Source organism: Oryza glaberrima, chromosome 3 (assembly GCF_000147395.1).
Source record: "Oryza glaberrima chromosome 3, OglaRS2, whole genome shotgun sequence".
Classification (NCBI taxonomy): Eukaryota; Viridiplantae; Streptophyta; class Magnoliopsida; order Poales; family Poaceae; genus Oryza; species Oryza glaberrima.
In genome coordinates this window covers 28533811-28595827 of record NC_068328.1, presented here as the reverse complement: position 1 = coordinate 28595827, position 62017 = coordinate 28533811, and the positions used below count along the sequence as shown (strand labels likewise).

Here is a 62017-nt window from a genome sequence, read left to right as displayed (position 1 = left end):
GGGAAGTAGGAGGGAGGCTGGAGACAAAGGCGCGGGGCTCTCCACAGCGAAAGCAGCGGGTAGGCAGATGAGCGTGGTGGTGCAACGCAGAGGCGAGGGGAGGAAGAGAGGAGGGAACAACAAGAGAGCGAGAGAGATACAGCCTAGTATACAGTTGTTAGGAGGAAAGAAACTATCAAAGAATTAATTGTGCCTCATGTGTTGCGTGGCCGTTTGCAACCACTTTTGACTTCCCTCCCTACCATCTATATTTAGTCGAGTGTCCGTGCGTTACAATTTTTATTACAATGGAATAGTATGGAGTGGACTGATAATTATTAGGGTGATAATTAATAAGCACTAGGTACCAGTTAAAATTAAAAGGCACATTTTCAATATGCCATCCAGTCAATAGGAATAAAATGAGAGATTGTTCTTGTGATGCAAGGAGCATATTTAGAAAATTGCTTTATAGCCCTTTACTGTATGTCAAGAGCAATATATTGTCATCGTTTGTAAAGCATATCATGGAGAAACATCAACCAAAAATTTGGAACAAATGACATAAATACATTTATAGGGTATTAGGGTTTATTGGGATTTATATTGCCACCTAGGGTTTGCTTGGAATAACCTATATATATATATATATATATGTATATATATATATATATGTATATATATATATATATGTATATGTATATATATATATATATGTATATATATATATATATATATATATATATATATATATATATATATATATATATATATATATACGGCTGCACCTGTTACTTGTCTCAGGCTCTATACAGAGTGTAACGCCATGTTTTTCTTGTAACAGTCAAAAATAATTTAATAAAATCCTATGTTTTAAATTCCGGTTCTCTATATTTAGGATCGTGCCAAAGATCTTAATTAAATCATTTCTTGTTACCCTAAAATTTCGCTCCAAAAATATATTTAAAAAACATTGTATTCAAATTATGTCTTAAAACAATTCCAATAAATGGCTCAATAATTATCTACTTCACCGCATCAAAAATTTATCAAATTCAAAATCTCATCTCAATCCCCATTGGAAGCTTTTCACTTGAATTCCCAAAAGCATTGAATAATTTGAACATCAAACTATTCACCCCTTTGTAAAGTCCATCATCTTTCCCCTATATTTTGAAATTCAAAGATCCAAACCCCATAAAAAAACATTCAATATCCTGTTTCAAACCCTTCCTAAATGTCAAGGTCTAAATTTGAATTCAATCTTCCTTTGAAATTCTTTGTACAAGTTATTCCAAAAAACCATCCTAAAATTTCAAAGTCAAGAAGTTCATCAGAAAACCCCCAAAATATCCTCCCTTGAATCCCTGCTGATATTTCTTATTCAAACATAACCCTCGTATTCAAATCTGGTGAAAAATATTCAAATCTCTCTCTTTCCCCTCGTCACAAAATCCCCTCAAAAATCAAGTTGAATTAAAATTATCAAATTCCCATTTTGATACCTTCCTTGGACTCCCTTTAATTTTCTTGGTTCAAATGTCAAACTCAAATCCTAATCCAAATTCCCTCTCAAATTCTTCCAAAGTCCACCTCTGAAAATCTCAAGAAAATAACAAATGCAACTGCTCCTTTGGGCCCTCTTTCCTTTTCCTTCTCTCAGCCCAATCTCTCCTCTTCTTTTCTTTCCTCCCCTCACCTAGCAGGCCGGCCCACACAAATTTCCTCAGCTGGCCCATGACTTCTCTCCCTCCTTCGGCCCAACTACCGCACCTCACCGGCCCACGCAGTCCATCCCAGCTTGACCTATGGTCTCTAACCCATCTCATCGTCTCCAGTGGCCCTACTCACCGCTGAAGCTAAAACTGTTCGATTGGACTCTAGCTTCTAACCAACCCTCGCCAATCACCCTCCTTGTCCAACCAGGCTATTTTCCATTTTAGACAGAGCTTAAAATGATGGGCTAGGCACTAGCTTCAATCATGTCCTAAGGTTGCGTTCGAGCCGGGCCATATAAGATGAGCTAATTGCAGCACACAAAAGTAGATTATTAATGTATAAATAATTAAATATTTGCTATTGTAGATTTAAAAATGGATTAATATTCATTTTATCAAAAACTTTTTTTACACAAAGTATTTATTTTAAAAAACATATTATTTAGCAATTCAGAAAACATACTCATGAAAGACAAGGAAGTAGCTGATCCGAACTGCCCAAAAGAACGCATCATAAGAATGCTCTGATTTGGCAATCATTTGAAACAGGACTTGCTAACTTATTGGTAATTTATTTGAATACTGCTTATCCACTAACTGTGCTAACCAAATTGGAACTGATTGGCTAATATATTTTGCTACTATATATGACTATGCATTGTGATCAATAGATGCTCCAGAGAACCACACTTGTCTTTGCCTTCGGTATAGCCAAAATCTGGAATTGGGACATGCTTTTTTCCATATAAATTCTCTATGTGGACTCTGTTTTATACTGTTTTCGACAATTGGGATCTACTCATATTATCGAAGTCCCATATCCCATATACCCATACTGAGTGCCAGTTAATTCTATGGGCATGGCATTACTGTTCAATAATTCATAATTATTTTTAATTTATAATTAAGCTCTCCTCCAATTGCAATGCTGCTTCAACCGAATGATCTGGAGTAATTTCATTTTATGTGATTAGAAGGTAAACACAAAGGGCACTGCACTGATGCTTTTATTTTGTTTATGCAATATGCGTTAGATGGTTCTCAATCGGTTGGTCCGTTGGTTCGTCCATTCCTTTGAAGACTTGTGTTCACAACTTCCAGAGCTTGGCATTATCCAAACCAGATAGTTATCAATATCATGTCTACTTTTGATAGGATAATTAATAACAGGTTCAAAGTTCGAGCATACATTGTCAATTATTGTGTGCTCAACAAAGGAGGTCTAACTAACCTTGATTTGGTACTAACTATGCCCATGCATTTTTAGAGACAAAGGCATAGAGCCATACAATAAAATGTATAGGGGATAAAGAGTACGGTCGTTTTGTTTAAAACTACTTTGTTCGAAATAGTATTAGGTAATGGAACATTGCAAACTTTGTAACGGTCCAAGAAAATTAAAGCATCAGCTAAAAAGAAAGCAAGGGTTGGGAAGCAAAGATGGTTGGTGCCTTGAATTATTGTTGTAGGCCGGGTAAGGGACAGCCAATGCAGCCGCTTGCTGATTTGGGTTGTTCACATCTAATCTGGATAGTCTCAGCATCTTTCCTGCTCATAATTAATAGTTTCATTAGTTTCATATGATTAGCTACGTCGTACTTGTTCCCAAAAGAAAACAGAACTCCGTGCTAGGAGACGTGAATACACCTGATGAATGGTAGTGCTCAGATTTGGGAAACCTCTCACGTGAATGCTACTCATACATTGCACTGCTCCTACATTTTTATGACTTATCCAACACATTCTTCTCCCACTATTAACACATTTTATCGGTTGTTTCTGAAAAATAAACGTTTTGCTTGATACCCTGATACAATGAAAAAGTGAAACTTTCGAGAAAGAGTAATTTTACCATATTTAAAAAAGTACTAAGTGTAAAATTTGGTACCTCCATGTATTACCTCGAGATACCAAAAAATATTTAGTGTAAAATTTAGTTGATTGTGTTGCGTAACAAAATCTCATTTCTTCTAATATATTAACGTGTAATTCTTTTGCGCGTTCGAAAAGATGTAAATTTAGGTATCTAGAAGTACCCATAAAATTTCTCTTTGGGAAAACTAGCCCATACACACGCAACTGCACTGAGCAAACCTTTACTGAGCTTTATATCGGGGATCTTGAAAAGATGCTCGAGCGACTCGTCTTTTATCACCAAACCATTATGGTGTTGTCAAAACTTGAAAAGCTATGCTAGCTTTCTCTCTCGCGCTGGATATTTGATTATTTGGGTTTCGGCTCACTTTTAATTTCTTCCTGCCGTGTTGGCACCAATCAGCCAACTACCTGGTTGTTCCACGTCAACGCTCTCATATATCCTTTGCCACAGTGACAATTCGACAAATTGATTGGGCATGTACACGGACGACGATCCTGTGCAGTAGTACTATACCTTCTATCCACTATTAATTTATTTAATCAAACGGCCGTAAAATATTTTGAGATTCGAACCATATTTAGTTTCTGTTTCGCATATTCAGAAATTTGAGATTTACAGTTGTCATGTATACTTGTCAAGTAAAATTAAAATTAGTTTTGATACATCTTAGTGTCATGTATTTACTTTGAATTTTCAGAGATGTCATTAATAAGTCAAATTTAAATAGAAATCATTGACATATTGGTCCATACTAATGTGCTAGAGTGTTATCATCTTTGTATACACTATTTTTTTTTTTTTGCATGCGTGGTTAGATTGAATGGATAATTGTGGACACGAGTTCTTTTCTGTGGTCTATTAATAGGGAGGAGGAAATATATGTTTTGTTATATAACGCAAATAAAAAAATTAATGGTCTAGATTTTGAATTTGTTGTTAGGTTTAAGGAAGAGCACTTTAAAAGAGCTCGAGCGACTACCATTTCATATTAGGAGAAACAGGCTCAAGTTTTTTTTTTTTTTGGTACAGAAGCCGTAAAAGAGAAAAGAGAAGAAAAAAAAAACAACTTCGGGCCAAAACTACATACTCAAGTTTTTTTAGGTACAGTCTACAGTAGGAGCAATTGTTCAGGAATATGTATATGCATGGGAGCATATCATGGATGTCTAAACTCAACAATCTTTTTTTAAGGCAAAATTGGTTATATAGCATCGAAAGTTCACGTTTTTGGTTTTATAGCACCGAAAGTTACCGGTTCACTTTAATAGCACCTAAAGTTCACCATGTTTTCATTTTTAACACTTCCGTCAATTCTCGATCGTTTTCCGTCCGTATTGATCGTTATTGATCCAGCCACACACACGATATGACGTTTCTACTCCTCATAAGTACAAGTATAATGCATATCAATGAGGGGTAGAAATGTCATATCGTGTGTGTGGCTGGATCAATAACGATCAAAACGGACGGAAAAATTGACGGAAGTGCTAAAAATGGGAACAGGGTGAACTTTGGGTACTATTAAAGTGAACCGGTAACTTTCGATGCTATAAAACAAAAAACGTGAACTTTTGATGCTATATAACCAATTTTGCCTTTTTTTTTTCTCTGTCATGCCTTCTTACGTTTGTTCGACCTGCTTAACTGTCAATTTCATAATCAGCCAGCGAATTTATCTGGTATGGAAATTTTCTGTGCAATCTATCTGTTTCTTTTAGAATGTCAATTTATCTGTTAAGAGGTCATTTTCTCCTCATACATTTTCTCTCTCTGCTGGATGCGACCTTCACACACTCTCTTTTGAGCTTAAACTATGTGCCATTGTGCCCCTAGTTGATTTGGACTGTTAGAATGTTTGCATCATGTTTAGGTCCCACACAAGCAAGCATAGTTAAGTGTAAACCTGTTTAAGACAAAAATATGTATGCAACATATATTTGAATTAAAATTAGGAGCTAGGCTGGGGGTTAGGAACTTAGGATAGGATTTGGGACACACCAACCCATGGATGATTTGGAGCCAATGTATGCAACCACTGTGATGAGACAAAAGCATAGGAACACCACACCATGCAACTCCCCAACTCCTAATCATAACCATTAGGTGTGTGGTCGATTTTTAGTAGTAGTTGACCTCAAGATGCTTCTTCTCCCTTTCTTTTGCTAACCTAATGCAAAGCCCCAAAAACCCTAATGGAAAAGACTAATTAAACAGAACTAAACGAATCATCGAATGCTTTATCAATCAAAGTATACATGTGTATATATATTACTGTATTGTATATGGGAATATGAATTTGATCTCCGATACGATAGGCGTCTCTTTCCGACACCTTTTTTTAAAGATGGTCTCTTTCTCAATTAGCTACGTTTTTCCCATGCATGAAATGAACGTTCCAACATCTTCCCGTTAGGCCGAACGGATCGAAAAGGGTTTCGAACCGATTGAAAATGAAAACCCTTGTTGCCATTCAATACTACACTGCTGATTTACACTGATGTGCAAACCTATTTAATTGTTTTTTTTCGGTGCAAATGCATCGGTCATTCTCATTCCATCATTTGACTAATTTGTACTTTCTTTTCATCTATACATCTTCCTTTGCAGGCTCGTTCTTATAATAAAAAAATAAAAACGTTAATTAATTTCAGTGTCAATAACAATCCTGCATGACAGACTCGTGTGTGTCCTTTTGTCGTGCTAACTGCAGAGTTATTTAGACATGTAAGACAGACACAAAACCTGCAGCACAAGCAAGCATAAAACGAAAACCCCGGACTTATTAGCCAGGCTACTTCCTAATTCTCCTTTTCTTTTCTTTTCCTTTTTTTTTTTGGCCTGGCCTACATGGAATTAATCATGCAGACGGCCATGGCTGGCCACACCTGTACCTTCTGTGTACCCGTGGCCACTGGCTTCTACTACTGACTCGCTGGCCCCACTCCCCCTCCCAACAGTGACTGCAAGTGGGCCCAGCCACACGAATCCTCCGACCTACTCCATATATACTGCTCTCTCCAACCAACAACACGTCTCCCGCTCCCGCCATCTTCCTCTTCACCGCGAAAAGAACCCCTCTCGACCTCGCAATCAAGCGTGCGCGCGCTCGCTCGCCATCCGCCATGGGAGAAGTCGCCGCGGAGCTCCTGTACGGCATGCCGGCGATGCCGCTTTCATGGCCGGGGCCCGACGGAATCGGCGGCGGCGGCGGCGGCGCCGAGGCCGCCGGCGGCTGCGGCGCCCTGCTCGCCGAGCTCAGGGTGAGGGTCGCCTCTCCTCGCCGGCGTCGAGCTGCGGGCGCGTACGCAAGCTGTGTGGTTTGGCTAGCTGACGGTGTGGAGGTTGGCTTTGGTTGCAGCAACTGTGGGGGGAGATAGGGAAGAGCAGGGAGGAGAGGGAGCGGACGGTGCGGGAGCTGGAGATGGAGTGCATGCGCGTGTACCGACGCAAGGTCGACGAGGCCACCGCCGAGCGGGCGTCGCTGCACCAGTCGCTCGCCGCCGGCGAGGCCGAGATCGCCGCGCTCACCGCCGCCCTCGGCGCCGACAGCAGCCCGCAGCTCAAGGTAACATTTGAACAGCCATATACTCTGTTTTAACATCACATACAAGCCGAAAATAATCAAAATGTTTACTTAGATTCAGTCTTTCAGAGCTTCACCCATGTCCATGTATGAATAGTGAGACTTTTTTCGGTGCTTGAGAAAGTACTTACCTCGAGATACCTGATATCCGAAAATATTAAGTTTTGGGGTAATTTTACCATCCTTGAGAAAATATCAGGAGATATTACATTTGTTGAAATTATAAGCACATAATGATTTAACTTATTCCATAAATAAATCATAACATTGCAGATGTAAACTAGATTGAACGCATCATTAGATCTACATATGTAAACTAAGCAATAAAATATGAACAGATCAAATATGCGCAACATGTCGAACACGTACCGAGGTGGCGGAAACACCAGTTGCTCGGCAGGAACTACTCACGGTTGCAAGCGTCGACGAAGGTGCGAAGCACGCGAGCGGAGAGGAAGGCGAGCCGTCGCGGACGAACAGGGAGCAGTCGCGCGAAGCGCTTCCCAAAAACCTTATTGCCGCCTTCTCCCGGTGCAGGACGTCGAAGGCAGAGGTTCCGGAGACCTGCTCTCCCGATCGCTAGTGCACGCCAGCGAGCGGGATGGAGTAGTCTACGAGCGATGGCGCAGTACAGAGTAGGAGGCAAACCCTAGATTGATTTCGCGTGTGTTGCGTGAAGGCGGCGGCTCGGTTTATATAAAGATAGATCGCCTGATCAGGGCGCCCGCGTAAACCGAACCGGATAATTCGCGCGTAACCTATCCGGATTCCATGCCGTTTTCATGTACCGGATTTTTCGGAATATTTCCAAAACAAAACAAATCCGAATTTCTCGTAGCAAAACAAAACTGCAAAAGGTCGCGCGTAACCTATCCGGATTCCATGCCGTTTTCATGTACCGGATTTTTCGAAATATTTCCAAAACAAAACAAATCCGAATTTCTCGTAGCAAAACAAAACTGCAAAAGGAGGCTGCATCTGCGCAAGGGTGAGGAGCCAATTTTGCGGACCGTTCGACGCGTAATGTCGTGCACGCGCGCCGCCTGCCCTGCCAGGCCAAGCAAGCGCGCGTGTGTTTCCCCTCTTCTCTCCACCACACATGCTTCAAGTGGCTAGAAGGACATCCTCCCTTTTAAGGAGGTCTCCCTCTCCTAGAATAAGCAAGGTGGTACTAAACTCCACATACATGCCATCCCATGAGGTGGGCTTTTGTGATTTTCCAAAAAATTAATCTTCGAATGGGCCTTAGCCCATCTATTAATTCCAACAACATTTTCTAGCTTAAAAATTTAATACTTTCAGTAGTAAGTATCTCGAGGTACCAAAGTGTAAAATTTTAGGTACCTCGAGGTATTTCTCACGAACCGTAAAATTTCTCATTGTATCGCCTGCATGAATAATTTTCAGTTTCTAAACTACAACCATTAATTGTCTAGTGTTCCAAAAATCAGTACAAGTAGTACTAGGTAGAGCACCCGTTGTAATCAACAAAGACATTCAGGTTAACAAGTACATTGTAATTACAGCTATCAATTTGGCAGCGGAAATCATTTGTTTGGTGAAGTTAGCTTCTACCTGGATTACTAATTTCAGGCTGGTATACTATTGTGGTGTTTCCTTTAGGTGAACAAATGGACCATGTCGCTGAACGACCGGGTGTCAGCAGCAACAAACCTGCTGGAAGAGCTGAGGGCAATGAAAGCAGAACGGAGCAAACAGTTCACTGCCATCCGATCAGAAATCGACAAGATATCTACAGAAATCTCAGGGAGGAGCTACGGCTATGACAATTCCCCAAGAGCCAGTGAGTTCGATGAACATGATCTGACCATCAGGAGGCTCAACGAGTACAGAGCACGCCTGTCGAGTCTTCAGAAAGAGAAGGTACTGTAGCTCATCCTATTTTTTACAACAACACACGCCTCTGAAACTTCAGAATTTCAGTACTCTTTTCTTTTTATTTGGTTATAACTGATCTGAGGTATTTAGATGCAAAGAAACCATAACCAATGTCCTTTTCAAAAATGCCATCAGGTTGATTTTCAGGAGTAGGACAGGTACTAATTGAAATAATGCGTTTTAATCATGTTTCATCCATATATGAGTATGACAGACCTGCCAACAACTAGTTAGTAGGAAATCAGTTTAGGCCTTGTTCTGTATTTTCATGCCGTTGTGTTGGTTCACTTGTCCATTCAAATCTAGCCATTATTGCAGTGATTTGAAAAGCTAGCGAACATTCCGGGAGGATCTTATGATTCTGGAGTATGGACTGCCACGATTAAACCCAGATATCCACGAGCCATTCTCAAACTTAGCTGACATTAATTAATTAATCATTAATATGTATGAGAAGTGCTAGTATACTGATCACTGTCAGCATCAATCATCTTCGGCATCCCCTTTCACAATTAAAAGGAAAATCATCTGCGACATCTGCATTCGATAGTGACAATCTGACGGCATGATTCTGTCTGTGGCTGTGGCTGCAGTCTGACCGGCTTCACAGGGTTCTTGAGCACGTCACCGAGGTGCACTCCCTGTGCGACGTGCTCGGCGAGGACTTCATCGCCATCGTCAACGAGGTCCACCCGGGGCTGCACGAGACGGCGGATCCCGGCAAGCCCACCAGCATCAGCGACAGCACGCTGGCCAGCCTCTCCCAGGTCGTCGCGATGCTCACGTCGGAGAAGACCAAGCGAGCAGCCATGGTAGCTACTCCAGCTAGTAGCATCAGCCACTCTCATCCATGCTTTCTTGCTGCGATTTGGTTGATTTGCCAGACGGCCTGACACTGATCGGCACTTGTTCGTCGCAGCTGCGAGAGGCCGTGCTGCCACTGGTCGAGCTCTGGGACCTGATGGACTTGCCGGAGGAGGAGCGGCGGAGCTTCAGGAAGGCGACGGCCGTTCTGAGGCCGGCGAGGGAGGAGGCTCTGTCCTCCGGCGTGCTGTCCATCGCAACCATCAAGAAGGTACATTGCCATTGCTTGATTGATGCAGTATTTGCAGATTTGTATCTGCAGCGTCAGTACTGATCAGCTCACTGTCTCGCCTGCATTGTTCAGACGGAGGAGGAGGTCGAGAGGTTGACGAGGCTCAAGGCTGGCCGGATGAAGGAGCTCGTGCTCAAGAGGAGGTTGGAGCTGGAGAGCATCTGCAGGAGCATGCACGTCGAGCCTGACACCAGCACTGTGCCGGAGAAGTCCATCGCGTTGATTGATTCTGGTAAGAAGTTCAGAGTTCAGACCAGCTAGCTCTTTGTTCACTTACTGACGAGATGTATGTCAGATGGGAGATGATTTTTAACCATGTTTCTGTTGTTAATGTCATCTTGTTAGGCCTTGTGAATCCTTCTGAGCTCATGGCCAGCATCGACGAGCAGATCGCGAAGGCGAAGGAGGAGCAGCAGTCCAGGAAAGAAATCATGGACAAGATCAACAAGTGGCTGCTGGCGTGTGAGGAAGAGAAATGGCTCGAGGAGTACAATTTGGTAAGGCCAATTGCTACAAATGTGAATTGAATGCATTGACCAATATCTTCTTCGACCTGAAGATAGCTGAAAACAAGTGATCTATGGTCTCAGGACGAGAACAGATTCAATACTGGAAGAATAGCGCGTCTGAACCTGAAACGCGCCGAAAAGGCAAGGCTTATCATCAACAAGATTCCAGGTACATTTAAAAAAAACATCTCAATTAACCCCTTTCTTGAATCAGATATTTAACTGAGAAGATGTTTGGGGGTTGAAATAGTCCATTGATGATTATTAATCCACAGCAATGATCGACCACCTGATGAGTCGAACACTAGTCTGGGAGACCGAAAGAAACAAGCCTTTTCTGTTTGACGGGGTAAGCTTTTCTCTCCACCCTAGTACACAAACATCAGGATTGACATATCATAGGCATAGGCACGTAGCAGCTGATGAAATTGTTTCATTTCTTGTCATGTGAAGGCTCGCTTGGTCGCCGTGTTGGAAGAGCACAAGCAAGCCAGGCTGAGGCAGGAAGAAGAGAGGAGGCGCCTCCGGGTAATTACAATCTTACTGGGCCTCTTTTCAATGGGCCAAATTCAGGCCCATACCCCTGTATAGGCTGAGAATTTGGACTATGAACTCCTTTCGATCTTTTATGAGCATTTAACAGTTTCGCGTGAAATTTTACCAAACAATTCTGCGTTTTATACGAACTCACTGGAATTAAAATTGCATTGATGCAGGAGCAGAAGAAGCTGCGCACTCTGTTCAGCGAGAAAGAGGCGATGCCTCACCTGAAAAGGCCCGGCAGCAGCTTCGGCAGGGCGACGGAGCCGTGCAACATGAGCCGGAAGAGGGTCGACGCCGCGCCGCCGTCGGTGCGCAGCAGCAGCGGGTCCAGCGGGAGCAGCGGCGGCGGCGCGGCTGATCCCTTCAGGCCGCGGTCGTCGGCGGCGGCCGGATCGGGCGCGGGGCACTGCGGCGAGTTCTTCAGGAGCGGCGGTGCGAGGCGGCTGTCGGCGGCGGCGCCGTTCAACTACGTCGCCGTGTCCAAGGGCGGCGGCGGCGGCGGCGGTTTGTCGTCGTCGATGATGTCATGAAGCGCGTAGCTAGGTGGGCCCGTGTAGATAACACGACACTAGCTAGCTGTCCTGAAACACATGCACTTTTATTCCCTTTTGTACCGCTCGGAAGCTTCTAGAAGGTTCGTTTGTGACGGCGGATTTGATTATTGGTTTATTTCAGAATGCTGTACCGGATACGGTTAGTACAACGTACGGTGTATATATATGCGCTATGTATAGTAATTGAAGTACTCTATGTGGGTAATGGAGAGAGGTGGTTATGTCCTTATCATATCTATCATAAAATGGGATCAATTAATTGCATCCTAGTTGGTGCGAAGGCCGGGGTTCCAATGGCCGTGATCACGGGCCACGGCACGCGCACCGCCCCATGGTGCTGAGGCGGATGGCATCCGCCTGCTTTGGACTCCCCTACGGCGAGGCATTTGGGTCATATGACCCCAATGATTTCTTACCAATCCTACTACTACTATACATTTGGTGTTGTAAATATGTTTTAATACCAGTATATATAAAGAGCGTATTATTTTTTGATATAATCTGCCGTGGCGATAGATTAGGATTTCCGTGGTAGGGTTATGGGGGAGAGGACTAGGCTTAGAGAGATGATCGTGGAAGTGACCTATCAGTGATGGGTAATATCGAGGAGGCAACGGTGCCGTTGGCTGGGTCAGGAGACAGGGTTGACGATGGAGTAAACGTGCGTTGATCAATTAGGTTGGAGAAGGTCAAAGGCGGGAGGGGAGACTGGTGGAACCATCGGCCGCAAGAGGTGTGGGTGACACAAGGAGGTTGAGCTCAATAGTGTTGTTGAGAGATCACATAGAGTGGCAACATGGTCCTTTCATGCCTCATGTGCGGGCGGTGTTGTAATTGGGGACGACAAGGTGGAGAGGGAGATGGGTTGTCAGTAGTGGGCTAGTAGCATATTGTATGGTAGTCCGCATATACGACATGCATATTGTGAGTGTTTGTGAACTAGCATTTGTTGACGCGAAAAACACACACTGGCCTGGGAGATCTACTTAGCTCCAGTGCAGGTCCAAAGGTTGATGATATGCGGACGTTCCAGTCAGTTTGATCCTGCAACTGACAAGATATGTAAACAGCAAATCAAATAGCCGATCCGCTGACAAGCCAATGGATTAATTAATTCCAGCCGATGCTGATACTAGTCGATTGCGATAGGGTTTTGAGCTATCGGCTATATGTCTAATGTAGATTCTGATACTTGAGTAAATAATGATATAAAGACAATCGACTGATGGTAATATAGTATCACAATAATATAATCCATTATAAACCAATCGATTGCGATAGGATTTTGAGCTATCGGCTATATGTCTAATGTAGATTCTAATACTTGAGTAAATAATGATATAAAGTCAATCGACTGATGGTAATATAGTATCACAATAATATAATCCAGTATAAATCAATCGGCTAGCAGTATGATATAATAGAACAAGTATTGATCCGAAGGTTAAAGCGTACATCGACTGGAGATCCGATGTCATAAAATCCACAAGATTAGATAAAGAATAGAGTCTTTGTTGTCATCGACTAAATCCAATCTATAAGCAATCCTTGTAAGCCGATGCAACCTCTAGATACCTCATCAGCTAAAACCCCGATGAAACCCTTATTGGCAGTTAAAAAGCATGCTAGGATTATGGTTCTAAGTACAACTTAGTAGATCAAACTTAACTGATGCAGCACTAAATATGAAAAGAAACATAATATCTAGACAATCAAGCCATTGACTGATTTTCAAGGTGGTAGATGTCTAAGCTAATCTAATCTAGCAAGGCGATTTAGCTGATACCGGCAGAAACCCTAAAGCGAGAAGCAACCGATAGAGCTAAATCGGTATGCTAAGACTAGATTAATAGAGACATATGATAAATTGGTAGGTAAAAATATCAACCGAACTAGAGCAATCCAAGAGGTCGAATGTACTGATGCAGCCTTAAACGACGCCAGTGTAGGACACCAATGTACTGATGTAGCCAATACAATTGCCAGAGCCGGCGGAACGTAGGACTTACCCCTTCGCCGGAGATCGAAAACCGATGCAGTCCCGCGTCGGGTGCCAAGTTCCGCCGTGATAAGTAAAAACCTCAGTAAAGAGGGTGGCGATGCGCCGAGAGTAGTTATATTGATCGTGGAGATATCTTACAATAACCCCGGGTGTACATATTTATACCCATAGGGAGATAGTAGTCCTCGTAGGATAAGAAAGAAATTTTCCTAAAGATAAAAGAAAAACGTAACATTCTTATAGGACACTAAACACACTTTCCTAAAAATAAAAGAAAACTAACAAACTATTCCTAATTAATAGATAACTTGCCATGCTGCATTCTACTTAAACTCAGTTATTTCTGTATAATTTTTCTTTAATAGATTAACTTTCTTAATCGAATATAGCAGGAATCCGACTATTAGCGATGTGATACTCCGTTATTAATCCAATTATCGAGCTCGAGTGGGCCAATAGTTGTAGCCAACTAGCCATCACGTGCGAAGGTGTTGGTCAGGGTCAACGTTTGCGCTGAAAACCGCAAAATTTGAACGTTTTGACCTGGACCCAGGGCTTGTTCTGAGTCAGAATTCAAATTGTTTTCAGGAAATAAATTTTAAAGCAATCAAAATTTGATCGAATTTTGGCAAAAAACCGTCAGGCCAAATTTTGATGAAAACTGTCGCTCACAATGGCATGCGTCCTAACCCGACCCACAATGCCCACAAAAATAGATGTCATATGGGAGAAGCCACAACCAAAAAAATCTCATGGATAATATGATAAGAGTAGGCTTATAAATTCTATCATAGTCAACATTCGACGTGTCGGACTTATATATAACCAACACGACGTCGTACTACTGCTCGGTGGCCATGTCGTGTGCGGAGCATGCGTGATGCTCCACATACGGAGGACGGGAGGAGGCCAGTGATTGCGGCTTTATTTGTTGCCACGCCAGGCACCAGTCCGCAGCCATATCGTACGTACACGGCGTGCGCGGGGGTGGTTGCCGGGGTGGTGGTACGCGTGACGGCTGCAAAAACAAACGCGACGATGACTGAGTGCGCGCGCTGGATTTTGCCCGCGCTCTCCCACGATATGATAAAGGGCGCGCGGCGGCCGCAGCAGCCGGCAGGGGCGTAGCGAAGGGCAGAACGCCCCGGGGAACACCGGAACGGCGCATTCGGGGGGTGCGGACTGCGGGGTCACTTGTGTGCGTTCAGAGACCTGGATGGCATAGGCAAACAAGTCCTCTACTACTAGCTATTTATAATTACGAGTAGTGTTGTAGCGGTCAAATATATACGTGTCGCCGTGTGTCATCCCCACCGAAATGGTGCGGCGCTGGCGCTGGTGGCCAGCCGGCGCGCGATCGATCGACATACACAGGCGGTGAGATGGTGGGTTTATTGGTGGTAAGCGCCTTTAGCTAGCTATCGTGTAGAATATCGATCGTGTGCTCTGCCGTGGCGAACGCTAGCTAGCGGGGTAGTAGTGAGCTGAGAGCCGCGATCGCAGGAGGCCACAGCCCACAAACCTGGCGCGCGATAATAATATTGTGCGCCGGCTGGGCGGCGCTTGCACTATGGAGCGTGCACGCGCATGGTGCTGTCGGCCACATATATTCTTCCATATTGTTTTTTTCTCTGGACAGGTAATGCACTAGCTAATGAGGGTGGAGGTACCTAATTTTAGGATATTTAATTTGGAGTTTAGACTGCTGCTAAATGTGGTGTATCATGCATGTATGCACTGAGAGAGAAGGGCAAATGTAAAGTTGTAAACAGCATGCTGCAGGCAAAAATAACTTGGACAACAACTAAACGTAGTATTACACGATCGAGATATTATTCATTATTAGTGACCATTGACCCCCTGAAGCCGCGGAATGCATCCACGCCAAACTTACACACATGCAAATGAAACGATCCGTGCATATAAGTACAAGACGACTAAAACCAACACTGCTAATTAATTACGCATGCCTGCTGTCTGCACGAGCTTTAGCATTTCTCCCGTACGTGTATATAAACTGTATATGTGTATGCATGTCGATCTCTGGCTAATCGCGACGACGTCGACGGATGATCGAATCAATTAACTCAGGAGCAGTTGGCGCCGGCGGCGGAGGCGTTGCGGCCGCAGTAGTTGAGGACGAGGGGCACGTCGAGCGGCAGGTTGACGGGGATCCCCAGCACGCTGAGCCTGATGGCGGCGCAGAGGCACGCCGCGGCGTCGAGGTTCACGAGGCTCCCCAGCAGCGGGCAGCACTGCTGGCTCGCCGGCACGTTGATCTTCAGCTTCAGCAGCACCAGCACGTCGGCGCACACCTTCAGGTCGGCCAGCGCGCTCGTCGGGCACGGGTTCCCGCGCGTCGACGACGGCGGGCTCTGCTGCCCGCGCGCCACGCCGGCGTGCAGCGCCACCAGGTTCACGGCAAGGAAGATCGCGAGCAAACGACTCTTGGACGCCATCTTAATGTGTTGGATTGGATAGCTAGTGTGTGTGTGTAGCGATCTCTTCTCTTGTTGTGCGTTCTGTTGAGTGTGTATGTTTGTGTGCTTTGCCTGTCCTGTTTGTTGCTGGGATTATTGCGAGTATTTATAGATGCGTAACGATGCATGGTGGTGTGAGATTTTTTTGGGAACGTCTCATCGATCTCAGTTAGTGCGTGTGTGTACACAAAATTGGAGGCGACGGCAACGGTGTATGCAAACAACGATATCCATCCATCATACACCATGAGTTGCCCTTTTCATACAAGTCTATATCGATGTAGCTAGCGAGCCTTAAAAAAAAAATCAATCCAAAGCAAGAATCACGCGGCCCATGTATGTGTTGATTAGAAACCGGTTAAAAGCTTTACAACTCAACGAGCACTAAAATGTGCAGCCATGCATGCCAGAAGAGGGCCATGTATCTATATCCAATTTCATCCACAGCTTTATTTTCTGTTAGTGTTTGCAGGCATGCACGCCGCGTCGCTGCCACAGAAAACGTAACGCACGGTCCGTTCCGGAAGCAAAAACATTCTAGCCGACATCCTCCGGCCCGCGAGGCGCATGCAGCCGCGTAGTCGCCATTTGCTGGCTTGTCCGGGAGTTTCAAAAGGCGAATCGATTGCCACCCCACTCCACTGGTGGGATGGGATCGACCAAGCGCGACCAGGTAAAAACTCGCATGGAAAAGAAGTACGGAAGATTCGGCATGGGGTGATGGGGGCAATGAGAAATGGGAGCACCTTACACCTATACAACTTTTGAAAGTTAAGTTTTCTGAATAAAGAATTTTCAAATATAATATAGTGTAATTGTAGTGTAACTATATATACTTTATAACTTAGTATAGTTACATTTTAACTGGTATATAACACATATATAGGAAGTTAAAAGGAGGTACTAGCTTAGTTGATGTGGCACGTGCGTGTGAAGGTCAGTCAGGTCATGGGTTCATTCCATCTAGCAGTACACCACACCCCATCTGCATGAATTTTAAAGTAGATTCAACGATCCAAAATTTGAAAGTTTTGTCTCCAAAAGAAGATCCAAATATTCTTTTGCCCCCAAAAGACTGGTAGACAATTCAGTAGCAATTCCATGAGGCGAAAATTCGACAACACGTGGAATCGCCTTGCTTGGCCAAGTAATCCAGTGATCTAAAATTCAAAGTTTTCGTCCTAATAAATTGTCAATAGTTCAATAGCAATTTCGTGAGGGCGAAATTTGAGAACCCGTAGAATCGCCTTGCCTGGCCGAGTCACCTGAGCTTATTTCATTCCATGGCTTCGTGCTTAGATTTTGCAGCCGGAAATGCCCAGATGTATTAATATGGGCTATGGGCTGGGATAAGGTTTTGGTGTTTGAAACACGGGCTCATCCTGCTAATATGACATTTGGGGCCCTTCCTATCGGATTAGAATGCTCTGCAGTCGAAGTCACGTGACTTTGTCACTGACATGTGGGCCCAATGATCCCTAGGCCGACATATCAATGACAAAGGCACTGTGCATTTGCCTGTAGAGGATCTCAATCCCTTTGTTTTTGGGCCTAGGCTTCGGTTAGAAAGAGATGGAGTGAACACGTCTCTTCATCTTCTTCGTCTCTTACGCCACCGGTGAATGCCCTCCTTTCCGCTGTCGCTGCCATCCTCAAGGTGCTACCGTCGAGCTCACCCGGGGATTGCTACAGCCGAGCTCCTTGGCCGCGCCGCCATCGAGCTCCCTCATAGCCTCATAGGCGGTGTGCCTCCGTGCTACCCTAGGCCGCCCTAGTCGGTCCCAAGCTCCTCCCGCTGCATGCATGGGCTCTTCTTTTCTCCAGGTTGGTTGATGCTATTGGATTTGGGTGCATTTCTCAAAAGCGTGCAACAAAATGTTATTTGGAATTGATTTGATCTGGTTTACTTTTTGATGATTCTTGTCTATCCAAACTCAGGCATCAATTTGGGGCCCTGTTTCATTTCCACATGGATTTGAATTCGAAACTGTTTATTGAGTTGTTTCCAATTTCCTGCCTATTTTTACTTCTTGAGATCACTTGAAACTTTACTTTTTTCATTCCAAAATAAATAAATCAAACCTAGTATACAACATATCTGAGTATAATGGATTTAGAATCCTTAGTTAATTTGTTTGCAAGCCCAATTAACTTGCTATTAAGTTTAAGAAAATCACTTGGAATTCAAGGTACAAGCCTTCATTACTTCCCATTTTTTGGAATACCAATCCATTGGCTTATGTATACACTGGCAGGCCCGGAGTCTAAGTTCGTGCGAGTAAAGAAAGAGAGGAAGATCACAACAAACCACTCGATTGGACCCACATGTCAGTGGGTGAAACACTCATTCCTCTGGAGGCACAAGCATATGCTTCCAAAATATTGAGCAGCTTTTGGGCCCCACGCTGGGTCCCACTGCCTCCACATCACCTTCCTCCTCTGCTTCACATTTCCTCTCCAAGTAGCAGTGAATCAGTCACTCGCAGCCGCGAACCCATTGCCTTCTTGAGAGCACCGCCATTGTCACACCCACATAGCTCCACCTACGGGAGAGAGCCGGCTCGAGAGGAAGGGAGGAGACTGTACATGGAGATGGCAGATCGTCTCACTGAGGAGCAGATCGAGCAGTTGAAGGAGGTGTTCACCTTCTTCGATAAGAACAACGACTTTTTGTGCTGCTGCTGTGTCGTTTCTCGAGAGCGCTATCGTGGCGGTCAGTTTCGAGTTCTTCTTCTTGGGGGGGGGGGGGGGGTTGAGGAGGGGTGTTCTTGTGGTTGTTTCTGGAGCATTTTTCTTTGCTAGTACTAACCCTTTGCCTCATTGGAGCGTGTGCACTTGTTTTGTGTATGTTACGGTTGCTCTGTTTGATCGGTTAGCCTGTATTCGCCAGAATTGTTATGAGTGATGATGGTTGTTGCGTCTTCTTCCTGAATCAGTTTGTGATGTTTATTTCCTCGAGATGGATGGAGTCATGTAAGTAGAGAATATCCGTCAAGATTCTTTTTATGTATATACTGTTGATAGCTGTTAAATACCAAATCTACGCTGTCAATACCTACATAAATTTGAAAATATGAGACCTCCAACATAGTGGTAGGGTTTAATTCTAACAATTTCCACGAGTGTTAGTGTATATTTGGATGCGGGTGACAAACTACCAAACTTGAGATGATATATATAAAGAAGGGGAAGAATTACATTCATATCCAATACAATGGAGTCTTGGGCCCACAAACCCCCAAAAAATACATGTATTGGGCTCAACCGCCTTGCCAATGGACTAAGGACCCACATGTCAGGGCCCAAGAGTAAGGAGTGGGCCAGAGGGACCAACCAAGGGTCGCCCGACCCTAGGGGTCAGTCGACAGCCCAACTGGTCCAAAAATTATACGGGTCAGTAATTACCGACCTCCTAAGACGGTTGTGACCATTTCCTGCGCTCCAACCGTCATTAGGACGCATGGCAAGAGGAGGATGAAGATGCCCTTTGGATTACATTGAGCATCTCCAACCTTCCAAGCTTTCTCTCCCTATAAATACCCCTCTCCTCCTTCATTCACAATACACACCACGCTTGAGCTAAATTACAAGAGGCTCTTTATATCATTTATGTATACTTAGAATAGGGATAGAGTAAGGGAGAAATATTTAGAGTAAGGGAGAAATTCCAGAATTGTTAGTATTTTCCTCATCACTTTTGTAACTTGTCAATTACTTTGCTCTAATTGATATTATCTTGACCGAATAATTGAAATTTACATTGTGAGGCATATTTCTTAGTTAGTTCCTATTTAGTATACTGGAATATTATTCACTAAAAAAGTATTTACTTTAATGTTCGATCGGCATTAGAGTAATATTTAATAGTGTAGACGTGGTGTTTATATTGTTGAATACCAGTATTTGCTGCGTATCTCATAGTTCGTTAGAGGTTGGTGTGGAGGTGGTGACAACCCTTGAGATCACTATAGTCAACCCTGTCCGCGTACGGAGTAGAGCACAATCTCGTAGCAGCGAGCAGGCCAGTGCTGAAGTATTGCGATAGGATTAAAATTAATCTTTTTAAAGACCCTGTTCCTCACTAGAAAATCATCTCAACCCTTTGGCTATTTTTGCATGTGTCCTTGGATGATCATGTAGAAGAGTTAAGCACACATGTTCTTTGTGGATTTCGATACATTGAAATACTTCTGGGTGGAGTGCTACAATGGTATATCCATGCGCTCGAGGATTTTATATGTGAAAGTAAGAAATACCAACATATGTTGAGCTAGTACTTAGATTAATCTTCTCAAGATCACCTATCCACCTCAACTAGAAGAATACATCCGATGTATTCAGATTATCTGGAAAGAAAATAATCTCAATTCTCACACAAGAATGTATAATATGATTCAGAACTTTTTGTAATAGTAAAGAACTAAGAGAAGTGTTGAGCTCCTTGGGCCATAGCCACACTGAAGCTAAACTGAAACTCTATTATTTAACAGATTATATGGAAAGAAAATAATCTTAATTCTCACACAAGAATATGGTATAATGTGCTTCAGAACTTGTTGTCTATTTATGTATCATTACTAGTGAAGAACTGTTGAGCGCATTAGGCCAAAGCCACACTGAAGCTAAACTGAAGCTGGGAGGCTGATGCTGGAAACGAGGTTATTGATTTTCATGGCAGATAGTGGTTATTGATTTTCATTGCACACAGTTGGTTGAATGTATGGCTTATTCTTCTTCTCAAGTACTCCTCCTTGGCATAATTATTTTTCCACAGTTTATATATATTATAGTAAATTCTTGCTTTTTGAATATGTTATGTATCACTTCTATCACGTGTGGTTTATATCAATTGCAAGATATTATTATGACAACATAGTTCTTTGTGTTGATGACATTTGTTGTAAAATTAAAAGTGCAATGCACACTAGCATATCAGATTTTTAATATGAAACGTTTGCATTTTCAGTTCAATATTCCACCCTCACAACCACAAGCATTATAGCAACATAGTATATGAACAATCAATTACTTTTCTTTGTATCCTCCTTCTAGCACTATGTTGCATTGTTATTCCTAAAATCGGAGAGTTAATCAGATGTGGTCCTTATATGCATTTTTGGTTAGTCCACATGTGGAAACTGTTGTTGTGTATAGTCTCTTTTAGGTAGCCTAATTTGCATATGTATCTGGTTTAAGAGGTTGTAGATTCTCTACTATGCTATATCAATAGTACTTAATTCCTTTGAGCTTAAAGAATATAAAATTTTATAATGGATACCTTGCTTAGTAATGGTTTTATTGCAACAAAATGCAATGTACTTGAATCAGTGGTAGGTTCTATTTTTTTCTTTTTTGAAACTGCTTTGTGTTCTAAAATGCATAAACATTTAATGATTTCCTTTGCTTCCGAATAAGGTGTAACTTATAAGTACAAATGACCAATCGCAATTCAACAATCTAAAGCTCTCTGTACTAGTTGGCATGACAAACTGCTATTACTTAGTCATGTCCTACACTAATTCCTTCTTGGCAAGTGGCAATGTTTCATTACTTGTGTTTGTGTGGTTTGAGTAATTCTTGGCAAACTGCTACTTATACCTATTCTAACTTCTAATTAATTTGATTTTTACACTTGACCCTGATTCAGAGGAACAACCGATGGAAGCATTCCAGCTGTTTGACAAGGATGGAGATGGGTACATTTCTGCCGCTGAGGTAGATTCTATTCTTATCAATTCTAATCACTCAAAGCACCTCTTCAATCGTTTGTGTTCTGTGCATCTCTTCAATGTTCTGCCCATCTTAGTCATCTTACTCTTCTCTGAACAAGAAACTCATGCAATCAGGACCATGTTTCTCTAAACACTGGTCACTATTTCCTTTTCAGCTCAACTCCAAGAAGTGATGATCGGCCTTGACAAGGGGACAACAGATCAAGAAATCGGTGAGATGATCAAGGATATGACGACGGCCGTGCCAGCTACGAGGAGTTTAAGCAACTGATGACATGTGATTAGTGAAGAATTGATCATGTCTAGGATTCTTTTTTTTTTACTCTTCACGACAAGATGATTCGAGAGGCAAATTTTGGATGGTGATGGCCTCGTGAATTACAGTATAAGAAAATTCTTAGGATCACGCTAGGTAACTTGCCAAGATTTGAAGTACAGTACCAAGGCCAAAATATCTTCGTTTAGTTAGCTTGCTTACATATCGTAGGTCAATTTGCTGATGCTAACTGCACATTCTGCTTGTAACTCTCTCTTCCGTCTTCGGTTCTACATGCACGGATGATGAATTATGACTATCGAGGAAGATAATATATACTCCCTCCATCTACTTTTGATAATTATATTTCATCTTGACACACAGATCAAGGATAAGTAATTCTACTTATCATTTATTTAAACATGCTACTAGTCATTTATTGTAAACAAGCAATTCATTAATATTTACATTTCTCGATGCCCATGTAGCCAATCTTATGTGGAAGAATGGAGAGTCACGCATTAAATCCGAGAAAGTTACTAATATGATAGGTTGTTGGATTGAAATATAGCTATCAAAAATATTTTTTTTAGATTTAAAAATATGACTATCAAAAATAGATGGAGGGAGTATTTAGCAACATAAATGGAAAATCATTACTTCGACTGAGATTTTGTAGTTGCTTCAGGCTGGTTGTGTTGTATTCTTATGCAGAAACTGGGAATTGCAAATCTGACGCTACTAGGCTAGTGAAGGGTTGCTGGGAGTCGTCTGATGTGGATCGGACGGCTCATATCGCGGCAAACCAGCCATCAGATCCCCCGCATCGCTGCTGCTTGGTCGTAGCGTCGAACACCGTACAGCGAATCGCGGCGGCGGAATCACACATCGCCGCCTCCCGCACGCGCCGCCGCGATGCCGCCGCCGCCGCCGCCTTCGTTGGCCAGGCTCCACCAACGCCTCTCCCTCTCGCTCCTCCGGGGACGCTCCCCGCCCGCGGCGGCCGACGCCTTCCTCCGCCGCGGGCTCGCCTCGTCCGCCTCCTCCTCCTCTTCCGCCGCCGCCGCCGCCGCCGCGGCGGCAGGCCGGGAGAAGAGCTCGAGGAGGACGCTAGCGTACCTGCTAGGCGTGGCCGCGGCGATGGTCGGCGCCTCCTACGCCGCCGTCCCGCTCTACCGCCGCTTCTGCCAGGCCACCGGCTATGGCGGCACCGTCCAGCGCCGCGAGGTCTGGTCTTCATTTCCCTAACTTGCCTCTATCTTTCTTGTTCTCAATCGTAATATGCTGAAATTAACACTGTGCTGGGACATCGATTAAGCTATGCTTGATTTTGTGGATAGCGTCTGGTTCCATTATTGGCAGGTTTTAGTTTTACAATCTGCTGCTTGGCACTGTGATATGCTGAAATTGATGCGATTCATCAGCTATGTGGCCTTTGTCATGTGGAGACCGCCGTTCCAGTTCTTATAGATGCCATGGACACGAACGTGTTGTTGTATTGCCATGTGTAAATTATGAGTCTAGAAGATTGTAATCTATTGATAGATGGCACTTCCTCTCGCCGCCTCTCGCACTCTGCATTCTATTAACAACTATGAATATCTGTGCTGGAATTTGTTAAAATGCCCATCAAAGGGTGATCTTACAAATGTGTTGGGAGTGGCATGAAATAGTTTTTGATTCATTTTTGGTGCTTGTATGGATAACTGGTCTAAGTAGACATTGCTGAAGCAGGGTTATTGTCGGACTCTATGAATTCTGTCAAAAAATAGTAATAAATTTTCTGGGTAGTGAATCATTCATTATTCATTACTGGTGCATTGAAAAAGTTCTGATAAATTTGGCATCTTTGTAACTACCTGATTCAAGTGAGTTTGAACCTGGAGTATTATTCCTTAACAATGTTTGGCTCTCTACAGAGTGTGGAGGAGAAGATCTCACGACATGCTCGAGACGGAACAACAACTTCAAGGTGACTCTTCCTATGCCCAGGGTCCAGTTTTTTCACTACTTGTCGTTTCCAGTTCCGAAAGGCAGTGCCATGGTGGTTTTTAAAATATACTTTCTATCTCTTGATAGAGCCTTGTTGCAACGTGAGCTCAAACTAGGCCTGTGTTGCCGGTCTGTTGCCTGTTGTGTAAATTTTCCTTTACTGTTCTCTTACATGATCAGATGGCTTTTTGCCAATGTTTATGGTTCAGAAGTACCTTCATTTCAAATAGTGGGATGACATGAAACCACATGTGATGCTAGATTTAGATGAAGTTTAACTTGGAATAGCCATACAGCCTTGCCAGCAATTGCATGTGTACAGCAAATTTGCTGTAATCATGGGCTAATATTTTGGAAAACCATTATCTTCATGTTTATATGATTGTAACTAATTACAAGAGTTTCGGGATAAATTTTTAAATGAATTTGTTGTTTCTTGTTTATCCAAATAATCTCGTGTGCTAAAATTTAGCTGTGATTCAGTTTTATGATGACACTTTATTTTCTTTGCTGTTGAGACTAATGCAGTTAATTTTATTTGCAGAGAGATAATTGTCCAATTTAATGCTGACGTTGCTGATGGAATGCCGTGGAAATTCATTCCAACACAGAGAGAAGTAAATGCTTTGCTTAAGAAACAATATATAGCCCTTTCCGCAGCATGTTTATCCTCTACCTATTCCATTTGTAGGTGAAGGTTAAACCTGGTGAAAGTGCTCTTGCATTTTATACTGCTGAAAATCGTAGTTCAGCTCCAATAACTGGTGTATCCACATATAACGTAGCTCCTATGAAGGTATGTAATTCAGCACAACTTTTACACCCTTAAACTGCTGCCATGTCCTGGAAAGAAAGATTTGTGAGAGATGCAGAAGTGTCTCTGGATTCACAAAGCTACTGTAGGCCTTTAACTCTTAATCCTTTGTTCATTTTGTTAGCCTAAATTAGTGGAAATATGTTGGATGTAATCCTTTAACTTTTAATCCTATATTCTTTTTTGTTAAATATGTTAAGTTAAATAGCCCCAACTCTCAAGCATGATTTCTAGGAAGAAAATTTTTGAAACCATTAGCCATGATTAGACTTCCTCAACTGATAAGAGTTTGAAAACTGTGATCAGAAAATTGTAGAAAACATAACCTCTGCTGTGATATTCTTAGTCAAGGAGTGACTCAGGTGACTTCACAATATCATCCTATTTATGTTGCTAACTCAAATTATGCTGAGGTGTACAGCTAGGGCATTTAAGCTAACAGGAGGCAGACTCCTAATGTTTTGAGTTTACAACTCTTTTCTTTCATCCTGTAGGCTGCAATATATTTCAATAAGATACAATGTTTTTGCTTTGAGGAGCAAACACTTCTTCCAGGGGAGCAGATTGACATGCCGGTAAATTCAATTTGCATTCGATGAAATGCATGGCTATTTAGTTATCTGGTGTTTGTCTACACTTATTCCAACTTTGTATGTGAACTTTTTTCTTCAGGTGTTCTTCTACATCGATCCTGAGTTTGAGACAGACCCCAAAATGGAAGGGGTGAACAATATTGTCCTTTCTTACACATTCTTTAAGGTGAACGACAGCTAATTGTATCGGTACCGTAAAGTAAGTGGTAACATTAGTTCTATTTAAACACCTTGCCAACGAGTAACACAAAAATTCCTTTCATGTAACACAAGTTAGGGTTTTGTTTAGTGTGTATTAGTTGACATGTGTTTCTTGGAAATTTTGCAAATAAATATGTAAGAATTGTTCACAGAACAATCAAAATGGAGCATCTTGATTTGATTTGAAGTACCATGAGGATAAGAAATGGTCACCACAATCTGCGTGTGTGCGTGTTGACTATGGGCGAACAAAGGGAAATTATTAAATTTTTTTTACCGGATAAATTGGAGACGAGAACATACAAAAGGACGAGACCCAAAAGTTAGTTAAGGCTGCGTTCGTTCACATGAGAAAGGGGATATTGTACCTCGTTTTTCACGCGCACGCTTTTTAAACTACTAAACGGTGTGTTTTTTGTAAAAATTTTCTATAGAAAAGTTGCTTTAAAAACTCATATTAGTCCATTTTTAAAGTTTAAAATAGTTAATACTCAATTAATCATGCGCTAATGGCTCACCTCGTTTTACGTATCTTCTCAAATCTTCTCAATTCCCTCTCCCTCAGACACAGCCTTAGATGCCTGGAGAAAGAGTTTTGGACCAAAGCATGGCAAAGGCTAAACTGCGAGGAGTGTGGAACCAAGGCCTTGGGTTAAGCTATTGTATACCAAGCCTATAGCTAAAAAAGGTCATGAAGATCCTCTGAATTTTCTAGCAAAAATTAGATACAACCCAATAAGGATTGAGCCAGCTCGACGCTACCCTATCCTCTCTTTACTTCTACCTTCGTCTATTTGGACCTGATAAATAAACGCTTGTTTTTTATGCAACTTCATAAAAGAATATTTTGTCAAAAAAAATCCTGCATTTGATTCTGGGTTTACCTAGGCAAACTTTGTGCGTTCTGGAGAGAGAAAGGGAAGAGATGAGCAAATTGTTTCGTATTGCTGGAACTGTTTTTAGATTGATTTTTTAGTCTCTCCTTTGTCTTCTCAGTTCTCACAGACTTCTGGGAACTACATGTAATGAGTTGAACACTGAGCTAGACTGGGTATACTTTCATCCAAAATCAACCAACTTTTTGTCCTATTTTGATAATAGAAAAAAGAGTGTAATCAGAACATTTGAATCGAACCGCATGAAAGAGCTCTTTCCCCCTATGAGAGTACAACGTGTTCTATGGTTCTCTCTTTTTTTTCCTAGATAATATTTAAAATATTTAACATCTCCAGTGAGGATGGAGCCAAAAAATCTTCACACATAAGGCTAAGCTAATGAAGATTCCAATATTTTTCGCAAATTATGCACCATTCTTTATAAGATAATAGTGAGGATTATGGAGATAGGCATAAGGCTGTGTTCGTGCAAAACGGAACACGCATTATTACATGATTAATTAAGTATTAACTTTTTTTTGAAAAATGGATTAATATGATTTTTTCAAAACAACTTTCATATAGAAATTTTTTGCAAAAAACATACCGTTTAACAGTTTAAAAAACCGTGCGCACGGAAAACGAGAGAGATGAGTTGGGAAAACTGAGATAAGAACTCAACCTAAGGGCCTGTTTAGTTCACGAAAAGAAAATTTTTGGTGTCACATCGGATGTTTGACCGGATGTTAGAAGGGGTTTTCGGACACGAATGAAAAAACTAATTTCATAACTCGCTTGGAAACCGCAAGACGAATCTTTTGAACCTAATTAACCCGTCATTAGCACACGTGGGTTACTGTAGCACTTATAACTAATTATGGACTAATTAGGCTCAAAAGATTCGTCTCGCGATTTCCCCCTAACCATGCAATTAGTTTTTTTTAATTTATATTTAATGCCTCATTTATGTGTCCAAAGATTCGATGTGATGTTTTTGGAAAAAAAAATTTAGGGCCTGTTTAGTTGTTGCCTAACATTGCCATAACTCAATTTGCCATAGGTGTGGCATGGCAAACAAAGTGTGGCCAACAATTTGTTGGCCACAAGTGTGGCAATGTTTGGCTAGAAAATGAGTATATGACATGTAGGCCCATAAAACAAGAAAGTGTGGCTTGCCATAACTGAAACAAGCAACCAAACGCTAAGCTAACAATTTGTGGCATGCCTAACATGTGGTGTGGCAATGTGTGGCACCAAACCAAACAGCTCCTTAAGCCAGGCCTAACTGCCCAATGCCTATTTCACACCTAATCTAGTCACATGACCAAAAAAAAATTTGTGGTTGGAAAAAGGAGATGGCATAGAGTGATGGGACAAATCCTCAAATCAGGTGACCGGCTGAATTAACATCTGAAAAAACAAAGAATAGCTTTTTTAATATATATTTCTGTACTATGTCATCCAAAGCAGGATAAAAGCAAAAATGGCTATTGGCTACCAGTTTCAAAAATTAGCACCATTGTTGCACTCTTTATTTTTTTTACCAACTACTTTATCTGTGACAGCATCAAAGATCAACAGTGGAGTTAGCCGATCAAAAGATTAAAAGAATAAGGTTAAACATTTTTTTTTTACTCTGTGTGTATCTCTGCCCTTTTTTTTTAAGAAGGTATCTCTGAATTTTTAGAACACGTTTTGATGTTATATTTTAGACCACAGGGCGTAGGCCTCTACGCCCTCTAATACGCAGGGATTCCAATTTTCAGCCCAGTATTGTCGTCTCCAACCATTTTATACTCCTCAATTATGGAACTATCATTTGCCATCTCTCGCCTACTACTTGTTCCACTCAAAATCGGATTGCAGAGGTAGGTCCCCATCGTTTGGCTTATTTCCTAATAAGCCAAAATGGTTTATTAGTAAATAGAAATGAAGTTGTACGTAAAATTTTTATAAATGTGTTCTTAGTGACTTAAAAGCCAATGTTGAAAAAGAAACTATGTTGAAAATATCTTAAAATTAAGCTTGAAAATTTAAAATTTGGCTTTTTTTTTGGCTGATTAGGCCAACCAAGGGAGCCGTAGAAAGAGAGAATTTGTGACGTGTGTCCGATCAAAAGCCGGTAGAAACCAGCTTTCAGTCAACAATATACGAAAACCAACTAAAACCGATCTGATTCCACGAACCACCGACGGTTTTAAACCGAGTAGTTTTCGCAAAACTTATCAATTTTGTTAATCTTGCTTGTGAGTATGTCTGTATGGCACATACTCGATCGTGTAGGCTACAAATGCCACTCCCACATGTGAGGATAGATTATTTGTTGATAAAATAAGTCACAACAAAATAAATAATATTTATACAAATTTTATAAATAAGATGAATAGTTAAACGTTATGTGAATAGTCAACGGTATTATAAATCTTGATTTTGAAATGGAGTGAGTACTTTAGTCCATTCAATCACAGCATGTATATATACATGTGAAATAAAGACTGAACTCTGACTGACTTTATATATCCTCGATTATTCCTCCTTGCTCGTCCCTCTCCTCTCGTGACGGGGCTTAGCGCAACAGGCAGACGCATGTATGCTTGATTCTTGTACATTCTTAGGTGGACTTACAATTTTTGTATGTTATTAGTTGTTATCCATGTATTTATAATTTATAAGATAATGAAGCTTATCTAATTGTGGCCCCCTTTTTAAATATCTATCTATGAACATAATCACACTAGATATCCACCAAGTTGTCCGAGTCCAATGGGCATGGGCATGGATACTAATTTCTTCATATTAAAATTATGTGTGCCCAACGTAGAGATAGCAATTTCCTTACTGGGTCATGGTCTTGGTGGGGAACCACCCCTATATGGGCACAGGAAGAGGGAGAGACTGGGGGTAGGGGGAGGAGATTCTGGAATGCGGGTGAGACGGGGAGGGGGGTTCTAACTAACCCGCGGGTAACCTAGCGGGGTCTCGGTGTATGAGCTACATCTCTAAAAATAGCATATTCTAACAATATAAATTGGTAAACCCAGTTAGCCCACTTAGGGAAGTAAGTAGCCCATATATAAACAAAACTCCGATTCCCAAATCCCTCACCCAACCCCACAAGCGTTGCAACGCCATACAGGAACGTAGCGCTAGCAAGGACAACGGCAACTACTGCTCATCCGGGTCGTCTTGTCGCTTCTCATCAGACCACGACTCCTTGCTACTTATAAGTCATTAGCTCACAGCCTAACTACCGAGCCGTCGTGCCTAGTTGTCTTCAGTCGTTGCCCCGCCACGTTGGTGCTCGTCGGTCGTGCCGCCTTCGTCGTCGGATCTTCACACCCAACCATCGACCCATCTTCGTTTTCAGCTGTCGACGAGTCGTCGCCATCCTAAACCGTTGCCGCCTCTTCGTCATACCCAAGCTGTCGTAGGCAACCGACTTTGTTAGTTCACCTTCGCACTGTCGGGTCCCTGGCGGGGGCGGGGGCGGGAGCGGGTGCTGGCAACTAGTGATGAAAACGGACGGAAACCACCTTCATCATTTTTGTTTCCATTTTTTTTTTCAGAATCTGAATCAAAATTGAAAACCCCATATACGAAAACAGAATCAAATATTATCGAATACGGTTTCTGATGTATAGTAGTCATATCATATTCGTTTCCATTTCCGAGAATATGTTTGGAATACGAAAACTTTCCGAACCGTTTTTATTCCTACCTAGTTAACTCTACGGGACCGGGGCTAGTGGAGAATGGGATAGCAAAGACGTTCCTATCCAACCCGGTCTTCCCTCGCTCGGTTGCCACCCCTAGTTGGGCGAGAGATATCAGATTTTGGATTGGGTGAGAGATGCCGGATCTTGGCGTCGGGCGTGTCCTTTGTTCTTGCCCAAACTTGGATGATGTAGACCTTATTAAGAAAACAGGAATTAAAACTGTTTATGGGTGGTTCTAGTTCTAGATATGTCACTGTCACCCTAGACACGGCTTTATCGTGTTGCGTGGGATGCACTAGGCCATGGTTCTGCTCCCTGTTGGCTTGCGAGAAGTTGCACTCTAGGCGCTAGTCCGGCCAGGCGCGTCCATGTGCGAGGCCCATCATCCGCCATGTTCCTGGAGGAGGAAGTATCGACCAGCCTATCACCGTTCACCACCATCCATCCACAAGCCGACTACAGAAGTACAGAACGCGAGATCACCCCGAATCTTACGGTCCTCGCCGCTGCCGCTGCACGTGGACTCCGCAGCCGCACCCGCACCCGCACGTCGCGCCAAGCGCGGCCCGCGAGACCGAATCCGCCGTACCGATCGCGCGCGCTAGCTGCTGCACCCTGCCCGGATGCGTGGTGCGGAGGAGGAGCCGCGGTTTTTGTGAACGTTGGATGCGTTGGGGTTTTCCGCGATCCCACCGTGCCGCGCTCCACCACCGTTTCGCCCCACCCAGCGGGGACCGAGCCGTGCTGCGCCCCGCGGATCGGAGACACGGGCAACCAGAAGCAAAGCAAGCGCCGCCGCGAGGGCGAGGCGGGCGGGGCGGCAAAAGCAAGCGCCTCGGCGGCTTTTGCAGCCTTGCGCGACCTGCACGGTTTTGGAAGTTTGGACGATGCGCGTGTCGCGAGGTGGAAAACCGGGAGAGGTGTCATTATTAGAGCAGTCCTAATCCTTTTCATAAACTCTATATCATCAAGAAACAAGTACTAGACACTACTCTTCCAATGCAAACACCACTATTCCATACTTTAATTTAATGCTGCTTATCTCACATGATGTCTTAGATGTTGTGTAGAAACCATGTCTCATGCAAGACATGGTTTTCTTCTCTTTTCTCATTTATTCACTTACCATATTATTTTTTTTCTTAGGTGGCAACTTATTTAATGCTATGGACACTATTCTAGTTATTGGATTAGAAATGCCCTTAGCGAGCTATAAATATATTTTAATAAAATAAAAGATGAGAGAGATGAGCAGCGGGCTATAAATATGTAGCTAACTCCACGACACAAAATATATATATATATATATATATATATATATATATATATATATATATATATATATATATATGTGACATGTGATATCATATATTAATGAATTGATTATTATATCGGCAATTGGACCTGTACTATTAAACTTGCTCTAAAGTTGGATTCGGGCGGTCAAGCTGCGGATTGCATGCGGATCTGTGTGAGCGAAGACAAAGACAAGTCAAAAAGGTTTGCGTACAGCGAGCGAGGTGCAGTGCACTGCGCTACGCGACGGTTCGAGAGATAGAGAGAGAGAGTGGGCTGATGTAGTGATGTGACGCATAAGCATATTCGGGTGGTGACTAGCGAGCAGGAAGGGGGTCGACGTGTCCAGCTTTGAACGATTTGTTAGATTAGGGTGAGTTTAACTCGTTTAGTTAAAATTGAAATAATGTAAAGAAAAAATTGAAAGTTTGTGTGTGTAGGAAAGTTTTAATATAATAGAAAAACTGTAAGTTTGAAGAAAATTTTGCAACTAAACATGGTCTTAATGAGATGTTTATATAAAGATTAAAAATATCCCTCGCTGCGTCCCTAATAAACCCTAGATCCATGAACAGTTCTTACAGTTTACCTGACATTTTCGACAATTTATCCGCAGAATATTGGACACTGTACGATAATGTTCGTGGGCATGTCGGCCATATTTCAGTCAAAACTGAACTTGCCTGGTACGGGGGTGTTTAGATCCCATCCCAAAATATTTCACCATACATATATATTAAAAATAACTAATTACATAGATTGCGACTAATTTACGAGACAAATCTTTTAAGTTTAATTACTTCATTATTTGATAATGTTGAGCTACAGTAAACATTTGCTAGTGATAGATTAATTAGGCTTAATAAATTCATCTCGCGGTTTACGGATTTTGTAATTAGTTCTTTTTATTAATACCTGAACAACCCATACGACAGCCTATATAATACTCGATGTCCCACGCTAAAACTTTACACCCCTTATCTAAACACGTGCTATGTGCAACATTGCAGGTAATCATTAAGCGTTTAAATCAAAAGATCCACATGATGAAGTCAAATCTCTTAACAATGCTGCAATCTTGAGCTAGAGTAGACAAATTTAACTTTCTTATTTGCAACAGTATATTGAGGATTCCAAGCTTCTTTGGTGTAATCTTTTAGTAGGGGATCTCTCGCGAAGATCCTTCAGTACAAATGTTTAATGTAAGCTAGTAGTAGCTATATAGTACTCCTGTATAGTGGTAAACCTAAACAAAACATAGATAGCATCACCTCATATAAAGGGTTGTTGGGGATGAAAGGGACTAATCATAAAAACATAAGTTAGGGATTTATGTTTTTGTGATCCTATCCCAAACACCACCTAAGTGCCACAGGACTGAATGAATAATAAGCCAATCATTACCATCCAATAATAATAATAATTCGTCATTATTTTGGAAAACAGTCTACTCTACATTTGAAAAAAAAACTAATACCTTACAAATTTTAGGTTGTTGGATTGCCTTAAAAATTTATGTAAATCCTCCCAAAACCTTGATACTCTTCTTTTATTTTTTTTCTTCCCACTCACCGCACAATACGTACGCGCTCAACTTCCCAACGTCTTCGTGCCTATGTCTCTTGCATCAGAGCACCATCTCAATGCACCGCCACCTAACCTCACTGGCTGACAAGAAGACACCAACGCCGATAGTGAGGACCCTTAGCAGGCCTCCACCGCCTCCCCATTCATCCCTCCTTCCTCAAGGTGGCAGCGACAACGGTGTCCCAGCCCCACCGTCAGATTCGCCACCGCCTTTTAATCATAACATTAGTTTGCCCCGTTGCCGATATTGATCTATTGTCTCCTCTATCCCTGTGGCTCCACCGCCATCACCAATGTCTACCACCCATTGCCAAGCCTCCACCTTCCGCAATCATCCCTCTAAGCCGGATGATATTTTTCCTCCTGCCCGTTCCCTTATCCTCATCCTAACCCAAGACTCTAAATGGTCGGAGTCATCGTCGCTGATTATTGGAGTTCATCGAGACCGCTGGAGTTAGAGGAGAAGCATGTTGGCGTACAAATTGTGAAGCATATCTAAAGACTAAAAATTTGCCAAGATATTGTTTCTATTTTTCTGTGGAACGTTGTTTATCAATTCTGTTTTTTTTCAAGGATTACCCTCGTGTACCGGTCGAGCCGCATGATTTCATATATAGTAAAATACATGATGTAATCATGCCTTTTACTGTCTTACAATAGCATCTAGACAAAGGTTTGAGTTTGCGATCCCGTCATAATTTAATAAAGCACATACTAATTACTCTATTCAACCAAGTAACTTCACTGCAGCAGCTTGCTGCAACTGATCACACGCCCGGTATATCGTATGCAGTTAGACTCAGATTAGCTCGTTTCATAATGGACCCACCATACATATATATAGCACAAATAATTGAGTCGTATAATATGCGATTACACAAATTAACTCGAGATATTCTGCTTCGATCAACTGTAAGTTAAATCCAGTGACCCAGCTGGTACTCTGCCTGACTGCTTTGTACATACAGTGTATAATCTGTAGGTGGGCCTGGTATCCGTAGTGCGCAATGAGATTTACACATTTAGAACATAATTTTAGAATTGATTTAGAGATATTTTGCTTTAGCCAACTTAGTAAAATTCTATTTTTTTAATCACGTGTCTTCGGTTCATAACTAATATATATAATAAGCTGCAGCCGTAAAAATGCCATCCAAATCTACCTATGATTTATACACTGCTTATTCCATTCTATCAGTAAATTAAATACCAAACATATGCATGTATTATTGTATTGAGTAATGCATTGGTACTCAAAGTAATTTTAGGTTGGTTATTTGTGCTCGCCAGCTGCTAATTTATCTGCACTTTACCGCTTGTTGTAGTGCACTGAACATTAATTGGAAAGAAGTTTGACTGCTTAATTACATATCTAATGCCTTAAATAATAGGATGTAGAAAATAAAACACATATAAATATGAATATTCCCTCCGCTCAGATGATTATATATAAGATATGATTGGAATTTTAAAACTTTGACCATAAATAATGTCGCCTATCACTTTTAATGTAGTCATAATGCAGTTTTTTATAGGCACCAATCTCCGTTTATGGTGAAATCGTCAATCTCAAAATATACAAATCGGCCTTTCGAAGGCATTCATGTGGGTGGCCTTTCCCTTTCTTCATAGGGGTATGTTTATATGAGTGAATGTGTACGGGACGTGAGGTGTTTGTACCGTGGTTTTCTAAAAATGATACAGAATTATTGTCAAAAGTTTAAAAGTTTGACAAAAATGTTGTTCGAAAAATCGAGTATTGAGGAAGTATAACACATTCAATCCAAATGTGGAATGCTTCTTTATTTCCGATGCTACTTTCTAGAAACAGCCTTTTAATTTTCTTTAGTAGTAGAAAATCATAGTGAAACCCAAATAAAATTAATTTCTCTACGCGGGAATAGAGATAAAGTTCAGTGCTAGTACATCACAAACTTTGGTGGTTACAAAAAAATGAAAGCGCGAACTTCCAATAGAATTAACAGAAGCAGTTTTCCAAAACTTTATGCCCATCTTGATTCTTGGCGTGCTATAAATTCATGCTTGCTTGATGTCGAATAAAAGAATAACAAAAGAAGCATGCCCTTCGTATGTACTACGTACTTCCTCAGTACAATGCATCTCTTTTGAGTAGTGAGCTTATGCAAGATATACAGGGAAATAAGAGAAGAAATTATGAAGCATCTCCTTTGAGTGTTACAACAAAATCGATCGACCAATGAATGATCATAATAACACACAATTAATTAGTGGCACCGTTAAAACAATCAATCTCATCAGCAAGAATCAACTCAGGGAAGCAAAAAATAAAAGAAATTAGCAAAAAAAAGAGAGAGTTAATTAAATTGTGAATTATCCCACCCTAGCAATGCAATTGCAAATTTGCAATGCTGCCTGCATTACGTAAGTACGTGGCTCCTACAAGCACATCTCGCTCCCCCTCACCTCCTCGTCGTCCTCGCCGTCGCCGCCCATCGCCGGCGACAAGCCCACCCCGACGTCGCCGCCGCCCCTGGTCGTCGACGACGACGTCTGGGCGCCTCCGCCGGCGCCGGGGCCGCCGCTGCCGCCGCCGCCGCCGCCGCCGCCGCCGCCGGCCTTGTGGTTGTGCATCCACACCTTGAAGACCTGCCGGTTGACGCCGATCTCCCGGCAGAAGCGCGCCACCTCGTCGTCCCCGGGCGCGCGGCCGGGCTCCCGCTTCGGCATCCGCCACCCGAGCCGCTCCGCGAACCGCAGCATCCGCGCCTTCTGCTCCTCCGTGAACTTGGTCCGCGTCCGCCGCCTCCCCCCGGAGCCGCCGCCGCCGTCGACGCCGCCGCCGCCGCCCACCGCTCCTCCCATCGCCGCCATGTGCATGTATCCCGGCGGCCCGCCTCCACCGGGGGCCGGCAGCATTGGCGCGACGCCGACGCCGGCGCCTCCCGCCCCTCCGGCGGCGGCGGTGGCGCGGCCGTCGAGGAAGTCCTTCCGGTGGAAGTTGCGGTGGCAGCCGCACGCCGCGCAGAGCAGGCCCGCCGGGTGGCCGTCGTCGGGGGTGTACTCGCAGCAGCCGTCGTTCGCGTAGGTCCCCAGCTTCGCCGCGTGGTTGCGCATGCACTCCCTGTACACCTCCCGCGGCCGCTCCTGCTGCTGCTCCATTGCTGCTTCTTCCTCCTCCTCTAGTCCTCTCTATCTCGATCTGTCTCCGCCTCTCTCTGATCTACTTCTACTGCAGCTGCGATGTGGCGCGGTGAGCAGCAGCAGCAGCAGCAGCTGGGCGCATGCAACGCGGTGCTTCGCTTTGCTAGGGTCTATGTGAGCGAGACGCCGAGAGCTATCGATGGCTAGCTAGCTGTGACTTTTTTGTGGGAGCTGGGTTGCATTGCACTTGCACACATGCGCGTATGGCTATCAGCGCCATGAGTAGCGGCAGCACTAGTAGAGCTGTGGTATCAAATGTATCTCATGATGTCTGGGGATGAAACGGGAGAGGGTGTTTGTTGTGGCTGGCCAGTTGGGAGCACGTCGATATAAAAAAAAAAAGTTTGCTTTGCTTGCGATCTTCGCAGTTCTGGATTTGCTACGGACAGCACAGGCAGGGGCAGCTCACTGTTTGACCTCTACGGGGCTCTAATTGTTTTGAACAGAATCTTTTGAAGGTTTGGGTAGTCCATCATGTTTTGTTTGTATTAGAGATCTAGTACACTCTTTATAAGTTTTGGTTTAATTGGATGGGATGACGACTTGTTAATATCGTTACAGACTTACAGTGACAGGGCTCATTTGGTAGCAGAAGATCAATATAACGATTCTAACATTAAAATTTCTAAGTGAAAGAGGGTTGTGTTGAATTTCCAAGTAGAAAAGCCTCATCGGTTGTCCTAATAAAAAAATAAAATAAAATTTTTAAATTTAATTTTGAAGTTGAGTTTATGATGTTTTCAACGTAGTTTATTTTCCAGCATTGGATTTTAAATCGTTAATAAGACATATATAAAAGTTTTATCTATAATTTAGTTTTTATTTTCTAATAAACCAAAATAGCTTATTAGAATATGCGAGCAATCGATGAGGCTGTAAAACAACACGAAAGAATATTTGAAGCCTAGTCTTCTTATATCATAGAGTTATTTATTTTTTGTTACGAGCTTTTGGCTTCACGAGACTTGGGCAAAAATATGCCTTGAATCAAATCAAATATTACCAAACTAGCTAGCTTGTGGATCACGCTCCAATGACATTTTCTAACTTTACATCATAGGAGACCCATCCCTAGCTTGTATGTTCGAATAAATTGAAACTAACCCTTTTACTAAGCACTCTCGATTATGTAAATACTAGTAGTTCTATAACAATTCGAACGTTCCACCGTTGTGTTACTATAATTTGATTGTGGGGAGTGGGGACCTTAACTTGCCGTTTCCGGATACAGCCTTTCTGCCTTGGTCATACGCCCCATGTACCCGGAATGGCTACAAAACGGTGTTCATTATATTATCCTGCCCGAGCTCACCGATCGAGATGATACTGATTAGGAGGAAAATTAATCAACTAATCAGCATCGGAAATGGGGTTGTGAGACCATGGCATTCATGCAACTATGCAAAGAGATATAGTAAAATGGAGCCAGCTTGTTCCCGGTGACGTACTAACGTGATTTCTTTCGTCTTAACAAAGTACTATAGTCCATTATTGCATAGTAGAAAATAGGAGTATTCTAGTGTAGGGATACAGAAGCATGTGGTACTTGTAGGCGCTAAATCCACTTGTCGACGTGGATGCTCTATGTTTCTCCCGCGTGCCAGTGAATAATTTAGCTGCAAAAAAAACGCTAGCGATCCAATGAGACCCACTCCGTTTCGCCGTTGGGCTAGCTTAGCTTGTTTTTTTTTCTTAATCTTTGGCTCTTTTGGTTTCTTCCCAAAAGGGTATCAACTAGGAGGAGGAACTCGGTGGTCCTCGCTCTCGCTGCCGCTGCATGCTGCAATATACAAATAATAATGATTGTATTAACAAAGATATCTGGTGACAAAAATCTAGTCGAAAACCCAGACGATTAGCTCGTGGTTAACGAACTATGGCCGCGTTTAGTTGTTTTGGAAAAGAAAAACGTATAAAGACACACATTTAAAGTATTAAATACAGACTTATAACAAAACAAATTACAGATTCCGCACGTAAACTGTGAGACGAATTTATTAAGCCTAATTAATCCATCATTAGCAAATATTTACTGTAGCACCATATTGTCAAATTATGACGTAATTAGGCTCAAAAGATCCGTCTAACAATTTACATGTAAACTGTGTAATTAGTTTTTTTATCCACATTTAATATTTTATGTATGTATCTAAATATTTGATGTGATGGAAAAATTGAAAGTATTATGTTTTGGGACCTGAGAAATCTTGTGGTTTTCAACCGGCGACGGTGTTTGCCGTATGGGTGGTATTCGTGAGCAGCGAATGCGTCCAAGGCGGAGGCGACAACGAGCAGCAAACAGCGCGCGGCCACCGTCGTCAAACTGATGACGCGCGCCCCCTGAAATCCCTGCGATGAAATCCCTTTTCGCTGCCCATATCTGAACCCCATGCCCGTGCCTGCTGCTGCAACCTTGCACGCGCGGTGCGCCCCTCCCTCCTCCCCTCTCCCATCTGCATGCGCGCGCGCGCGGCTGGAAGCTTGGATGGATTAGCGGTAGCACATGGTGTCGTGCCGGCGTGTCCCTGGCTGGCCCGCGGCGCGCGGTGCGTGCGACCAAACCCACACGCGCCCCCGGCCCGCGCGGCATGGGATGGGAGGAGCCAGCCAGCGCCTAGCGACACGCAACGTGCGGTGGGAGGAGGCAGATCTTCGCCTCGCCCGCTCGGGAGGGAGAACGGACTGATGCTCCGGAACTGATCAACCATTCACAACCGTCTCGCTCGTCGTGGGGATAAAGATTTACAAAAGCTTACGGTTATCGTGGTTATCATGTATGATAATTTTCTTAATTATTAAGTATATCATGATAACTATACGATTTTCACGGTAACCAATCATGTGGTTACTAGGATAACCGTTAAACCGTGAAGGACGATAATCGTACCTAAAACGGATTAATAAACTATGCTATTATTATAGTAACTATTAAATCTTGGAGCGACGGTAACAATAAATGTACCTAAGACGGTTTAATAAACTATGATATTATTATGGTAACTATTAAGTCAGTGACGGTAACAACACCTAAAACGATTTGGAAAACTCTCGTTGGAATCTAGGAGCAGCACGGTAAAATATTTTGCCACGAAGCGGCTTTGTCTGATCCGGATGGTGAATTGGTGGTGGTAAAAGCAGGCATCGGCAGCGGCAGCAGGTGAGCTTTTCGCGAGGTGGAAAGACGTGCTGCTGATTGATGAACCGGGCGGCGAGCTGCAGCGGCAGCTGGTGAGCTAGTGCGACCGCCTTTCGCCGCGGATGCCTTTTGAGTTTTGACTCGGATGGGAAGGGAGGCAGGTACTAGTACTAGCTCGGTGTTGACCGCTGGTGACAAACATGAGCCACATGGGAAGTGGTTAGTACTAGCTCTAGCTCGGAGAAGTACAAAGGGCTTGTTTGGTGAGGCGTCTATAAATCGGGTGCAGAATATTATTTTATCAAGTAAATCGAATATATTTTACTAAGTAGATAAAAATATTTTAGCCTTTTAAAAAACTGAAACACAACCAGATCACCTCATAGGACATTTTGCTACAACGTATAAAACAAACAGTTTTCAAGAAATCAGATGTTGTTTTAATCTATATAAAAACAATGTTTTAGCAAATTGCGAAATAGTGTTCCAATTCACTGTAACATTTGATTCTACATAGTAAAATATTACGAGTATACTAGCTAAAATATTATCGGTGGAAAAAAATAAAAATGGATTCCCTTTAATTAATAGAGCGTTTCCGTAATATACATATAATTTGTTGCAAAGGTGACTGTGGTGGGGCGCTTGGTGGGGGCGGCTCACGAGCATGGGAGACGCGGCAGAGCGCGGGAGGCGTGGGCACCCAACTTTCTCTGCTGCGATCGGGCACGGCGCGTAGGATTTTCCCTTGTTTGTTTGCATTGTAACCATGTTAAACTATTAGCAATGTTAAATCATGGACAAGTTTTTGCCAATATTAATATTTTGATAATATTTGTGTGCTATTGATGAGTATTGATAGCAAATCAAACACTACCAAAATTACTGTTTAAAATACCAATATTTTTGGTATGGTAAGTTTTTTCTTCAAACCAAATCAGCCCAAAATGACTGCTACTGTTCTAGCGTGTCAAACTGTGAAGCGTTCACTATCAGTCACAGATTCACAGTACTAGAAGTACCAAGTACCAACAAGATGGATGGATATGGGGTAGAAATCGTGGCCGACGGATCACGCATTCATGCACACGCAGCTGGAAGGTTGGAGGGTAATAGTTCTAAACAGGGCACCTTTTGGAAACGAAATTGTTGACGGTAGGGACTTTTGTCTGCTTGATCTAAAGCTTAAACCGCTAAGACGTGACTTTGCAACCATCTCAACAGGGCATTTCGCGTCCTTCAACTGTTCTACTAATTATCTATCTAGTGCCTTCTTTTCTTTCAGACTGTGATAACACATGTTTTCTTCCCCTCTTAGTTTCTGGATAATATTGTTTTTTTAGAGCATAATTAATAAATATTGTTGTGATGTGGTACCTCTATATGTGGACAAATTATTCTATAGAATGGGTGGGATCACAACAGCACGTTACTACAGATGCTTGCTCAAATTTAAAAGGAATTAACAGCCCCTGTGTCGTTTTAAGAGAACCTAATTAAGAGAGATAATTAAGGATCCTCTTCTAAAGAACATAATCAAGATTTAAGCGAGAATGCGAGATACACTGAACGTGTGTTGCTCCTTGGCCCATGCATCTCCTGTGTGTATCGCCAGGAGGTGGCAGCAAGACGTGACAAGGGAAGCACGTTCTTGCTTGCACGCACACACAGCCAGCCTTTAAAGTTAGTAGCTTCACGTGGTCCGATGTAAAGAAAGTCGTTTTGGGCAGCGACAGCGACATGTTCTTTAAAACACAACTTTAACTTCTTTTTACTATAAAAATATTTATTGAAAAGTGATATATGTATACTTTTATGAAAATATTTCTCCAGACAAATTTATTCATATAATTTTTATATTTTTAAACTCAACAACTTGAGAGTCATTCGTGATTTATATTTTTAAAGGTTAACTTAAACATTATCTTTAATGACTTCTTTACGAGTATGGGGGAGTACACGGGAGATCTCATCTCGATACGTTGCACCACCTCTGTGGCTTCTTCGGAATGTCATCGTGGTTGGCAGTTGCCGCATCCTGCACACACACGCATGCATGCATCTCGTATTAACCTGCAAAAACTCGGATTTGTCAACGTAAGATTGCTGACCAGAGAGAGGTCATGTCTGAGATTCAGAGATCTCAAAATTAATTAATTGGCCCCTTTGTTTGGCTCGAGTTGAGCTGGGATCGACATCATATGCGTCGATACTCTTATAAATACAGCTGCGTGTAGGATTACATGGTTAGATATTGTCGACATTGCTGGAGGAATTGAGCAATGCTTGTTTATACCGGTTTGATGTTCTTGTAGCCTCGCAAGGGCACAGTCCTTGTCACGAATATTTAGACTATTTTTAACCCAAAAACTATTTATTAGTTTCTACATTTATCCTGTCATACAGGTATTATGGTATTAAGTATAGAAACTATATATATCCAATAGACTTCTCTCTTTTTATTCACATATTTTTCTTATTTTCATTCCTGCTTCTGGTGTAGAAATGGGTTCTTATAAGAAATGATTTTTCATCTTTTCATCTCTATGCTCATTAACTCTCTTGTTACATTAGATTTTTCTTATGTAACAGTGGATTTAAAGCTATGGGTACTAGATGACATGTAGGGTCAGGGATGGCCTTAGAGGATGGACAAATTGTCAGTAATATTTCTATTATTTTCTCTATTTTAAAATATAAATACTTAATTGTAGAGTGTTCCACATAATATTACTATAAAACTATGCCAATTATGTCGGTGGATAGGAGGTGAGGGTTGTGGAGATGCGATGTATTTAGGATCTTCGTCACCACGAAATGTTAGAAATATCTATGTTTTGGAATACAGGGAGTGTATTGTTTTTAAAATGTACTTCTACCACTCTACTTGGAATTTTTACAATTTGGTCATTTTTAAAAACTTATTTCACAAATAGACCCTTGTAAAAACTTATCCTATAACTTTTTTTTTTGCACGTCAGAGTCGCTAGTGCCATGAACCAATGAGACGGCACCAACATTTCTGGTGTTGTCCCCTGCCATCGTGGTGGGCCGACGCTGACGTGGCAGGGAGAGCGTGCCAATAAAATACTTCTACCACTCTCTAATGTATTCTAATTTATTCATATAAACTATAGATATTTATACGACGATACATAGAATTGAATATTATCTGAAAGAGTTCTATAGTTTGTTGAGGAAAAATCTCGTAAATTCTAAAAATTAGTTAAACAACTTGATGCATAGTAATTACTAGTGACTAATGTAAAAGAAATATTACTAAATAATAATATTAATATGTCACGATTACTACTACTTCCTCCATTTCATATTATAAGTCATTTTAATTTTTTACAAAGTCAAACTTAGTTAAGTTCGACCAAGTTTATATAAAATTATTAACATCTACAACATTAAATTAGTTTCATTAAAATAAACATTTAATATATTATGATAGTATGTTAATTTTTATTTAAAAATATTTATCTATTTGATTAAAAATATTAGTTTAAATAACATTTATGTAAAAAGGAGTAAAACGATTTAAAAAGGTTAGAAAAGATATAAATATCTCATATTTCCAGGTGGCCAAGTATCAGTGCTTAATTATGCCTAAGAATCGTGATGGGTGCCTCAAGGATATTTCCCCGTCCACACCATGTCGAAATTTTGATGCCTATGTAAGAAATGAAATTACCCTCGCCATTTTGATGCCTATGTCGTGTGTGGTTTATCCTCATTAGGGGTGAAAACAGTAATAAATATTCACGGCTGACCGACGTTCGTTTCCGACTTCTACTAGCCGAGCCATATAGAAATGGTAATCGATCGAAACGGAAATAGAAATGGTAAACAAATGGAAATCATTTTGCTATTATAACGATTGTTTCAGTATTCTTGTGAAAATTACTGTTTATTTATAATATAATAATTATCGTAATTCTAAATATGTTGATATTTATTGGGTATGTCTCTACTTTGACCCACAGTTTAGGGACTGATTAACTCTTCAATCAAATCTCTAACTTGAGTGTGTGGCTAAATGAAGTTAATTTATAATTGATATAGTATAAGTTCAAATTTATTTATACGTATCAAGTTAAAAATATGTTTATATAGTTTAACATTTTTATTGAGGACAACTAGCGCACGGGATACCTGCAAGACTAAAGTCACGGGATAATTAACACTCGATAAATTAATATATCTTTCCAATCGTGTCACATGTTGTCCACACGATTCCTCGTTACTTTCCCCTACCAGATCCTCCTCGGTCTCACGCGCCTCCGCGCGCGATACCTCATCGGCGGAGCGCCGCCGCGGTTAGCCGGAGCAGCAATGCCCTCTTCCTCCAAGATCCTCTTTGGTATCGTGCTCCCCACGTCTTGAACCAACGCTTGGCGATGCTGAGAGTGACATCGGTTGCGGCAATAGTAGGGAACAAGGATCGAGTCGAGGGGAAGGGAGAAGAGTAGCAGGGAACAAGGATTGAGCCGAGGGGAAGGGAGAAGAGGAGAGAAGGCGTGTGGTGCGTGATACCTCGTAGCCAGCTATGATACCTGATATCTCGCAACCAATCATGATATCTGATACCTCGTAGCCAGCCATGATACCTCGCAGCTTACCATGATACTTGATACCTCGCACCTCGCAGGTATCAGGTATCAGGTTTGATACTTATGGGCACCAGTCATGATACCATAGTTACTAAGTATGGTACCTATAGTTATCAAGTCTGATACCAGATGTACTAGATATGGTACCTACGAGGTACCGACTGTGAATAATACATAGCGCGACATACCTGCACACACTCCAGCAATGAGCATGATGGCTCACCATCACGTTGCCGCCAATGAAAGCTCCAAATCCAGAAGCTTCATTGGTCACTCCCCTCCATCACCACCAGCAACGCGCTTAGAATAAGGAGGTCGAAAAGCCCACGCTGGTTAGCATACTTCCCGACAACCTCCCTCCTTACTGGTTGTCTCCTTCTGCCATGGGAGCTAGATCTAATGGGTGCCCATGCCTCAAAAGCATGAGACGGAGGATGAGGCAATAGGACCTTGTAACCAACGTGCACTCGGGGTAGATCCAACAGTAAGGGTGAAGGGGAGTGGATCCGTTTTCGAGGGACTGCTTTGATGCCGCTATGCCTGCATAGCTCTCTACAACATAGAGGAGGAGGGAGAGAGAAAAAGGAGGGCTACATAGGAGAAGCGAAGGAGAAAGACGCAAAATCAGAGAGAGAAGGCGAATAGATAAGAACGAAGCTTTACCCACTTATTCCATTTTCACGTGATACCGTTGACTATTTTTCTTTTTTTTATTTGTCGTCGGTTTCCGATTTGTACGGACATTCTTCAGTTTTCGGTCTCTGATTTTTGTTTTTATTTCCAGAATTTACCATTTTCGATTTCGCTTGGGGGAAAAATATGGATGTGAAAATGATTTTGGTTTCTTTCAGCCCGTTTTATCCGGTAGCCCTAAGTTAAGATATGAGTGACCCCCCTCCTCGTCAGTCGTCACTCTGCCCTTGCGCGCCGCCTCCGCCTCCGCCGACGCCGATCCCCATCTATCCCGCGAGCGAGCACGCCGCCGTCGTTCGTCCTGCCGCATCCTGGTGAGCGCATCCTCCGCCACCGCCGATCCCCATCCATCGCGCGAGCAGGGTCGCCGCCGTCGCTCGTCCTGCTGCTTCCGCCGCATCCGTCCTCTTTCCCATCTCTCTCTCTCGCACTCTACCCACGCCGGCCTTTTTCTCGAACTTGCGTTAACCCTAGCTTCTGTTCTAGAAATTTGCCTTAACCTTAATACTAATGACAGTTTGATGGCTCCCAAAAAGGTTTGGGGGTTCAACTGAACCCCCCCATGTCCTATGTTAGATCCGCCACTGGTAATTTGTAATTCAGCAAGTCGCCGGTCAGTGGTCGGACTGATGGAGGAGGGAGTTGCATTTCTTGGAAACCATTTTCAGGGAAGGTTGAGATTGAGCTTGGATGTCTTGAAACTGTGTGCTTATAAAGAGAAAGACCGATATATCGCATATCATCATCAGACATTTCACATAAGTTACATATACACTTCTGATTTCTGTAACCTTCACCAAATTGAGGTCAATATATATACTACATATAGCTAGTGACTTGCCTTCAGGAAAAAAAAAAAGAGCTAGGCATGCTTACATATAGGTAGTACAGTATATATTTTAGTAATGAATATCGGCATATTGCTCCCAAAAGTATCTAACATTCAGACATCAATTCAGGCAGCAAAGCCTGCAGGAACTTAATCATGTGTAAATTATGTAAAACAGATTTTGTAGGAAGCTGGAAAAAGGATGCAAATTCGTTGAGCCTGAAATGTTATAATAAGTAGGGTAATTATATGCGCATCTACATTTTCTTCTCATTTCATTTCATTTCTTTCTGTGGGCATATTGGGGCAGGGCTTGGGTCGGCGGTGGTGACCCAGAGGCGAGGCGGAGGCTCGGAGGCGGCGTGCATCGGAGGCGAGGTCCACGACCAACCGGTGGCGGCGTCTTGCTGCGTCCCCGCCCTCGGTGGCACAGTGCGGAGGTGCTGGCGTCCTGAGAAGAGGTGACATTCTTCCTGTTATGAATTTTGCACTTGAATTTGCGTGGGTTTGGTGATCACGCATGATAGTATGTACTGTGTTGAATAATGCTTTGTGAACTGGAGAGGGAAGTTATAATTAATTTTCTATATTTTTGGTTGATATGTAAATAGAAAGTATATGTAGATGTTGCTTACTATTATAAATAGAATTGTCTGTGGCGATTACTGCTTTTATAAATTGATAACTTGCATTGGTTTGCTTATTAGTGTGCTAAGTTTTGAGTCCCTTGCTAATTTCTCATGTTGGGAAATCATGCTCTTCTTTTTAAACGCTACCGTTTCAGGATGGGGGTTAGTCTTACTTTGATCTGGGCCTTCAGTAATACTATGTGCTTTCTCTATATTTTGTTATCATTTGTGTAAGGCATAATGCCAGTCTACGGGTTGATACACTAAGGCTTTATAACGCCATCCAACTGTTCTACAAAAATCATTGCATGCTGCTGTTTTTTTACTAGCATCTATTTACCTTCATTGGGTAACAGTTTGGTCTTGATATCATTATCGCGTGACTGATAGAAAAGCTAGGCTACCTTTGGCCTCTTAATCTACTCTCTCATATAGTTTACTTCTGATCAGGTCCAATCGCTGGTAACTAGACACGCTCCTGTTGGTCACCGGATCTTGTTGAGCAGGTGCATCCACTGCAATGATTGCCCTCAGCTCATACTCCTCTCTGGCTTCCTTGTGGTCATGGGTCCTGGAACATATTGCACCATGCAAGCTCCTCTGTTGAAGGACAATGGAAGAATAACTGGATCACTTTGCAGTTGAAGGGCTGTAACCACAGCACTTCAGTACTAAAACTCGCACTACTGAGCACCTGTAGCTCTGAGCTGGTTAGTCCATCTTTAATCCATAGCATATTTGGATAGTGTATACAATCTTTAGAAATTGTCCATGTTCACACCATACCTAGACTATTAATTTGCTATGTTAGTGGAGGCTCTAAATTATTTGGAGCTCAATGCCATACCACAATGGTAAGTGCTTAAACATGTATGAAATTGTTGTTTGAATGACAATTAGACACAAAATTTGCCAGACTTAAAAGCAGATGAGATATGTGGTTTTGCCTTTTCATAGTTTGATTCTACAATATGATGCCTTATTTCCATGCAATTAGAATCTGACTAACATCGTATGATTATTAACCACCTTGAGAAAACCTAGATCTGTGTATTCTTATCTTTGCCAATGTTATATTCTCAGACAGCAAAAGCCATTGGAGGTTTCCTTGATGACACCTAGTTGTTTCATAAATTTATTTAGTTGCACCCTGAAGCCTCCAATAGCTATGAGCAATAATTTAAAAGTAGTATCTCTTTTATTTATGCAATTAGCCAGTTCATCTTATTTTTCCAGTGAGCATTTTGCTTATTTTGGTTACCAAAGAGACTTCTGCTGTTCCATTTTTTTCCAGAGTATATGACCTCATTTTTGAAACAGACTTCCTGGTTAATGTGTGGGTCGGCACTGTTGAAAAGTTTTTGTGATGGACAATGCCTCGAGTGAAGATAATTTGTTGAGGGACAATCTTGTTGATCTTAATGATGATTATACTGAAAATCAGATGGCATTTGATGTCAACAGTGAACCAGTTGACATGAATAATACTTCCAGCAAAGCGAATCTGGAAAATAGTGAACCTTTTGTTGGGATGGAGTTTGAATCAGAAGAGGCTGCAAAGGTGTTCTACATGGCTTATGCTAGTCGAGTAGGTTTCTCTGTGCGCATTAGCAAGTCCCGACGCTCAAGGAATGATGAGTCTATTATCATGCGCCGTTTTGTGTGTTCAAAGGAAGGTTTCCACCACAAGAAGCAAACTGACACTGGCAAGAGAAAGAGAAAGCGTGCAATAATAAGGGAGGGTTGCCATGCGATGATCGAGGTTAGTCAGAAATATTATGGGCGGTGGGTTGTGATCAAGCTCATCAAGGAACACAATCATGCTGTTGCAGCTCCAAGCATAGTGAGATACGTTGCGCCTGAAGAATATGCACAACTAGAACCTTTTGCAGGAATGGAATTCCCTTCTTATGAATCTGCCCAAACATTCTACTATGCGTATGCTAGCCGTATGGGCTTTGATGTACGTATCAGATTATCCCGCCGTTCACCAAAGGATGAGACATTTGTAATGCGGCGCTTTGTTTGCACAAGGGAGGGGGCTACACCGTGCGAAGAAAATGAGAACAGGAGAAAGAGAAACCGGGGTGTTCCAAGGGAAGGTTGCCAAGCGATGTTTGAGATAGTGAAGAAGGATCAAGATAAATGGGTTGTTTCGAAGCTTTTCTTGGCACATACACATGAGCTGGCCAATGTACCAAACAAGGTGCACTACATTCAGTCAAACAGTGAGGTAGTTGTTCTTGCAAAAAGTAGTGTTCTTCGAGAGAATTCAGTTGCTCCAACCTTGAATTCACCTCTAGCAGACCTAGGGAGGAATTTTGAAAAGCAGGCGACAAATGATCAAGAAATAAGAGAACCACGCCGTAATGCATTTGGGTTGGATGATACGCAAAAGCTTCTTGGATACTTCAAGCGGCTGAATGCCGAGAATCCCACATTTTCATATGCATTTCAAGTCGAGAAAAATGATTGCTTAACCCATGCCTTCTGGGCTGATGCCAAAGCAAGAACATCGTATTACTATTTTGGAGATGCCGTAACACTCGAGACATCTTTTGTTGAGAATAATGACCTTTTGCCATTAGTTATGTTTTCTGGTGTCAATCATCACTTGCAACGTGAAATGTTTGGTTGTGCATTATTAACTGATTTCACGGAGGCTTCCTACATTTGGCTCTTTCAGAACTGGATTGCAGCAATGGGTTCACACCATCCTACGTCACTAACAACGGTTTATAATGAAGCAATTGGTTCAGCAATAGCAAAAATATTTCCACAAACGCACCATCTGTATTTTACTGCAGACATATTAAAGAGATCCAAGGACATTTTGGCTGACATATATTTTAGGCATGTTTCTTTTGAAAGAGAATTTTATGTGTGCATCAATGAGCCTGAAACAATTGAAATGTTTGAGTTAAGTTGGAAGAAAGTCCTTGATAAGTATGACTTGCATGACAACTCATGGCTCCAGTCTCTGTACAGAATTCGGCAAAAATGGGTTCCTGTATATTTCAAAGGTGTATTTACTGCTGATCTTTCAGCATCTCAGAGACCTGAAAGCTTGAGAAACATCTTTGAGAAGTACTTCAACAGAAGAACAGCTTTACCAGTTTTCATTTCATTGTTTGAGCATCTGATGGCCGGTTGGTCAGAAAGAGAAGCTGTGGAGGATCTGGCCACATCTTTTACCAGACCTGTCCTAAGAACCCCCTCAAACATGATGAAACAAGTGTCAGAAATATACACAACAACTGTGTTCAACATTCTTGAGGAAGAATTCATTGGATCTTTAGGCTATTATATCTCTAGTCTTGACAATGATGGGTTGATTGCTGTGTATAGTGTCACAAAGGAGGATACTGAAGCCACATGCAGAGTCAGGTATGATACTTCTGGCAATATAGCTAAGTGCAGCTGCTGCAAGTTTGAGAGTTGTGGTATCTTGTGCCGGCATATACTAAGAGTATTCTTGGCCCTTGATGTACGCACCATACCAGATGTTTACATATTGAAACGGTGGACAAAAGAAGCAAAGAATGGCTTTGTGTTGGACGAATGCTTGCGGTACAGTGAGCTTCACCGTGATGCCCTTAGATATGCAAGGGAAGGATCAACGTCTGGGGAAGTTTTTACCTTTGCACAACAAACTCTTCAGGTTGCTTTTGCTGAGGTGGTTCAAATGAAACAGGAAACTTTTAGCCAATGTACAATCCGATGAACTTTGATGCTATACAGATTGAGTAAAAGATAACTCTTCCAGTGCCGCCCTTGTTATCTTGTCGATGAAATTTTGCATGAACTGCCTGCTTCTAAGTAACATATGTGTTCTAGAAAAGGTTAAAATGTGCTTTTGTAGATGTAAAAATGATTTCAGAGAGAGCCTCGATTTGCTGCCGCTTCGTTCCTTAACCTCATATCTATACCCTTTTACCGCTCAAGTAGCAAGCAAGATTTCCAGATAATATGAACAGTTAGTATGGTATACTCTATATAGCCTGGTCTGATAATATATAAACAGCCAGCCTGGTGATTGGTGTAACAATTTGTGATGACATCTGCATGACTTGAAAGATGGAAATACATAAAGTAATTTAAAAACAAAGGTCATGTACAGATTTTAAAATCTTGTCAAGTCAAAACGTACAGAAGGCGAGGAAAAAGAGTGATTTACTATAAGCATGATCATCCTTTTTTTTCTTTCATTTTCTAACAAAATTGAAGTGCTGACACACAACGCGCACACAAACCATAGAAAGCTTGCACTCCTCTTCCAGTGTGTTGTGTACACAAACCATAGAAAGCTTTACATTCCTCTTCCATTGAAACTTAAAAAATTGGCAGGATCATGTTCTTTAACAGAATGCCACATTTTACCTTGGAGATAAACAGAATTGTGCTCTTTCTACACGCTAACATGTTGAACTGAAAACACTTGGTTGAAGACAGGCAGCCAAGCCACGAACCCACGAACATAGGACCCCCACTGTACCAAATATTCTTGTGTAAAGAAACAAAAGCTTCTCTGATCCACATGGTTCCATTTCCCCTCTCAATTTGTTTAAGGAAAAGTGAAAAGATTATCACTTCTACAGGGGATGTCTAAGCTGCGCCGTACAACTTTTAAGCGGCAAAGCGTGCTCGTGTGCTGCTAAAGCCTGACGATGAGAATATATCTGATGCTGTGATGCATCTTGCATCATGCCGGCACAATAGCCAAGAAAGAAAAGTATCAGAAGTGTGTGTGACATGTCATTAAAATATCGAACAGCAAAGGCAAAGTGGAAGTTACGTGATGTCGAACATCACAATACAAACTCCCATGCACTAGATCACTTGATGCACAAGACAGAAGAAAAGAACATTCATGCGAAAATACTGGGATGATAACTTCGATGTTATTCATTTCATAGAATAATCGCAACTCAAAAACAACCAGAACACATGTATTTTTTCTGGTACCCTCATCAGGCATCTGATTAAATTTGAATAAACCGAACATATGTGTCCAAAATCACAAGTGAGAACCACAGGTAGCAATAGGTATTACAGTCTTTGAATAGAAGAAAATGATAACAGATAGGCCGGTTGAAAACTTTGTCCACGCTAATGAAGAAACAGCAACAAAAAGAGAGAAACAAGCAGGAGGACGGCGATAACAGCTCCTCTTGGCTTAGCATTCTTGGGTCCGAAGAATTAGAAGCATTTCCTGTGCACAATGGATGGGCCAGACTCGTCGTACTCAGCCTTGGCAATCCACATCTGCAACGGCAAGCAACATTGTAAGCAAATTGATCAAGTTCATGAGGTAAACACACTACATTGCTGCATTTGTATATTTACCTGCTGGAATGTGCTGAGAGATGCCAAGATGGATCCTCCAATCCAGACACTGTACTTCCTTTCAGGAGGAGCGACCACCTTGATCTTCATGCTGCTAGGAGCCAAGGCAGTGATCTCCTTGCTCATCCTGTCAGCAATGCCAGGGAACATAGTGGTACCACCACTGAGAACGATGTTGCCATATAGATCCTTCCTAATATCCACGTCGCACTTCATGATGGAGTTGTATGTAGTCTCATGGATACCCGCAGCTTCCATTCCTATGAAGGAAGGCTGGAAGAGGACCTCAGGGCAGCGGAAACGCTCAGCACCAATGGTGATAACCTGTCCATCAGGAAGCTCGTAGCTCTTCTCCACGGAGGAGCTGGTCTTGGCAGTCTCCATTTCCTGGTCATAGTCCAGGGCGATGTAGGAAAGCTTCTCCTTCATGTCCCTCACAATTTCCCGCTCGGCCGTTGTGGTGAATGAATAACCACGCTCCGTCAGGATCTTCATGAGGTAATCAGTGAGATCACGCCCAGCAAGGTCGAGACGAAGGATAGCATGGGGGAGAGCATATCCTTCATAGATGGGGACAGTGTGGCTGACACCATCACCAGAGTCCAACACAATACCTGGGAAAAGGAAATTCAGTTATTCACAACTGTAGCACATCAAAATGTCAAAGCACTCCATGCCAACAGAATTAGGATGTTCAAACATGATTCCATTTATGAGAACTGCCTATGATTTTATTTTGAAAGCTATTATATAGTCTTGCTGTATGACAATTGAAGATTGCAGAACTAAATCTCATCTACATGTGAATGTCAAAATTAAAATTCATCCTCACAGCCTTTTAGTTCAGTGTCGAATGTGCTCACCTGTGGTACGACCACTGGCATACAGAGAGAGGACGGCCTGGATGGCGACGTACATAGCAGGGGTGTTGAAGGTCTCAAACATGATCTGGGTCATCTTCTCACGATTGGCCTTGGGGTTGAGAGGAGCCTCGGTGAGGAGGACGGGGTGCTCCTCCGGGGCCACACGGAGCTCGTTGTAGAAGGTGTGATGCCAGATCTTCTCCATATCATCCCAGTTGCTGACGATACCATGCTCGATGGGGTACTTGAGGGTCAAGATACCCCTCTTGGACTGCGCCTCGTCGCCGACGTAGGCGTCCTTCTGGCCCATTCCGACCATGACACCGGTGTGGCGAGGGCGGCCGACAATGCTGGGGAAGACAGCCCTGGGCGCATCATCTCCGGCGAACCCAGCCTGACACAAACCACCTCAGTTTTGCTACCAAGAAATGCAGCATTTCGGTAAACGGAAACCACCCTGAGATCCAAACAGCTTACCTTGACCATACCAGTTCCATTATCGCAGACGAGGGGCTGGATATCCTCGGCGTCAGCCATCTTCTACCTACAAAAAAGCTCCGCACGAGGCTGCATTTGTCACAAATCATGAAAAGAAAAACTACCGATGAACAATGCTGAGGGATTCAAATTCTACCCACAAAAAGAAGAAAGAAAGATCTAGCACATCTAAGCCTGACGAAGCAGCAGAATTCATAAAAATATAAACCATAGTGCCCTTTTCCCCTCTTCCTGATCTTGTTTAGCATGGCGGAAATTTAAAACCCCCCATCATCTCCCCCAACAACGGCGGATCGCAGATCTACATCCGAGAGCCCCATTCCCCGCGAGATCCGGGCCGGATCCACGCCGGCGAGAGCCCCAGCCGCGAGATCCCGCCCCTCCCGCGCACCGATCTGGGCGCGCACGAAGCCGCCTCTCGCCCACCCAAACTACCAAGGCCAAAGATCGAGACCGAGACGGGAAAAAAAACGGAGAAAGAAAGAGGAGAGGGGCGGGGTGGTTACCGGCGCGGCGGCGGCGGAGGGGGAGGGGGGAGGAGCTCGTCGTCCGGCAGCGAGGGGGGAGGAGGTGGAGGTGGTGGTGGTGGTGGTGGTAGGGTTGGGGGGATGGGAGGAGAGGGGGGGGGGGGGGGTATGTATATAGTGGCGATGGGGGGCGTTTCTTTGGAAGCGGAGGGAGGGCCGGCCTCGTCGCTGGCTCGCGATCCTCCTCCTCGCGTTTCCGGCCCCCACGACCCGGACCCACCTGCTGTTTTTTCTTTTTCTTTTTTTCTTTCTTTTTTTTTTTTTTTGGCTGCGAGACGTGCGGTGCGTGCGGACAACTCACGGAGATAGTGGGGGGGGGGGGGGGGGGGGGGGTGTGGAGACTATTGTCCAGTTGGCTGGACTGGGGTGGGTTGGGTTGGGTTGGGTTGGGCTGGGCTTGCTATGGATCGTGGATAGCACTTTGGGCTTTAGTAACTTTAGGGGTTGTTTTTGTAAATGTTTTGAGTCTAAGTTTATTTTTTATTTTTACTAGAAAAAATACCCGTGCACTGCAACGGGGGAAAGCTATTTTAATCTTATTATTGTTCATTGTGAGAATTCGCCTGAATATATATTTTTCTCGAAAATTATGTCAAGTTAGCATATGGGTTTTTTTAAAGATATTTCTTATACAAATCCCTCTGTATTTACAAAAGCGAACGAACTTAAAACCCGACTCAAATACAGATATGCATTTCCAAAAGCGAATGAACTTAAAAACCAACTCATACAAAAATGACGTATCAAAGTACCGACAAAAACATCCTCAATTTTTATAATAGTAGAAAAGAGTAAATTTCACTTTGGGCCACCTTTTATTACCGATATTTTACTTTGTACCACCCTTTAACTGATGTTTTCACTTTTGACCAGGTAATCTTACCTTTGTTTTATTTTGGACTATTCCGACTCTCTTCTCAAGCATATGAATGACCTCGAGTATGCTAGCTACTATTCGTCGATAAATCTCCTTAGCTGTATGTAGACCATTTCTTTGACATGATAAATTGGATGTAGATGGAAAAAAGATTTGAGGGTGGTCCAAAGTGACAATAATAAAATTACCCGTTCTAAAGTGAAAACATTGGTTGAAGGGTGGTCCAAAGTAAAATTTACTCTTTATTTTTTAAAGCGAACTTTGTGTAAGGCAATGTTTTTTACTCCCTAAACTTTGCTGGTTATGTACACCATTGTTGACATAGAAGCTAGGTTTTAATCGCTTATTTAAAAAAAATATTGTGTCAATATGATGTGTAGTTCAAATTTAAGACGTGAATAACATATGTGGTGATGTGGCGAGAGGCGAGTGCACAATAAGTGAAGACTTGAATAGTTTACTATAGTTCCTACAAACCAGAATTTAGTAACTGCACACCGTTGACGATCCTTAAATATTGAATCTGGCAGTCAATTTTCGTTTAAAAGCAAATAAAATGAAACACCAGACATAGTGATAGGGTTTATTACTGACCATTTCTATAAAGTGTGATGAAATATTTGTATGCATATGATTATGTATGAAAATACATCCAACAAGGAAGAAACATATCTCTAGCCAATCAGACGCGATCACACGGATTCATTGGCCCACCTATAAGAGGAAAATCGACGCAATTCACCGATTATACATGCCGAGGTTCACATGACAATGACTCGGGCAAAAAAGATAGTGAAAGGCGGCTGAGGGATATCGGCCGAACCACTCTTACACACTATCATCTCTACCTTTCACGTGGAGGATGCTCATTAGATGTTTAAGACGATGTGGTGAATCGACCTCAGTAACCATTATTAACCGTCTATAAATAGTGTGATCTTTCACTCTCTCAAGGTACACAACTCAAATGGAGATCTCTCACATTCATTCGAGGTATCTCTCTCCCGTAGCAACACACGAGCTTTCATATAGTTTTTTAAACACATTACAACCACATTAACCCTCAAGACTCAAGAGGCACACATAACACATGATCAAAGGTGACATAGGAAAATTTTGATGCGATAACTGTTCTACAAAATCTGCTGTAATAACTGTGCTCAAGAAGAATAAGACATATGATACAACAAGGGAACTTATATGGAGATGGTAAGTATGTGAGGAGTAAGTAGGAGGAAAAATTCTCCATGGTGGAGTAGTTGTTTTCTAAGACGTGACATGCTTTAGCAGCTAAGCACAACATTACATTGAGTGCTTTCAGTTATGTGTCATCTGTGAGGAAACGAAATTTGCTGGGCTGCAAACAAACTGTTAAACTATTACTAGCAACCTTACCATTGAGTATTTTTTTTACTTGAAAATTGTTTCGAATAAACAGCAATGTCCCACTGCCACAAACACAAATCGTGAAAGAATATCACAGTCGCCCGGCTCAGTTCGTTACAGCAAATCGGGTGAGATTTTTTACAGCACGAAAAGTGATTGATTAATTAATTAATTATTAATAACTACTAAAACTTGAAATATAAATTTATTTTATTTATTAAATTTTTGTTTTTTCGAACGGTCAAGCATTTTCTGACGATTTATATATAAAAAAAGTACCCCATTTTAAAGAGTAAACGGGACCAAACCTTACAACTCATAGTGAATTAGATAAAACCAGACGAAAACCACAACTATCACACAACACCATCAGCTAATCTAAGTTACCACAATAACTAGAACAGGACATCCGACCTCAACACCCTTACAACCAATAAAAGCCGCTAACAAGTCACAAGCTGGACGAATATATAGCTCCCACACACTAACATAATTGAAAACTTGTATCTTACACAAACCGTTGTTTAATAGTTTTAAAAAATATCTACTTGAAAAATAAGAAAGTAAGGGGTTATTTAGATTAATATCATTTTAAATCATAGCTTTTTTAAAAATTTTAAGTATGTGTATCTATTTAGTTTTTTTTACCAAATCCTGGTAGTAAATGCATAAGAAATCATGCTAAAACTTGTAATATTGCATCGCCCTAAAATTTAATATGGTTTATTTTGGTTAGCACTAAGTATATTTATATGTACGCACTAGTAGACTATGGCCTTATTTAGTTTTCAAAAACATCACATCGAATCTTTGGACACATACATACATAGAGTATTAAATATAGATAAATTAAAAAAATAATTGTATAGTTAGGGGGGAAATCGCAATACGAATCTTTAGAGCCTAATTAGTCTATGATTAGTCATAAGTGTTACAGTTACCCACATGTGCTAATGACGGATTAATTAGACTCAAAAGCTTATGGTTTCCAGACGGGTTATAAAATTAGTTTTTTATTCATATCTGAAAAACCACTTTCGACATCCAATCAAACGTCCGATCTTACATCTAAAAATTTCTTTTTCGCGAACTAAACAGGCCTATTTAATAGCTAGTTAACCGATCGCAACGTTTCATGACGGAGACAGGAATCGTGAGAAAGAATTCCAAAGCGATCGAAGTTTGCAGACTTGCCGTTCAGTCACAGCAAAAGAAGCCAAAAACTTGATCAAATTTCTGAGCAACTCCGCCACTCTTCTCCTCCCACTCCGGCCGCCCGCCCGCCCGCCCAGCCCGATGGCCACCGCCGCGCGGCTCCTCCCCAAGATCCAGTCCCCCGCCTCCCCGGCCGTCGCGGAGGCGCGGAGGCGCCGCCCCTCCAGTCTCCGATTAGGTGAGTGGGTGGGTTCGCGCTTAAGCTGATCTTTCTTGTCCTGATCGGCCGCCGGCGGCCGGCCAGGCATCCTCATAGATTATCTTGCTCGCGCCCGCAATGAATGGGATCGGCGGATCGCATGCAGGGGAACTGCTTGGGCGGGCATCCCATCCTACCTACCGAAAAATTCTACTACTCGGTAGTGATGGTGAAAGATTGATTTTGTGTGTGTTTCCTGTTTAATACAGTAGACTAGGAACTTGTACAGTTGTACTGTTGCCCTAACCATCTATTCGTCCAAGATAGCCATGTGCAGATTCTTATGTAGGGAGCTGTAATTGTTAAGTATGTTGAATGGTGTATCAGGAATGGAAATGAGCCTAGAATGTGCAGTGTTGCTTTCATGTTTGTTCTGTATATTTCAGAAACTTCAGAGGCTATTTTAACTGTCTTTTCTCCTTTGCAGGAGTTACTAGTGGACCCGCAAGAACTCTGAAGCAAAAGCTTGTTGCTAAGAGTGCTGTTTCTGTGGTGGAAGGTGAAAACGCATTTGATGGAGTAAAGCAAGATACTAGACCAATCATAGTTATAGATAACTACGATAGCTTCACGTATAATTTATGCCAGGTAAAGGGAACTTACTCATTGCATTACCACTAAATGAGCCTTTCTCTCAAAAGTATGATAACTCTGCCAATAGACCATTTTATTGTTCTTGCCATGTTCCTCGTAAAGACCGTTTTATCTTCAGTGAGTTTATTTAGAAATGACTTAATTGGGTATCTTTGACTTCTTCAGTTATAATCCTTGGTAACACCTTTATTTAGTGTTTGAACCATGCAAATGATTAACAAAACGAGAATATCCTGTTTGATGTTTCATGAAATCCAAAGTGCTTGATGGATAATTGTAGCATCACAGAGAAATATATCTAATTGGCTTTTCTAGCAGAATAAACCATTGTCTTTGTTGATTAATCACATCAACAAACAAAGGACACGTTGTAAATCAATTTGTAGTATGGCATAGCATACATCAATCTTAGTTCTATGGCGCATCAAACAAACTCGGTTTCATGGAAATCAGAAAACAACTCTAGACCATGCTAAAAGGATAAATTACTGACTGAATGATACGAACCTGGAGTTCATTCCTCAAGCAAATATTCATCTATAATTTCCAAGTCAGTTCTATAACTTTAATACATGTCCTAATTAAGTTCCTTTTGGTCGGTCAGAAACCAAGTGTATTATCTTTATTGCTAATGCAGGTCTTTTGCATTTCATTACTTCTTTCTAATAAATTAGAATGGAAAAATTTAGGATTCCAGATTCAGAACGGAAGATATTGTAGAAGAAAATAAAAATAAATTGGGATTGAAGATCTTGACCTGCCTAAATCAACAGAAACTAAGGATCACAAACCTGCCATCAATTAATAATGTTATATGTGAATGTAAAAATGATATCCGACTTGCAAAATATGCAAAAAGAAACTCATTAGAATCTAAATGAATAGGCTGTTACATATTAGCATAATAAATGACTTCAGCTGGATTGCAGTGAACATTATAGAATTTCTCTGTTTGCAGTACATGGGTGAGGTGGGAGCTAACTTTGAGGTGTACCGCAATGATGATATCACCGTGGAAGAAATTAAGAAGTTAGTAAACATCCTTGTTACTTGTTAGTCCAAATTCGCACACTAATTTTCTGATTTCTATCAAGAAAATCACCTGCAGCATTTTGCTTGTTCCACAGGATTTCTCCTAGAGGAATACTCATCTCCCCTGGCCCTGGTCAGCATTTCTATTTGCTGTTTGCAATTCCATTCATAGCATATGAGATAATATAGTGCTCAATGTAATTACACTCTGTTGCATGGCAAGCCTAAGATTTTCCTCCTTTTTCTTTTGAAAGTGCAGGCACACCTCAAGATTCAGGAATATCATTGCAAACAGTTCAAGATCTTGGACCTTCTACACCTTTGTTTGGGGTTTGCATGGGTTTGCAGTGTATTGGGGAGGCATTTGGAGGTTCGTACATGCAGAAGTTCTTCATTTAAGTACTGCATTTAGACTTAACCCTTTCTTCCTGTTGCTTCATGAAAATCTGCTGCACATTTGTAGGGAAGGTTGTTCGTTCTCCTTATGGAGTTGTGCATGGGAAAGGATCCCTTGTTCACTATGAGGAGAAACTTGATGGAACACTGTTTTCTGGTCTCCCAAAGTAAGAACCCCTATGATACAGTTGACATCTGTTTGGGTATAATTGTCAGATTGTGCTGTCCATATAACCTTAATCATCTTGAACCCTGTTCATAACTAATGCTGAGCCATGTTTATTTCCAGAGTGTTATGCAAAACTCAAGAAATACTTAGTCTACTTAGCTGATTCATGTGACCAATTTATATTCTTATGTTAATGTTGAGTAGTAGTAGCTACTATCTTGAAAAAGTAAATTTTCGTTTTGTAACTTCAACTAATTGTCCTGTAGCCCATTCCAAGCGGGAAGATACCACAGCCTTGTAATTGAGAAGGATAGCTTCCCACATGATGCCCTGGAAATTACTGCTTGGACAGACGATGGGCTGATCATGGCTGCTCGCCACAGGAAGTACAAACATATACAGGTTCACTTCCACGCGATATACTTTTAACAATTTCATTCAAATCATCACCTCAATTGGGATGTAATCCGGTCAAACATATTATATGAATAAATGCAAAATATTTCTTCTGACGTCATGTATTTCATTTCCATTATAGTCTCCTACAATAGCAAAAAATGGCTGTTAAATGGGAGTCTTTAGCGCCTTGAATCATGTCATGCTAGGAACTTGTGTTCTTGATATCTTGATTTTCTTTTCATGTTCATAAGCATTCCTGCATATGTTTCTTTGGTGTTCATTTTTTGGGTGGTATTCAATATGCAAAATATGTTGGTAGCCAAGGGAAACAAATTAGATGTCCTTGAGCACTGGCTTAAATAGGGATGAATTTATATAAGCTGATTGAATTTAGCATGTAAGCAGGCAAAAACAAGCAGACTACTGCTTACAGACTTTTATCATTATCATTAACTAAAACTGCATAAACTCCAAGATGGTTACCATTGATCATAATTTGCTTGTTCACATTTTTGCCGATGCTTTTGCATACATTCTCAGGTCGAAAATCAAGCAATATGTTTGTTTTTGATACGTTGCATCTTTGCCTCCTAAACTTGTAATGCAGGGTGTGCAGTTCCATCCAGAGAGCATCATAACAACAGAAGGGAGGCTCATGGTCAAGAATTTCATCAAGATTATTGAAGGCTACGAGGCCTTGAATTGCTTACCGTGATCCATTTGAGTCGAGGTTCTGGTACATGTATTGATTGATACGGCTATCACAGGATGTAAATCATATTAAATAGTCCTAAAAAACATCTTCAATGAAAATTACACTGCAAAGCTGTACGATCAACTCTGTATACGTCTTGGTTTTCTGTCGGACATGCAAACTTCTACGTCCTATATTATCAGTTGTTCAGTTTGTATCTCAGGCTCACATTTTTATTCAAGTTGAAATTTATTTGTAGTTACCATGGAATAATAACTCTCACAAAAATCAGGCTGCTCGTCCAAGATCTGCAGCAGACTTGCATTGTTCAGCGTGGCAGGAATATGAAATTGGCATCAGCCTAGCTACTAATCATCCACTTTATCATATTTTTACTGCTTATTGAACAAAAGAAAGCAGTATGACAGGGCCAAACAAATCTTGGTAAAGTTTGAACTAGAGCTAGCTAGGATTCCTCATTCAATTTCCAGACATCAAGTCATAAAACATTATACATCACCCAAGGCCCAAGCAGCCCAAGTGTTACCAGGAACTAACAGCTGCACATTAGGCTAAAAAAATATCCATTTTACATTGAAGCTATATGCCCGAAAACTGTAAAAATCATAGATCTCTGCGATCTGCATAGAGCCAGGAGAAATTCGTTTTGCAAAGAGTCTTCATTGAAACCCATACACTTCGGACCAAATATACACACTAATCTCCACTATCTGGGATGAAACTTTGTAGGATCAACTAGTTGGCCACAAAATGGTACCTGGTGTCCACAAAGCTCTCAACATCCCAAAGGAAGGATCCAAAAGTAACAGCCTCTAAGATCAGCCTTCTCAACCCTGCGAAACTTATCCTGACATGTTCATCCTTGGAAGAATCGACTGTGCCTTCAGGTGTGATTACAATCTCTGGTTTACCAAATAGTGCCTCAGTGTGCTTCTCGATGATGCCAAATGCCTCCTTGGACCTGATTGTTGCGTAACTTTGTAGGGTCTCTGAATCAAATGACATGACATACGATCTAAGACGGCATGGCTTAACAGATTGGCTAGGTCCGCCTGCACTGAAGTTAGGGGAAGTCCATGATGCCATCTCTGGATGTGAAGTAGAAGTCTGGGGTGAGGGCCTTGAGTCCGTTGTCATAACTTGGTTGAGCATGTCTTCCTCTTCTGATCCCCAAGGGAGGGTCTTCATTGACTTCTCGAGCTGAAATCTCTGATCGACTCTCTTAAGGAAGTAACCATACATCACAGAAGCAGCATACACCTGACCAACTCGGAGTTTACTTATGGCCGCAACAGTGGCATCAGCTTGCCGCTGCCCCAGGATGAGAGCGAGGTGGTTCTCGATCATTTCATATGCCTCCTGTGAATGCATCTTCTCAAGTTTCCCTTCCACAGATTCTGCCCACTGATCA

The 62017-nt window shown here is 42.0% G+C and overlaps 8 protein-coding genes across 10 annotated transcripts in view; 4 read left to right on the top strand and 4 right to left on the bottom strand.

The window, feature by feature from the left end:
- The first annotated feature begins 6605 nt into the window (after positions 1-6605).
- Positions 6606-11988, top strand: LOC127765837 (65-kDa microtubule-associated protein 7-like). Of its 2 annotated transcripts, XM_052290796.1 has the most exons (12): positions 6606-6836; positions 6935-7141; positions 7498-7794; positions 8783-9043; positions 9652-9870; positions 9978-10133; positions 10227-10386; positions 10500-10651; positions 10745-10832; positions 10939-11012; positions 11117-11191; positions 11380-11988. In XM_052290796.1, the coding sequence occupies exons 1-12, from the start codon at positions 6699-6701 to the stop codon at positions 11734-11736; spliced, it is 2184 nt and encodes a 727-aa protein (XP_052146756.1). In that variant the 5' UTR covers positions 6606-6698; the 3' UTR covers positions 11737-11988. The 2 variants fall into 2 exon arrangements, with proteins under 2 accessions (XP_052146756.1, XP_052146757.1); XM_052290797.1 differs by lacking the exon at positions 7498-7794 and having other exon boundaries at positions 6610-6836.
- Positions 11989-15573: 3585 nt separating this feature from the next.
- On the bottom strand, positions 15574-16333 carry LOC127767636 (cortical cell-delineating protein-like). Its single transcript, XM_052293036.1, has one exon. It carries the CDS (start codon positions 16219-16221, stop codon positions 15850-15852), a length of 372 nt encoding a protein of 123 aa, XP_052148996.1. The 5' UTR covers positions 16222-16333; the 3' UTR covers positions 15574-15849.
- A 6691-nt stretch (positions 16334-23024) lies between these two features.
- LOC127765906 (cytochrome c oxidase assembly protein COX11, mitochondrial) lies at positions 23025-26048 on the top strand. The gene is made up of 6 exons (XM_052290876.1): positions 23025-23457; positions 24150-24202; positions 24767-24839; positions 24914-25018; positions 25531-25611; positions 25709-26048. The coding sequence occupies exons 1-6, from the start codon at positions 23146-23148 to the stop codon at positions 25808-25810; spliced, it is 726 nt and encodes a 241-aa protein (XP_052146836.1). The 5' UTR covers positions 23025-23145; the 3' UTR covers positions 25811-26048.
- Positions 26049-35119: 9071 nt separating this feature from the next.
- Positions 35120-36808, bottom strand: LOC127768136 (zinc-finger homeodomain protein 11). The gene has a single exon (XM_052293667.1). It carries the CDS (start codon positions 36443-36445, stop codon positions 35723-35725), a length of 723 nt encoding a protein of 240 aa, XP_052149627.1. The 5' UTR covers positions 36446-36808; the 3' UTR covers positions 35120-35722.
- Positions 36809-45133: 8325 nt separating this feature from the next.
- LOC127767143 (protein FAR1-RELATED SEQUENCE 5-like) lies at positions 45134-50449 on the top strand. 2 transcript variants are annotated; one of them, XM_052292372.1, is made up of 4 exons: positions 45134-45246; positions 46072-46222; positions 46841-47100; positions 47711-50449. In XM_052292372.1, the coding sequence occupies exon 4, from the start codon at positions 47757-47759 to the stop codon at positions 50112-50114; it is 2358 nt and encodes a 785-aa protein (XP_052148332.1). In that variant the 5' UTR covers positions 45134-45246; positions 46072-46222; positions 46841-47100; positions 47711-47756; the 3' UTR covers positions 50115-50449. The 2 variants fall into 2 exon arrangements, with proteins under 2 accessions (XP_052148332.1, XP_052148333.1); XM_052292373.1 differs by having other exon boundaries at positions 47685-50449.
- An 812-nt stretch (positions 50450-51261) lies between these two features.
- LOC127767144 (actin-1) lies at positions 51262-53703 on the bottom strand. The gene is made up of 5 exons (XM_052292375.1): positions 53604-53703; positions 53077-53143; positions 52600-52993; positions 51737-52350; positions 51262-51655 (listed from the first exon to the last, which is right to left on the bottom strand). The coding sequence occupies exons 2-5, from the start codon at positions 53134-53136 to the stop codon at positions 51590-51592; spliced, it is 1134 nt and encodes a 377-aa protein (XP_052148335.1). The 5' UTR covers positions 53137-53143; positions 53604-53703; the 3' UTR covers positions 51262-51589.
- Positions 53704-57043: 3340 nt separating this feature from the next.
- Positions 57044-60802, top strand: LOC127767244 (anthranilate synthase beta subunit 2, chloroplastic). Its single transcript, XM_052292514.1, has 8 exons — positions 57044-57280; positions 57729-57889; positions 58854-58924; positions 59023-59060; positions 59187-59297; positions 59391-59490; positions 59759-59894; positions 60499-60802. The coding sequence occupies exons 1-8, from the start codon at positions 57184-57186 to the stop codon at positions 60604-60606; spliced, it is 822 nt and encodes a 273-aa protein (XP_052148474.1). The 5' UTR covers positions 57044-57183; the 3' UTR covers positions 60607-60802.
- A 228-nt stretch (positions 60803-61030) lies between these two features.
- The window catches only part of LOC127767243 (UV-B-induced protein At3g17800, chloroplastic-like), a 2593-nt gene continuing 1606 nt past the window's right edge, over positions 61031-62017 (bottom strand). Inside the window, exon 3 of the mRNA XM_052292513.1 lies at positions 61031-62017. This exon is cut by the window's right edge and continues 141 nt beyond it. Within this exon, the coding sequence (XP_052148473.1) occupies positions 61342-62017 (676 nt within the window). The 3' untranslated portion in view covers positions 61031-61341.

Excerpts from the sequence above, each read along its gene's own strand:
- LOC127767244 (XM_052292514.1), top strand. The coding sequence starts at position 57,184 with ATGGCCACCGCCGCGCGGCTCCTCCCCAAGATCCAGTCCCCCGCCTCC. Across the intron at positions 57,281-57,728 it reads CCCCTCCAGTCTCCGATTAG|GAGTTACTAGTGGACCCGCA; the intron begins GTGAGTGGGTGG and ends TCTCCTTTGCAG. Across the intron at positions 59,061-59,186 it reads ACTCATCTCCCCTGGCCCTG|GCACACCTCAAGATTCAGGA; the intron begins GTCAGCATTTCT and ends TTGAAAGTGCAG.
- LOC127767636 (XM_052293036.1), bottom strand. The coding sequence starts at position 16,221 with ATGGCGTCCAAGAGTCGTTTGCTCGCGATCTTCCTTGCCGTGAACCTG.
- LOC127765906 (XM_052290876.1), top strand. The coding sequence starts at position 23,146 with ATGCCGCCGCCGCCGCCGCCTTCGTTGGCCAGGCTCCACCAACGCCTC. Across the intron at positions 23,458-24,149 it reads GCACCGTCCAGCGCCGCGAG|AGTGTGGAGGAGAAGATCTC; the intron begins GTCTGGTCTTCA and ends GGCTCTCTACAG. Across the intron at positions 24,203-24,766 it reads GACGGAACAACAACTTCAAG|AGAGATAATTGTCCAATTTA; the intron begins GTGACTCTTCCT and ends TTTTATTTGCAG.
- LOC127767143 (XM_052292372.1), top strand. The coding sequence starts at position 47,757 with ATGGACAATGCCTCGAGTGAAGATAATTTGTTGAGGGACAATCTTGTT.
- LOC127767144 (XM_052292375.1), bottom strand. The coding sequence starts at position 53,136 with ATGGCTGACGCCGAGGATATCCAGCCCCTCGTCTGCGATAATGGAACT. Across the intron at positions 52,994-53,076 it reads ATGGAACTGGTATGGTCAAG|GCTGGGTTCGCCGGAGATGA; the intron begins GTAAGCTGTTTG and ends GGTTTGTGTCAG. Across the intron at positions 51,656-51,736 it reads CTCTCAGCACATTCCAGCAG|ATGTGGATTGCCAAGGCTGA; the intron begins GTAAATATACAA and ends TTGCCGTTGCAG.
- LOC127765837 (XM_052290796.1), top strand. The coding sequence starts at position 6,699 with ATGGGAGAAGTCGCCGCGGAGCTCCTGTACGGCATGCCGGCGATGCCG. Across the intron at positions 7,142-7,497 it reads ACAGCAGCCCGCAGCTCAAG|ATCAAATATGCGCAACATGT; the intron begins GTAACATTTGAA and ends AAATATGAACAG. Across the intron at positions 9,044-9,651 it reads CGAGTCTTCAGAAAGAGAAG|TCTGACCGGCTTCACAGGGT; the intron begins GTACTGTAGCTC and ends CTGTGGCTGCAG.
- LOC127768136 (XM_052293667.1), bottom strand. The coding sequence starts at position 36,445 with ATGGAGCAGCAGCAGGAGCGGCCGCGGGAGGTGTACAGGGAGTGCATG.